The sequence below is a fragment of the Lissotriton helveticus genome, chromosome 9 (assembly GCF_964261635.1).
Source record: "Lissotriton helveticus chromosome 9, aLisHel1.1, whole genome shotgun sequence".
Lineage (NCBI taxonomy): Eukaryota > Metazoa > Chordata > Amphibia > Caudata > Salamandridae > Lissotriton > Lissotriton helveticus.
In genome coordinates, this window is record NC_136070.1 from 158,865,902 (window position 1) to 158,937,990 (window position 72,089).

Consider the following 72,089-nt stretch of genomic DNA (forward strand, 5'->3'; position numbering starts at 1 on the left):
GCGCAATGGTATGTGCGGCTTGTTTGTGTCTAGTGGGGAAGTATCATTCCTAGACATGGCTGTACGTGTGCAGTGAGGGTGCTGGAGTGTGATTGGCTGGAACTGGCTGGCATGCCAGGCTCCAGGAAGTCTGGATGGGTCTGCCCGGTGGTGAGTGTGAGATCAGCATGAGTGATGTGTGGGAGGAGTGCACCTGGGTCCTGGATGGGCTGGGTTTTTCCCCACACAATGCTGGCTCCGGCCCCCTGTGGTGTGTCTAATGACCCTAGCCTCCCCAGTGAATGAAAGGGGTGGTTGGGCCATCAAGGGTACTCCCAAGCCAGCTGCAACTGGTTTCCCTGCACCCTGAAGACAAAGGAATTTACAGTATAAGAAGGGGCTGTGTCCCCTTACAATTTGTTCTCTTCCAGGATCCTGAGGGGGCTGCTGCTGCTGGGCCAGAGGACCGCCACTTGGACTGTCTCCCTGCCTGGAGACCCAGTGAGCTGGCTCTGGGCCCAGCTTTGCCCCTTGCCTGCCTACAAGGACTTGGCTTTTCCCTCTAGCGCTTGAGAGCGCTTTATTTCGTCCTAGCGCTGGGAGCGCTGTGGTTTGTGCCCCCTAGCGCTTGAGAGCGCTTGATTTTGACCAGCAGCGCCTGGGAGCGCTTCTGTAAGGCAGGTGCCCACCCTGCATTTCGCGGCTCGAGCGGCTGCCCACGCCGCATATTTGTTTGATTTATTTACCTCGAGGGAGCCCACTCCTCGGTAAAATTCATCCCCCGCCTACGAGTGCCTGGAACGGGCCGCCGTGCTGCCCGCGGCGACCCGGAAGTGCTTGGCCGGCCGGCCAATTGCAGCGCGTCCCCGAGGTCTGACCCGGAAGTCAGGCAAGCTGCGGCGGGACAACAGGAAGCGGACGGGAGCCCACCCCGCGCTCCTGCAGCAGAAGAAGAAGCCGGCACATCCCGCCCCTCCCCGGGGCTCCAAGGAAGTGAAGAGGTGAGCCCCGGAGGGTGAGAGGGGAGAGTGGAAACAGCGCGTGAGGCCGCTGGGCTCCCGTGCCAGGAGAGAGCCCCACCCGCGATAGAGTCCAGCGAGAGGAGACGCGCTACTCCCCAGACCGAGGGAGCATCTACAGAAGCCGGTGAGTGACTGCTCAGGGAGAGGGGGGCGTCGGGGCACATTAACGGTGCCCGCCCCTCCCCTCCAGTGCGAGGCTCACTGCGCCACATTTGTGTAGAGCCCCGAGAGGCTCTGAGGCCAGTTCTTGTTTCTAGAGCCCAGATAGGCTCGCCAGCCCCTTGAATTTACGAGCCTGCGAGGCTCTGGGGGTGCCATTTCCTTATTCTGCGAGCCCAGAGAGGCTCGAGTGCACAGTCTTGTTTGCAGAGGCCCACGAGGGTCTGGGGGCATTTGTAGTTTAGGAGCCACGAGGCTCCCAGGGCATTTCTTTGTACTTTGAGTCCAGGAGGGACTCCAACACGCCACATTGGTGCTTCCAGCCCAGAGAGGCTCGAGGCACCCCCAGTGTTTCTGGGTCCCCTGTGAGGGACCCCCCCAGCCCAGGGAGGCTGCATAGATTCACTTCAGAGCCCTGAGAGGCTCACTCCTTGCCCACATTTGTTTTAAAGCCCCAGAGAGGCTCTTGGGCGCCATTCCTTGTTCCTGAGTCCACGAAGCTCCAACGTTGCCCAGCATTATTTACAACTGTCCAGCACTTAGTGGACAGTTGCTACGTTTAGGCTTTTGTTCTGTGCTGCCTGCGCAGCCTCCCCTGACATTGAGACTCAGGGCATTCCAGCCCCTTGCGAGGCCAGTTGGCCTGAGGGACAGTTCTAGTGTGGTGCTACGTTCACCCTGCGCATTGTGATTTACTTGTGAATTTGATTCCTGCGCAAATGTTCTACCTGCACCTCTGAATGTGTTTTAATGTTTCATGTGCCATTGTTTATGATTACCTTTGCTAAACGTGACCTGCTTAGAGGAATGTTTGTTTTTACCTTTGCTAAAAGTGACCTGCTTAGGTAATTGTTTATGTTTTTATTCCCCTTCGCTAAAAGTGACCTGCTTAGAGGAATATTGATGGTTTATTGCCTTTGCTAAATGTGACCTGCTTAGGTGATTATTTTAGGTTTCCTTCCCTTTGCTAAATGTGACTTGCTTAGGTGATAGGTTTTCCTTCCATAGGTCCTGATGATAAGGTCCTAGTTCCCTGCGTGATTTCCCTACAGTGTTTAGGGTGGCGTAGGAGGTATTTACCCTTTACCAGTAGTTACTGGTTGTATGCTACATGTAACCATTTTATGTGCTAAGTGTTATACCTACAAGTATTATTTCTAAAAAGTGCATACCCCTGACAGTGGTCCAGGTGGCCCTGTCCTGTACATAATCCCTTGTAAATCTTGCCCGTGCCTGTTGGCACATTGTAAAGTGTGTGTGTTATCTAATGTGTTTTTATTATTATAATACAAAGGCTATTTTTGATATAACCTTGTGTGGAGTTTCCTTTGTGGTGGGCCTAGGGTGTTGTCGCTGGGGTGCGCGCGCAAACGCTTTACACATCGCCTCCGAGATTAGCCTTGCTGCTCGCGTCACGTTACCTAGAGGGTGAGCAGGGGTTATCTTGGTGTGTGACTCCCTTGCCCTGACTTAGAAATGGTGATCCCTGACTGACCTTGGCGTGAGCCTTGGCCGCCCGGGGGTCCCGTTTCTAACACATACATTCTGCTTACCGCTACTTTGCTGTGGATCCCCACTCAGCCAGGCAGACAGGTCAGGATGCGTCACAGCAATGATACGGTGCATAAGAGGGGTCATGGTGCGGCGGGCCAGACGTGTAGATCTTGGAATCATCCCCAGTGTCATCTCCGCCACATTCTTGCTAAGCCTGGATATGTCCTCCCAGCGCTTGTGGCAGTGTGTGTGTCGTCTATTGCACACCCCCACTGCCCGTACATCACGTGCTATGGTCCTCCACACGGCCTTGCGAAGGTGCAGCTTTACCTACCATGATGGGAGACAAGAGGGTAACGTAAGTGGACAGTATGACATGCACAAACATCATAGTAACACGTTTCTACATGCAGCCATGCTCAGCACTACACATGTGAAGGTCCCACAGCACACCACCAGGCTTGCAGAAGACAGGAGCCACTGAACACCTCATGTCCAACAACATATACACCACTGAACTTACCACCTGTCCGGGTGCACCGTAGAGCCGTTGGTAGTGGCTGAGCACACCGTCCACAAGGACATCCAGCTCCGCTGCGGTGAAGGGACGAGACCGGGTCTCTCGCACTCTCTGCATGGCAAGGTCCTGGACTGTGGCACAGCAGCAGCAGGCGTTGGTCGGCTCAGCAGAAGCAGGTCGAGGTGATGGTCACAGGCAGCAGGCGTTGGTCAGCTCAGCAGAAGCAGGTCGAGGTGATGGTCACAGGCAGCAGGCGTTGGTCAGCTCAGCAGAAGCAGGTCGAGGTGATGGTCACAGGCAGCAGGCGTTGGTCAGCTCAGCAGAAGCAGGTCGAGGTGATGGTCACAGGCAGCACTGGATCAAAGCAGTGAATGTGTGCTTGTGAAAGTCACACATATATAGGGCCCTGAGCCCATGTCAGTGGCACACGTCGCCAGCTATTGGTTTACCCTGGATGCCTCATTCGAAAAGGGCCAATGACAGGCCCTGGTGTGGCGGTGCACTGTTTCCGCCATTGTCGATGGCGCATATGCGCCCCGCGGTACCTCTTCCCATTGGCTGCCTGTGCACGTGCCATCACGGACACACATCGGCAACCGCAAGTGCGCACTTCCGCGACGGTTGCATCTTTTGCAACAATGTTCAATCAGTGGCGCCACCATGGCGGTGCACGCCTTCCGCGGGGGAGGTGCAGGGCAACACATACTTGTGATTATGGAAATCAAAATGGCAGTTCATGAACCCCCTTACAGTTACATTGCATCATCCACCGTAGACCGTCCGTCCCAGCCCGGTCACCCACAGCCGTGCCAGCCTGGTCACCCACCGCCGTCCCAGCCCGGTCACCCACCGCTGTGCCAGCCCGGTCACCCACCGTCATGCCAGCCCGGTCACTCACCGCCGCCCCAACCCGGTCACCCACCGCCGGGCCAGGCCAGTCAACACCCGGCGGTGGGTGACCAGGCTGGCACGGCGGTGGGTGACCGGGCTGGGACGGCAGTGGGTGACCAGGCTGGCACGGTAGTGGGTGACCGGGCTGGCATGGCGGTGGGTGACCAGGCTGGCACGGCGGTGGGTGACCGGGCTGGCACAGCGGTGGGTGACCGGGCTGGCACGGGGTGGGTGACCGGGCTGGGACGGACAGTCTACGGTGGATGATGCAATGTGACTGTAAGGGGGTCATGAACTGCCATTTTGATTTCCATAATCACAAGTATGTGTTGCCCTGCACCTCCCCCGCGGAAGGCGTGCACCGCCATGGTGGCGCCACTGATTGAACATTGTTGCAAAAGATGCAACCGTCGCGGAAGTGCGCACTTGCGGATGCCGATGTGTGTCCGTGATGGCACGTGCACAGGCAGCCAATGGGAAGAGGTACCGCGGGGCGCGTATGTGCCATCGACAATGGCGGAAACAGTGCACCGCTATGTCGACGCCACTGATTGTATATTTTCAAATGCAGCACCGGCGTGGTAGGCCGCACATGCGTTATGGGGGTGTGACAGTGATGGCTAAACAGCATATGTCATGCACTATGTCATGTGTGTTCACTCTATGTCCATTGATATGCACCCAATTTTCTGCACATGTGCATGACTACGTGTCGACCTCTTGTTTTTTCGGTAAACACGTTTCAACTCATACACATCTACACACTACATCAAGGCTGCCTGGCCACATTCATGATCTGTTGTGAGTGTGTGGTTTGTGCGTGCAAGTAACAATGGTGGGGGTACACATGGATTCAGTGTATGCGTATGTGTGTTGCCTCTTGTGTGACCATGCATGTAATGTGAGGATGCTCACCATTGTAGGAGTGGTAATTGGTGCATGAAGACATGGAGTGTGTGTAGCATTCGTGTATTGTGTGTGCACGTGCATGTGTGTCTGTGATGACGCTTGTCCACATTAGGGTCATTAGGCATGTCTTGTTGGCAGTTATTTTGACGTGTGAGTACGTTACATTGTACATGTTGGCACACATCATGTTGTTAGTGGCTGCACATTGTTTGCATGCTACTCTGTATTGTAGGTAATTTCAGACATGTCACACATATGATAATTGTCGACGACATTTCTCATTTTGATTGTGTTGGCCTACATGTGATAGAGTTGCACAGCTATGCGTTGTTGGTAAATTGACATCTACTACATCTACTCCCACACAGGAGGGCTCCAAATGTGCATCGCCCATACACTGTGCTGGAGGGCATGGTTGACGAGGAGGTGATCAGGAAATTCCGGCTTGATCGACGTAGATTGCTGGAGCTTGTAGACCAATTGTCTCCTCATCTGCAGCCACGAAGAACATATCCTGGTTCCATTACACCCACAGCAAAGGTGATGGCGGCACTTCACTTCTTTGCAACTGGCACCTTCCAGTACACAGTTGGACATGCCGGGGGGATGTCACAGTCCATGTTCAGCATGGTACTGCAGGATGTTCTCAAAGCCACGATGATGTACAAGGATGATTACATCCATTTTCCACGGGCGGCTGAGTTGGCAGCAGTCAAAGCAGATTTCTATGCACTGGGCCAGATACCACACGTAGTGGGTTCCATTGATGGCACCCATATCGGTCTCATTCCACCCCGGGCACGTGAGCCTGTATATCGCAATCGGAAACACTTTCATTCGCTCAACGTGCAGGTGGTGTGCCTGGCCGACAACATCATATCCCATGTGTGTGCCAGATTTCCAGGGTACGCACATGACTCCCACATCATGCGAAGCAGCATTGTCCCCCAACTGATGGCAAATCTGCATCCAGAACGTGCGTGGCTTGTTGGTGAGTATGCTGTGGGAACAGTTGTGTATTCTGTGTGGCATGGGGTGCCCACCAATCCTGGTAGTGATATCTGTGTCTGTCATCCCCCCACATAGGCGATTGTGCGTACCCAAACCGGCCGTGGCTGCTCAGTCCCATACGTAATCCAACTACAGCTGGTGAAATGCGATACAATGATGCCCATGGAAGGACATGTAGGGTGGTGGAACGTACTTTTGGACTGCTAAAGTCTAGGTTTCGCAGCCTGGATAAAACCGGAGGAGCCCTGCCTTACTCACCAGGCAAAGTATGCAGGATCGTGATTGCCTGCTGCATGCTCCACAACCTGGCCTTGCGCAATGACATTGAACTGATCTTGGACCCTGAAGACCAACAAGTCCCTCGGCCTCCCATCCCACCCATGTCGACTGATGAGGATAGTGGTGAGGAAGAAGGTGTGGACCAGAGGCGTCAGCTCATTGATCGCTATTTTCCTTGAATGTGAGTGACTACCTCTTGTGCAGGTTGACAATGCGTGATGTTTGTTTGCTGGTGGTGTGTGGATGTGGTGTTTGAAAGCTGGCTGTTCTGGTATGTTATGTTTGCATGTGTGTGTTGTATTTCTTGTGGACATGCAAGGCTCCATGATGTGTGTCCTCTCATCCACAGATTTGGTGGTGAGTGTGGTTTGTGGTATGTTGCAGTACAGTGTGTTGTGATGGCTGTGAATCAGTTTCCTGACGTGTGTTTGTTGTCTCTCATTTTCCCTAGGTCACTCCCACTGAGGCATAATTCTCACCGACATAGTTCCCTGTGCCTGGTGACGTCTGATTCTGAGACAATCATGTGATTAAAACATGGAAGCAACACATCATTGAGTGTGTAAGTGAGATTTATTTACAGGTTGTGAATTAATGCTGGTGGATATTTACAAGTAAGTGTTGGGTGGGGGAGTGTGAGTTGAAGGTCATGGTAGATGAAAAGACCGTGGTGACACCATATTGGGTGATGTCCAGCTAGTCCAGCAGACCGGTGCCAATACTTGGCGTTGTGGGACAGGATAGTTGGCGGGTGAATGGCAGGGTCAGGCAAGGTTAATGTCATTGGCGGCCCCTCTTTGAGCGGGTGGATGGTGCATCTCCGCTGCTCTCACCTACTTCCAGCCTCGGACGGCCCCTCCGTCTTGTAGCCGGAGCGGAGACAGCTGGGGGGGCAGGTTGGTCAGGGGCCACATCCGTGTCCATGGGCTCAGGTGGCGGTGGCGGTGGTGTTGGCGACCGTGGCGGCTAGGCACATGGCTGAGGGGGGGGGGTGCGGGATAACCAGTCCCTCCACAGTGCTGTTACCTGGCCCATGATGTCCACTAGTTGCCTTATGCGCCTGTCAATTGACCGCAACTGATTGGTGTTCTCCACTGAGTCCTGGTGGGCATGATCAGCCTGTGCCTGCCCCTGCTCATAGGAGGCTTGGACTCTGGCTAGGGCTTCCAGTGTTTCTGCAGCAGGATGGGGTGGGTGTCCTTCCAGACCTCGCCGGTGAGAAGCACTCCTGTTGGTGAGATGTGCCCTCTGGTCTGTCCTTTCCCGTCCACTCTCCCTGCTTGGCTGGGATGTAGATGGTGAGTAATCAAGAAGGTAGGGAGGAGGAATAAATGTCCATTTACTTCCCCAGGTTAGATATAAAGGTTATCAAGTGTAGAAATGGACACTAGTTACAAATCTAAACCTTTGGGTAAAGATACTATAGCACCCTCAAAAACTCAATGTATTAAAGTATTGCGGTGTATATCTTTTCTCCGCCCCACATTGTAGTTGCGGCAGTTATCATTGGGTGCTATAGTTCGTGATTTGTGCCCGCCTCATCCAGAGGCTCCTCTGGTCTAGTTTGCAGTGTCCAGAGATTATTTGAGGGTACCCCCACCAGGTAAGGGTAAGTGAGAAAATTGGTGAAAAAGTGGGTTTAAAATATAGAACTCCTCCTCAAAAACTTTAATAAATGGTGTGAGTCTATAATGATAAAACATAAATGATACTCGTGAAAAGATCGAGTTACTTGATCTCTAAGTATGTTGAGAGTTTTTTTTAAAGTTTTGTCGACATGTTTCAGCCCCCCTTGGCTCGAGCGAGTCTGTGGGGCTTTCGTCAGGACTTACAAACAAACAAACATTTAATGGTGTCTTTTACTTACACAATTTGTGTAGTGACTTTTTTTGATTGCCTTATTTTAGGCTTTCACTGACCAATCACCCTCTGTTGCGCTGTAAGTAGAGAAAAAGAGGGAAAAATACAGACAAGGAAAACAAACTATACATTTTACGATGTTATTCGCTGTATTCTGTGGGGGGTGAAGAAAGATAGCTTTTGTCTAGACTTTCAGGTATCTATATTAAGATTGTATCTGACAGATGGTTGGAAGGCTTACTGGGGGCAGAGGACTCAGAGCATAGAAAGCGGTATATACATAGGTGAACTGATATTTTATGAAAAATCAGGTTTATAAAACATAGTAGTTTAATCGATTAGTCATCTTTTCACTCTCAAAAGTGAAATAGTGCCTCTCTGGTCTCTTTTCTGTAAATAACACCCTGAGCGAACAAGATAGGCAATCGAGTATCGCTTTTCATACAGTGCTCAAGGATTATACTGTTTTGCCATCTTTGTACTACGCAAAACTGTGCGCATGCTGTGGTGTCTACAAACAGTAATTATCTTACCTTATTGTGATCGTATTTGTGTCTCCACAGGGGGTTCCAGCTTCCTTGAAGCTCAGAGCTAAAGGAAAGCGGAACCGAATTTATTTTGAGCCTAATTCCGTCTTACCGCATTGCCGTGAAGTAAAGTTAGGTAGACGGAGTCTGAAAGACGCCGGGAGGCCATTACCCGCATGGATCTGGATTGCGCCGCTAGTGCTGACTCTGCCCCTGGTTGGGGAGGGGTGTCACTGTTCGTGTATTAAAGGGCTCGCGAAACTTTTTTTTGGACAACTTTATTGTTACGATGTTGAAGCACATTCACAATTTGCGCTGAGTGGAAGGAGTTGGAAGGAGCCCGATTCTTTAAATGTTCGTGCATTTGGGCAAAGCTTAAATGTAGTTCACAAATATTGATTTTACTGTCCCACTTGAATATTTATGTATATATGAAACCTTTCGTCTCTTGAATGGTTTGTTGCATGTTATAACTTCTTTACTATTTAATGGGTCGTTTTGTTCTCCTGAATTGTGGCGAAAGTTTATAGGGATATTGGCTTCATGATTTTTTGGCCAATCACAGGACACACTCTGTTTTTTACGTATGGTTATGTGAGGATGATTTGATTAATGTCGATCATATTCAGGTAAGATCAAGTTAGACATTGAAATCCAAGTTAAAATCAACTTCATTATGGACTTGTTCTCTAAGAGTTAGTAATAGTGTTATATTTGCAAAGATGTTATTTTGCAAATTGGTGCCAAGGTATGGTATCGTTGAGGCCCCAAATATGGGTTTCAAGGCGATTCACCCACCTTTGTTCCTTTTCATATAGCTTTTTTTCCGCATCTTGGGTTTTATCCTCGAGCATTTCTAGAACTGTCCAACGTAGGTCTTCGCTTGAGTGTTTTGTCTCTACAAAGTGGGCACAGAGTTTGGTCGTTGTTTTCTTGAGTCTAATGTTACTTCTGTGTTCTCCTATTCTGGTTTTGACTTTTCTGCAAGTCATCCCTATATATTTCTTTTGGCAGGGACAACTTGCCATGTATATAACATGGGTAGAATTGCAGTTTGTGTGTTGTCTCTGCGCCCATAGGAGTGTGTCTGTAAGTTGTAATTGTTTAGAAGTCGTCGTGAATTTGCAGGCAATACAATTGCCACAAGGGTGGTGACCTGGTATTGGTGTCAGACTCATGTCTCTTGTTGTTACTGTTTGTAATTTTTTCTTCCTGGGACGTGTATGGACCAGAGTGTCCCTCAAATTCCTTGTTCTTTTATTCGCAAATCGTGGTTTAGGCCAAGAAAATGTTCCCGTGTTAAGGATGTTCCAGTTTTTATTCACTAGCTTTTGTACCTCATAGGTAGAGGGGCAAAATGTAGTTACACAGGTTGCTAGATCTTGTACTGGGTCTTTCGGGTAGATCTGTAGAAGGCAGTCTCTAGGTTAATTATTCGCACGTTTTTTACACTTATTGATGGTAGCGGTTGTGTAGTCTCTTGCTTTTAGCTTCTTGCTGAGTTCTTGTGCCTGTTTTTTATAATCAACATCTTTTGTACAGTTTCTTTTAATTCTCAAAAACTGACTGTAAGGAAGATTGTCTCTCAGAGGCTTCGGATGGTAGCTCTTATAAGAAAGGAGACTGTTTTTGGCAGTCGGTTTTGTGTATGTTTTGGTATGTAGAGTGTTATGTTCAACGAAAATGGTAAGGTCCAGGAAGTCAATAGTCGAGTTATCAGCCGTGTACGTAAACTTCAGCCATGGATCACGGCCATTGAGCCAATCGATGAATAGTTTCAAGTCATGTTTTATATCCCATATGACAAGGATATCATCAATGTATCTCTTCCAGTATAAAATACTGGAAGAGTACGGATTGGATTCGTTATGTACATGGGATGTAGATGGCCCTGCGTCGTGCGATGGGTCAGGCAGGGTGGCACAGGCAGGAGTGGTGGTACTGGTGGTGGTGGAGGTGGTGGTGGTGGTGGCTGCACAGGTCACTATGGCAGGTGTTGGTGGGTTGACACAGGCCAAGGTTGTTGAGGCAGGGATGTCCTGTGATCCTGATGGCCCTGGGAGTCGGCTTGGGCCCGCTTCGTCCTCCGCACCGGAGCTGACAGTGGGATCGTCCCCAGAGAGTCCGTGCTGTGAGTGGGGCGACTGTTGCAGGCAGTTGCTGGTTTCGCCAGTCAGGTTGCGATCACCTGAGGGACAAGATTTTAATGATCAATGCAGTGGGCATGACATGTTTTAATCTTTCCAACATTACATATCACTGACCTCCCAACACACACCACCACCCTTCCAACACTCCCCACCCACCTCCCAACACACCCCACCCACCTCCCAACACACACCACCACCCTCCCTGTGGACATGGGGCCTGTTGGGAGTCGTAGTGCTGGTCTCTCACACACCCCACCCACCTCCCAACACACCCCACCACCCTCCCTGTGGACATGGGGGCCTGTTGGGAGTCATAGTGCTGGTCTGCCACACACACCACCCACCTCCCAACACACCCCACCCACCTCCCAACACAGCCCACCCACCTCCCAACACACACCACCACCCTCCCAACACACCCCACCCACCTCCCAACACACCCCACCCACCTCCCAAAACACACCACCACCCTCCCAACACACCCCACCCACCTCCCAAAACACCCCACCCACCGCCCAACACACACCACCCACCTCCCAACACACACCACCCACCTCCCAACACACACCACCACCCTCCCAACACACCCCACCCACCTCCCAACACACACCACCCACCTCCCAACACACCCCACCACCCTCCCTGTGGACATGGGGGCCTGTTGGGAGTGGTAGTGCTGGTCTCTCACACACCCCACCCACCTCCCAATACACCCCACCACCTTCCCTGTGGACATGGGGGCCTGTTGGGAGTCGTTCACATTTTGGTGAGTATGTGGCCCACATGCATGGTTTTGGGCCTGGGGGATGTGTCCTCTCAGTTGTGTGAGGCAGACCATGTCGATGTGATAGTGGTGCTTGGTTTGTACTTACCAGCCTCTTCTCCCTCGTCGATTCCTTCAAGGCTCTCTGGGTGCAGTATGCCCAGCACCTTTTCCTCCCATTCTGCATAGGGTATGGGCTCCGCCGGTGTGCTGCCGCCAGTGTGGTGTGCCCGAAGGTGATTTTTTGCACGGATGCCTTTGACCCTTGTTTTGAGGTCGTGCCACCGCCTCTGGATGTCGTGCTTGGTTCGTGGCACGGTCCCTGATGCATTCACCCGACTGACTATCCTGTCCCACATGTGGTTTTTGGTTGCCACGGTGGTCTGCTCGACTAGTGTGCCGAATAGGTGGGGTTCGACACGGATGATTTCATCCACCAGGACCTTCAACTCTGTGTCAGTGAATGTAGGTTTTTTTTTTGGTGCCATGGTGTGTGATGTGCAAGGTGTGGGTGGAGTGGGTTGGGATGTGCAGGTGTGTGGTGTGTAGGAATGGAGTGGTGGGTGTTTGTGTGGTGACTGTGTTTGTGTGCAGGTTGTATGTGTGGACTTTTGTGTCTGCTGTTCGTCGTATTGAGCCTCTTGCTTGCAGCTATGCTGTGGTGCAAAGGATTGTGGTAGTGGGTGGGAATCTTTTTATACTCGGTGTCGTGGTTGTGTCCCAATGGTTGTTGCCAGTCAGGTGCTAGGTGGGTGTGTTGACCTCAGTGGATTTTTAGGTGCTTGGGGGGGTGTCATTGTGGCTTGTGATTGGTGTGGGTGTTTCAGGTGGGTGGGTGTCCTGTGTAGTGTGTTTTGTATTTACTTCCGTCAGCCATTTGGAAATTGGTTTGACGGTAGAGATGGTGTTAGTGTTGCCCTCCGCTGGGATGCTGGGTTTATCGTTGCATTGTTTCCGCAGCGGTCATGGATGGTGGTGAGTTCCGTGGGACTTGCGGCGTTATCCTAATCGCGGGCACGGAGCCTCCGCAGGTATTGCGGTGGCTGTGCCTGTTCCCGCAGTCATGTTCGACCCCGGCGGACGGTGTTTCTTTGGTTCCGTCCGCTTGCGCCGGTCTTAGGTGTACTCCGTCCGCCGCGGACGGGGTTTGATGTACCCCGTCCGCCGTGGACGGAGTTTCATGACATTATTATCCTAATCGCAACAGCGGTTTATCCGCGGAGCGGTCGGGTGTATCTTGGCCGCGTCCTTGGTGGACGGAACCCGTTTCCGTCCGCCATCATAATCGGCTCCTTAGTACTGTATTTAACTTCTGAATTTCTACTAGTATTGCATGGCTACTATCCTGTGTTTGTATTAAAATAAACAGTTTGCCATACACTGTGGCCTCTATGTTAACATTTTCTCTCTAGAATATCAGGTATATTCATGGTGATATGCAGCGAGAAACGTACTCGCCTAGAATTTATAGTCCAGCGCTGCAGTGGCTTTTGGTAGCTCGTGTATATTGCATCATTCGAGTTAGTCCCTCCTAGTAATTCAAAATCAATGTTAGGGAAGTGCGACTATAAGTCAAATCATGTTACGTCTACTTACCATACCGTTACCCAGCTATGTATTTTGGGTTATTGTCGTTGGTATCAGTACGGGAATTTCAATTGGGTCTGTGCTGGATCAGTGTCTCTCTATGTGTCAAACACCTTTAAATAAAGAGGTGTTAAAATAACAGTGAAAGCCAAGTGTCTCTACCTATCTCCATCATCGACACTGTACGTGCAAATACACCATTGAATTATGTAATTTTGTCCAGTTCTACTGCTTTCATAATTTGTGGTTCGAAGTCACAAACCTAGGAACCAACGGTTCCATCTTACTCTCTTGTGTATAAAATATCATCTACATCTACATTTGTGTCAAAATTATAAAGACTACTTGAAAGTCAAACACTCTCTTATCTTTCAAAGTGCTCTGAAACCACCTCTTCTTGGTGATGAAGAAATGGGTAGGCGACCTCTACAAATCTTTCCAGTGTCAGTAGGCCCCTTCCTTTCCTCCTGTGAAAGTGAAGAAGAGAAAGAGAAGAAAGAAAACATAAAATCAGGGTTAAAATACAGTAACATAGCTTGTTATACATACTCGATGCATATCACATTAGGACTTGTACATTTGTTGAGTATGTTATCTTCTACTTAAATATAGACATCTCTGGATCACGACCTTAGATTTCATTTAGGTGTATATTCAGTTACTCATCTTGGTTGTGGCCCCATAGAGTCTTAGTCTGTAAGTCAATTATGTGCCATGATTCTCTCTGTCTAAGGAGGATTCTGTCCCTGCCCATCTTGTGTTGTTGGACCTGTTCAATATTAAAGTATCTAAGTAAGGAACTATTAGATAGATGCTATTCCTCGAAATGTCGCGCTATTTGATAGTGAGGGTATTTGTTGTTGATTGCCCTGAGATGCTCTAGTATTCTTTTTTTCACTGCAAATGTTGTGCTTCCTACATACCTCATCTTACACGGACATTCTCGTAAATAAACTACATTGGTTGTACTACATGTCAGGAATTGGCAAATATTGTTGCTGGTGTCTTGTGTATTGTTAGCTTTGACCATAAAACTATATCTGCAGGCCTTGCAGTGCCCACAAGGAAAAAAGCCCTGTAGGTTCTGTTGCGGTCCTTTTTGTTTCTTAGTAATGTCTCCTCTGACCAAAACGTCATTTAGACTGCTCCCCTTCCTATATGTAACCATGGGCCAGTGTGGTAATTTGTGTCCAATAATTGGATCACTTTTCAAAATGTTCCAATTGTTCAAGATCTTGACTATTTGGTTGGACACCATGTTATATATCAGGATTACTCTTGTGACATTCTCAGTCTCCTTTCCCTTAGGTTTCTCCTGAAGTGTGTGTTCTCTGGTGACTTGTCTGACTTTCTTAACTGTTCTTTTTATAACCCAATTCAGATATCCTCATTCCTTAAATCTGTTTTTCATAATCCTACACTCAGCCTCGTATGCTGCGTCTGAGCTGCAGTTTCATTTTGCTCTTAGAAGTTCTCCAAATGGGATACTCCATTTCAACACACCTGGATGGCTGCTGAGAGAATGAAGCAAGCTATTTCCTGCTGTGCTTTTCCGGTTCAGTTTGGTGTTAAGTTTATCTCCTTCCACCACCACTACCACGTCTAGGAACTCTATTGATTCTTTGCTCATATTGTGTGTTGGTTTGAGGTTTAGGGTGTTCTTGTTGAGGAGTTTTTAGCAGCTGTCTCACTTCCTTTCCAAATTAAAAACATATCATCTACGTAGCGGAGCCAGGTAATAACTTGGCTCCACATGGGGATCTCCTCTTCCCATGCCCCCAGATAAATATTGGCAATGGTTGGCATGTTCAATTTAAGAACCACGAGCGCGGTCTGCAGATAAATCTGAGACCCCTGAAATTAGTCCCTTTAACCAAACTAATTCTCGATTAGTCAAGTCATGAAATCCATTGAAAACCACAGTGAATTCCAATTCTTAAAGATACGTAAAACATAAACATAGCCTCTAAGCAAATACAATGGTCACCCAACAGTAGAAGTCCCTATACTACCTCCCTTCCTCTGATGCCAACCATTCTAAAGAAATCCACATTTGTAAAGCGCACAATCACCCGCAAGGGTCTCAAGGCGCTGGGGGCAGTCGGGAAGATTAGGCAAGCTTTTGCCCAGAGTCACATGGTGCTGGGCTAATCTGCCGCCGGGGATCGAACCATGATCCCCAGATTCCAGAGTCAGTCACCCTAGCCGCGGCACCACACCTCTGCCAACCGAGGTAAAAACATGAGGAAACCAGAGATTGTATAACCCCCCTAATAACATTACTGATAGACTAACCAAAAGAGATTATTACTAAACATCAGGAAGTAATATAAAGAATTTTTTGGTGATTGAATACAATTGGTTTTCACAAACAGTAAGTCGGTTTTTCCTCGCATTGAACATGCCAACCATTGCCAACCACGATATCCAATGTAGTCCTTCTTCTATTTCCATTTGACGCTGTATGTTAATACTAGCAGTATACGGGCCCGCATCATCCGGGACACCGTTTCCAGAGCTAGTACAAGCAAATGTCCTGAGAAGAACCGGTGAGCAACCGCGAGGCACGCCAAGATCCGCATAATGCATCCCAAGTAAGATGAATCTAACCCCCATTTATCTCCACAGATTGTGGTTCCGACTAGCAGAACGGCATCTCGAAGAAGCTAACAATAACGGTAATCTGAAATTATTCTTGGCCACATAAAACGTATAATACAACTTTGCCCACGCAATGAACCGCCAGCATCTCATGTAAAGCCGCATTGATTACGCTTCTGAGATGCACACAGTAATGATGGGTCATTATTATTTCTGACCACAAAATATGCTGGTGAAAACTTCGACATCTTAAGCATTTCTGAAATGCTCTGTCTCAAATTACATGATGAAACACACAATAATACCGACTCTAAAGAGAGACACGCATTCTTGAACTAAAACCGTGTCTATTTCAGTCACATAGAAACTACATAACTCTAGCCTACAAACCCTTCTTTTCTGATAATTAAAGATCTGATAGGATTAATTTACCATCTAAGACAGCACTTTCTCCCTCTGTTATTCCTTGGCTACCTGGGGCACCCCCCATTTTGACTTTTTATCCAGTATAAGTGTTGTATATTCACTTAACATACGAGCATGAAATCATACATAATTTGGAAATTTGAGTTAATCTTAGATGCAATAGCAGTCTATATACAGAAATGAGTGAATATGGGTCTTTTGTGGGAAATAGTACCAGTATGTGTTTTGCTCCCTATCCACAGATACGATACAATAGATCTGACCTCTCTGCGCACAAGTGGTGATGGCCACTTCAACAGGAGCCACAAGGCGCCTCCTGACACATCTCCTGCTCCTGACGAAAGCCTCTAGAAGTCAACACGAGTCTGACCAACACCAGTGCGGTGGGTTAGTAACTTGATCCACCAACGCACGAGCCTGTTTTTAATTACCCACATCACCGTTTTTTCATGAAAGATTCACTTCCAAGTGATGTATCTATATTTAAAATCACTTCACTTCAGAGCACACAACCACCCTCTTGTTAATGTTTCATTTATGTACGCTACTGGTAAACCAGATGGTCTTCCTCCAGGTGGAGGCACAGCATACTCACAAAGAGAAAGAACCGATGATGATGCTGCTACAGTACACATAGGCGGAGAATCAAGGTATACCTACCACGCCAGTGTAGGTATATGAGGGTTTTTACAAAGTTTCCCAGACAAATTTGATACTAACGATTGGAAGCCGGATGGATTATAGCTTCTCTTTCCCCCTTTGATTAATATATATGTAAAAGGGAGGATATGTACTGGTGTGTTTGACCTGTCTTGATAGTGAAATACTGCCAATTTCGTTTCTCACCATTGACAGGCTATCTGTCCCACCAGAGAAAATGGGAAATACTTAGTAACATCTTACAAGTATAACTTCTCATTGGGAAAAGATAGAGGAATAAAGTTAAGGCTCTCTGAACTCAGAATTTAATAACACATATTTTATTAAAGATGGATTTTAAATTGTGTTTTGGAAAATACCACTTTTGAAAGTGGGCATTTTCTTGTTGAACCATTCTGTGTGCCTCTGCCTGTGTGTGTATTGACTCTCTGGTTTTGGAGTGACAGGGTCAGGGGGTGTACATTTACTTTAGGTAGCCACTGGGGGAGTTGAGGTGTGCCTGGCCCTTTCTGGATGACTCAGAGCTGATCTGAATAGACCTTGTCTGAATTTAGAGTAGTGAGAGGAGTTTTCCTTGAACGTGAATAGGGCCCGTCTTCCTCTCACAATGGGTTGTATGATTAAACAACTACCTCTGTAATAATGAGTGCCTAAACCACGAAGGCTAAACAACGACCAATTCCCAACCACTATGTTTTGAACCACGACTCACTGAACCACAAAATAAATTCTATTTACATTTAAACCGAATCTACTACTGTGTTAAAAACGACGCTTCATTTATACTTGTAAAAACATTAGTTAGCATGCTTTTCAGATATATCTTTCTGTCATTTTTTTAAATATCAAGTTACCAAATAAATCTCAACTCAATACAGTAAATCAAGTATGGGCCTTTTCTCTTCCTTACGCTCTCTGTTCTATCTTGTTTGCGCCTTGTTTATGCTTGTACAAACGGAGCTTATGTGTCCAGAATGCAATTTCTATTGTCCTTAAAAAAAAGAGAACTTGCGGGAAAGCATCCAGCTGTGATGATATTAAGTGGACAGGTCAGTACCAGCAGCATCTGTGGCTGTGCCCAGAGTCTCACATTCTTAGGTGACAGCGGGGTGTGCGGGTGGGGTCTAGGGAAGCCAGACAGTTGCAGCTCTGTGGTTCCTCTGCAGCACCCCACAATATTACGAGGCGCAGACACTGTCCGCCGGGAGAGCCCACACACAGGGCAATTATGTGTCCATGGAATACCTACCTATAGGGCTGAATGAGGCTGTAACTCGGTCGTTTCTGAAGGTGCTAATTGATTTCGTGCCTGGAATGGACAGTTAAATCCCTGCGCCCATTGTCCTTGCTCGTAGTCCTCCCGCCTGAAAACAATCCTACAGTGACATCTACTGGCCACTTAAAACCAGGTAAATTAAAACTGTCTAAATTAGCCGGTATTTAAAAAAAAAATTCAATAGGTGTTTATTAAAAATAGTTTACATTTGAAGTATAATTCAAATAAATGAAAAATTGTTTGTGTTTAAAGTTGGAGTCGAAGTTTAAAGTTGAGTTAAGGCCACTCGTTGTTTAATGAACTAGTTGTTAAGGAGGTCGTGGTTCGGTACCAGGTCTTTGTTTATGAATCGTTGTTAAGGCCACTCGTTGTTTAGAAATCGTTGTTCAGGTTGTTTCCCTCTCACAATGCTGTCTCCACCCCCTGTGGGCATACTGAACCATTGAGGACAGAACTGGTTTGGATTGGGCTCAGAGACCCTTGCACAAAGAGAACAAAGACATTTTGGGGTATATGTCAATCAATCAATCTAACAAGCTTTATTCGACATGCTGTCAAAAAAGCATATAAAAGTTTGTTCAATATTATAAAAGTATCATAATCAAGTTATAAAATAAGCATGTTTGACCCGTGGAAAATTACAAACATCTTAAACAGTGTCTACTTTAGCAGCTAATCAGACACTAACACAATCGTCTCATTTCATGGAACACATTAGGTGGGGAAAAAAACATGGTACTGAAAAACACTGTAGTAAATTAAAATGAATGGAGATGCCTGCAATTCTTGTGCCTTAGAGATATTTTGGTTCAAATGAGCTTACACATTTCGGACAGAACTGGATTTCGACCTAATTATCCACATTCACCCAAGATATTTAGCCACTCCTAGAGAAATGGGGGATGCAGTACTGGTACGGAGGATTCTTTCCGCTATCAAGCATCTTCTTGTCCCCAAAATCTTACATACGGGGCTCAGCCACACCCTTCGTGGCATTTCGTAGGCTGGGCAGGCAAATAGCATGTGTGCAATTGATTCAATGCATGCCAGACAACTAGGACACTTGCTATTGTCTGGCTTTTTCCACCTAGATGTAAAAGACCCTATGGGCAGCGTGCCTGCTCTCAGCTGGAAATACAGCTTCCTATAGAGCAGTTTGGTAACAGAATCCCAGTATGGGTCAAAGAGCAGAGTAAGTCTGAAATCCAAGAATGTTCCTGCTGATGGAGATGATTCGCTAACTCTAGGTAAAGGACCTATTGTGCTCAAGGCATAGGGCCCCCGAGAGTTGCCTGTGTTTCAGCGTAGCCAGATCAATCTGGTTATTCCACTTAAGATCACTCTGTAGGTTCACCACTAGATACGTGAACTCCCTAACTTGCTCCAGAGGCCGGTTGTTCATATTAATTCCACCTTTAAAAACTTTATGTTGGTTAAAAGCTATACATTTAGTTTTCAACACATTGACTTCGAGACCACGAGTGGTGCAAAATTGCTCAAATACTTTCAAAGCTCGCTGTAGCCCACTCGGGGTCTTCAAAATTATCAATGTGTCTTCCGCAAAGATTAAAATTGGAATTTTTGTTCCAGCTAAAATCGGGGCATCAGTGTTCACACATGATATATAGTCAACTATTCCATTAATAAACACTGTGAACAAAGTCGGAGCCATAACGCAACCCTGGCGCACCCCTCGCTCAACAGGGAAAGAACTAGTCACCTGTCCCTGGGAACCCCAGTGTATTTTTTCGTAATTACCCTCATGCAATCTCTTTATAAGTGTCAAGAGTTCAATGGGTAGCCATAGTTCTTGAAGGGTCACCCAGAGACTAGCGCGGGGAACAAGATCAAATGTGGATTTTAGAGCCATAAATGCAGTGTACAGACTGCCTTTGCCCCAAATCACCACTTTCCAGTGTAATAAGACAAAACGGAACCCCTGGTCAATGGTACTTGTAAATGCACGAAAGCCAGCTTGCAGAGGTGACAATATGCTACACTCATCAACCCAATCCTGGATTTTATTCAGAATCATTCTCCCTAGTATTTTTTTCAATGAGTCGATCAGGCTAATAGGTCGACATTTCCCCCACAAGGATTTATCACCTTTTTTATACACAGGGATTATTTCAGCTCCTTTCCACGCGACTGGTACAGGGGCTCCTTGTGCAAATGCATTAGTCAGTATCAATATGTACTTTCCCCATCTAGTTTTAGCATAGACGAACACATCAGTGGGAATGCCATCTTGGCCAGGTGCTATCCCTCCCACAACTTCTCCAAGAGCTATCAGCACATCCCCGCTGCTGAAAGCCTCCTCCTTATAAAACACATGGCTTGGGCCTTCCAGGGTTAACTCTAAGCCTACACGTAACTTCACGTAAATTACTCTAAACTTTGCATAGTACACTTCACGTAAATTACTCTAAACTTTGCATAGTACACTTCACGTAGTATACTCTAAACTTTCCATAGTACACGTAGTGTAGCTGAAAACACTGTGGACTTGTCTGTAACACTGTGGACTTGTCTGTACCGTAGCTGAAAACACTGTGGACTTGTGTGTACCGTGCTAAAATTGCAAACTAATTACAAAAAGCTTCCTGTACATGACCAGATATAATAAAATAAGCTTTTCTATCTTTATATGCTAAAGTGCATATAGCACTTTTACAAAGGTGAAACTGAAAAATTGGCAAGCAGTGGGAGATGTGATGATTTTGAGATCCTACCTAACCTAGAGGGAGTACCAAACAGATGCCTTGAAAACAAAAAAGCAAATCTTATTGAACGATGTAGTTGTGGTCCCATCCTCTTAGGACAAACCCAAACACAGTTATTGGCAAAAAAGAAATCCAACCAAAGACCCTGCAAAGCATTATGGGATGAGATTAGCAGTGAGCAGTGAATATTATATAGTATACAATATCAAAAGAATTCTACAAAGAGCTGCAGTTCCACTGGTCGTCCCTAGATGTCCCTCATGAGTCAAATGCAAATGCTTGATGAAAGGGTTTCAATGGTTTTGCATTTGACTTGTGAGGGACATCTAGGGACGACCAGTGGAACTGCAGCTTGATGTAAGAATAATTGCAATGCTTTGCATTTGACTTGTGAGGGACATCTAGGGACGACCAGTGGAACTGCAGCTCTTTGTAGAATTATTTTGATATTGGATACTATAATATTCACTGCCACTGCTAATCTTGTCCCATAATGCTTTGCAGGGCCTTTGGTTGGGATTGTTTTTTGCCAATAACTGTGCTTGGGGTGGTCCTAAAATGATGGGATCACCACTGAAGTTCAACAAAATGTGCTTTTTGTTTATGCTCTTTGTGTTCAAGGCATCTGCTTGGTGCTCCCCCTAGGTAAGGGGGACCCCAAAATCATCAGCTCTCTCATTACCTAATGTTTTCTTTGTAAAAGTTCATTTTTGTGAATTTGTTATATGCTGTTAAGCATGTAAAATTGCTTTTAGAAAGCATATTAGAATACTGTTCATTTAGATGCTACGTGATTAAGCACAGTTTTGGTACTGTACTACGTGGAATTTGCAAAGTGAGAATTAGTACAAACTTTGCATGTTCCATCAGCATAGCAAAGATTTAAGCCCAGGGTTAGTAAACTCTAGTGGGCTGCATGTATATTGTGGTTCAAAATGTTTAACTCACTCTTTCTGAGATAGATGATTATGTGGTAGATCTGGAATGCCCCCTGTGTCCCATTTTATAATGTTCCAAAATTGTTTACTGTCTTAAAACTAGCCTCTTTGAGATCCTGACATCTTTTGAAGTCCCTAGAATGTTTGGCTATGGCCATGGAGTTTTTGTAAGCCTGCCTGGCTGCACTTACTGCAACTGGTTCGCCATCTCTAATGGCCTTCCCAAGGAGAGCTCTTGTCTGCCGACAATCTATATTAAACCATCTGCAGGATTTCTGGTTTATTGCTTTCCTAGGCTTCTGTCATTTGATATAATAGGTTTTCAAGTGTGAAAAACAAACTATCATTGGACTGGGTAACAATCTCAAGACCTGGGCTGGTGCAACATGCACTTTCCAGTGTCAATATGGCTTGATCAACATCCTTTACCATCTTTTCCAGGGCCCCTGGGTTTTCAACTATGCTCGACCACTTAAGTCGTCTCATGTCGTTAGTAGGTGCAACATCATAAGAGTGTAGGTCTGCCTTTCTGCGGACGGATGTTCGGGCAGCCACCACATAGATGAAACACACAGAGGATTATCGTCACTTTCAAGTTGAACCCTTACTTCCATATCCTCAATGGTGTTCCGGAGTTCCAAACTCACAAGTGTGTAATCGATCCTGCTTGAGATGGATCCATTACTAAATGTATTTGACCCTAACCTATCTAAGGAAGTCCTACCATTCAATATAATAATACCCAGTGCTTGCCGGACCCATATGATCAAACCACGCGAGGGACGGCCCTTAGCCCCTTTAACTGCTGCCACATAAAAATTTAAAAAGTCTACCCGATGTTGTGGAGTTAACAGCCACGTTTCTTGGAAACAACAAATATCAAATGAGTCAATAAAAGTAAGCCAATCTGGAGATAAACATTTGGAGCTAATTCCAGCGATGTTCCACGATATCAGTGTGTCCCTATTAGGGACATAGTAACTAGCTTTCAGGTCTACATGATTCCCTGTGGAAAAACTGCTGAGTCCTGTTGGACTCGTGGGTTCAGGTGGTTGCAAGCTTATATCTTTAGCCAACATATATAACATGACTTGATCTCCACAGGGCAGAATCACTGGATCACTAGATGTTAACAAGTCTTCAACACTACCAGTTCTGGATATGGGCACTCTAGTTAGTCAGTCGTTGCATTCAAGAGTGGAGCTAACTATCTGTCCTGCTGCCAGTTGCTCTCAGTAGTTATGCCTAAACTGGATAGACGAATGGTCAGGTGAGCAAGTTCTGTATTCTAAAGCTAATAGGTTTGCAGCTAGTGCTTCACTCAGAAGGGTTTATTTCTATACAGTCAAACTGGGCAGTCAAACTGTGCTTCTCTACTAGCGACATCAAATTGAACTGTCAAGTTGTGAAGTTCTTTGATCTAATAAGAAAGAGACTTAACCATGCTAGATGAACTTTTTAAATCCCTCGAGGGTAACCATAAAACTGTTAATAACACTGTAATTTTATGCATCCTATTTTTGTTATGTTTAAGTAACAACAAATGGACGTTTTACAATTTTGTAAAGATTTTAATTAATCATATACAAATAAAATATTACTTACTTACTTATACAGTCTTGTGGGAAGTTGGGCATGGTTAACCTGAGCGCTTTAGTGATGTCATCCCTTATTACTGAATGACAGCCTCTTACATGCCGTATCCAGTTGATAGCCTTGTTGGTCAGTGAATCTGCATTTTCATTTTTATTTTGCCCCAACTTTGGCACATTCACCATAAAGATGTGCTTGCTATTATGAGGCTTGCTAATAGCACAAACCCCCCTCCCTTCATGGGTGACATGCTGCGCTGTTAAAGGTATGCCAGTATTTATACTCCTGCCCTGCTGAATCTGTGTCCTAGATGTATCAACCGATGAGGAGCTAGCAGTGGTTCTAGTATTAGACAGTACTTACTTCCAGTGAAGATCACTGTAAGAGTGATGTTCTGCTTGGACACCTCCCTGCACAAGCGGGTCACATGAGTAATCTTATTGTTAAATTCCCCATCATTGCCTTCAGTGACCCTAATTCGGTCCTAAGCGAATGGACAGCAAGGATGGTCTCCTGTGAGTCTAGAGCATATTTTTTGGCCTGTTTTTCAACCTGCTCTGTACTAGTGTGTACTTCCCTCCACCTGAGGATTGGACAGTATAGCATATCTGTTTGTACAGGTAAATATGGGATCAATTATTAGTGATTGACTACCATCGGTTTCACAGGAGTTTGGGACAATGTTGGAGGGAACTACCGCCTTAACAGAATTTATGTCGCCCTCGTCCTTATTCTCTTTTAGACACTTTTTATGCTTGAGGAACATGTTAGGGATAACAGAGCATTTTTCTCCAGTAGGATGCACCATGCTGGTCGGGGACCTATCCGCAGCCACTTGCAGATTTGGCTCACTTACTAACAGATCTTCACATTCCTCTATAAGTGTGTCACTACGATCCAGTACACAATTGTTGGCTGAATGTTTAGTTGCCTTCCTTGCCTTTTTTCCTTTGTGAGTTTTGCTACTCGTACCACCGTCCCCTCTCACTCCTCCCGTTCCATGGTCTTTCTTTCCCCATCTCTATATAGTAGTAGTAGTCAATGTTCCCTCTAATTTTTTTCCTCTGTGTGCAGCAGTGTTGGGTCTCTGTGCGCTGTAGCCAATGCTATGTGCGCCAAGAACCGGACCACACATATGGGTGCAGTGACAAATATCAGTGCAAACATCATTCCAAACTTTGGCTTAAAAATTAAAATACCGTTCATTCCACACATACAGCGCCACATGATGGCTCTTAAGGCAGGTTTGCAATTTACATACACACACCAGGACATGAATTGGTTACACATGCAAGTACACTTTGGCTTTAGAAAAGAACAGGACTCCAACAGTGGTACCAATATCATATTTCACTAAAGATTCTGAACTAGAGCTCTGTTCACAGGGTGTGGAAATGTCGGAAGCCTATACAAGATTGTATAGCTGGGAATACATGCAGAGGGGCACATGTTATGCCCCCCTGTGTGCATGCACCCTACGTTCCTGCAGGGCATAGACTTGGCAGTCCATGCCCTGCAGGAATTTGCTTTGGTGTTCCCATTTCGGTGCCTTTTTTATAGGTACCACCGTGGGACAGCCGGGCACTTTGAGATCTCCATGTTGCACATTCTTTGCAGCAGGCATATTAACCCTCTGCGCTACCTTAGAACTTCCACTAGAGAAAACTCAGACACCTATCTTGACATATGTATTATTGCATGACAATTGCTGGAGTCAAGGAACTTCGCAGCAGGTGCTATTAAAACAGTAATATACCTGCAAACACCGCGTTCCCCACCCACCCCCCTGAAGTCCGCACCCGGTACAGTTGCACCGGTCACACATCCCTAGAGTCGGCCCTAGCCCCGCGGCTGCGCCCTATTAACTAAAGAAATGCAGCAAGTCTACCAGGGACATCTTAAGGATTTTGCGGTCCCTGGGCCAAACCTATTTTGGGGGCCCCTGTTCAGAATAGGTTTGAATTTATGATTTCATTTCAGCTCTTTCTTGCCCTCTTAGGCCAGGTCACTGACAGTATACTGGCGCAATTGTCTGGATTCTAAATGTGTTTACATCTAATGTTCAGGGATAGTGATGTGTGTTATCAATATTGTAACACATCAGCATTTCACTAATATTACTGTAAATAAGATCTGTGACACACTCCCATTTCTCATATGTTTGGTCCTGTTGCGATCAAAAAGAAACCTTTTTATGGATGTTGTATGAAAATAAATATAATATAATAGACTCTCACACATCACCCACCTTAAAAATTGATTAAGCGATAATAGTATTCAAAACAATCAGTTCAGTAAATATTCAAGGTCGTCACGGCAAAACTATCAGGATGTTCCCCTTAAAAGCTAGTGCCAAGGGCCAGAGCCCACTTTGGCCATGCCTTAAATCATCTCTGAAGTCTCAGCCCTGTCAAGTACTACGCATCAGTCATTAGACTAACGCATTTCAGTGTGGCGGTCTGTATCACTGCACTGAAATGCAAAGTCTGGGGTTGTCAATCATTAGAGGCAGAAATGATAGTGGGGTGCTGAGCTTTTGTGGCTGCACCGGCACACCATTAGTAAAAATCTGTGGACTCCTCAGTCAGCCAGAATGTAATACTAAATAGACTGTGTTTCAGTTGGTTAAAAATGTCATTGTTCATTTAGGAGGCCTCGGTGTGTTTGACGTTCCTCTACTTTATAATTTGTAAGCTATAAATCTTTTGTTTAATTAATCAAAGTAGGCTCCTTTTAACTGAAATAAAATAATGGGTGACTATTTAGTCCAAATAAACATTTGGTTCTAATATATATCACTGAAGCATAGCTATAAAGCACAGAAAAATTAAGTAACCCACTTCTAAGTGGTAATGTATTCTCCAGTGGTATCATTGGCAGATAGAGTTTGAATTTCAAGTCACACACCAACAAAACATATAGCTGCATGAGTATACAGTTCACAGAACCAATAAAGCAATATGTGTTTCTTTCTTGCAAATATAGATGGCTGAATGTATCTTGGGTGACTGCAACTGAACAAGGTCGTCATGCCTGGCTCACAGATTAATCTAATAAACCTCAATGTGAACGTTACCGGTGGTGTGGCCAAAATCACAGCCAAGAAAAAGAAGATGCACAGAGCTCTATTGAAGGGCTCACCTTGATGGTCATCAGTCCCTCGTAATGGGGTGTTCTTGGCTGTAGTGAACTACAGAGATCCTTAGATATCCAGAGAGCCAAGACAGGGAGGCACAGACCTGTGAAACGGATATAGAAAATCGGCGGCACGAAGTACTGTACCAATGAATGAGGTGAGCAGGAGCAAAGACACTACTACTCTCTCTTCTTGCAAGAACTAAGATTGTGAGTTATTGTGGAGTAGTAACCAGATAACTGATAGGTGCAGTCTTTGGTGTGGAGTAGGTAATCGGAAAGAAGGACCCATAGGCATAGACACACTATAAGAAGTGCAGAAGAAATCACTGGCCGTCTTGAAAGGGCACCCTGGATGAAAATGTGCAAGAAATCCCACCATGCCTGCCTTCCTTTTGTTGTCGATACAAAAGGGGATGATGGACGGAGCGTTTGAACAAATCAAACACTCACCCCCAGTCAACTGATCTGGGTTTAATCCATCACCATTCTTTAGTTCACTCAGCCACCCCAGTTCAGACATGGCTATATGCAAATCAGTCTGACCCTGTGCCTTATGGGAACAGTCCAGCCCGAACTGCCAAGCCATGTCTTCCCTGGACCGGAAACAAGCATCCTGGGACCGGTTTCGGATTCATAATCCTCATCAGCCAGGCTATCTTGAATCCAGTGGCCAAGTGAACAAGGGACTCTTTTGTATCGCTTTGTTCGCCCTAAGTGTGGCAGGGTATGCTCAGACGTGAGTCCCTTGCTCACTTGGCCACTGGATTCAAGATAGCCTGGCTGATGAGGATTATGAATCCGAAACTGGTCCCAGGATGCTTGTTTCCGGTCCATGGAAGACATGGCTTGGCAGTTCGGGCTGGACTTTTCCCATGAGGCAAAGGGTCAGACTGATTTGCATATAGCCATGTCTGAAATGGGGTGGCTGAGTGGGCTAAAGAATGGTGATGGATTAAACCCAGATCAGTTGACTGGGGGTGAGTGTTTGTTTTGCTCAAATGCTCCGTCCATCATCCCCTTTTGTATTCCTTTTGTTGTCATCTGGCATGCCTAACTCACACAAAAAAAGTTTCCAACGGAACGAAGGACACTACTCATAGGAACCCAACATGTCAGCCTGAAGCTGAGGGTGGGACGCTGGTCTCCGATTGGTATAGCGAGTTAGGATTGTAATGACGTGCAGGAATGTAATGCATGCTTTTATTTTATTTAGGAAACTGTAACGAGGATGATCTCACAGGCGTTATATAGGGGACATGCATAACGTCTTCAGCGTGTCTGATTTGTTATGAAGCTTAGGCATCAAAAATGACCTGGTATGGGAAGACAATCTTTTAATTTAGGGTGTAGGTGTTTTATAAAGAGTTTTATAGTTAAGCTCTAAAGATGCCACGCACTGTCTGGGATCCTGGGGTGTCACAGACTAAATTTGTTTTTATTGCAGAGTTTTATATAGCGCAAACTTGACCCGACCGGGTATCAGAGCGCTTTACATAGCACCAGTTATGTTACACATATTAATTTTTGTTAGGCATGGGGAGATTAAGTGATTCGCACAGGATATTCAGCGTCATTGCCGAGATTCAAACCCTGTTCCTCAGATTCAAGGTCGACCGCCCTAGCCGTTAGGCCAAGTCCTCTCCCAACAAAATTGTGTTTATAGAAGTTTTGGAAATAGTTATTTGGATGCACACCTATGAGTGATAATGTGATACAAAGCTCTGTTTTATAAGCAACATTAATATGTCACAGGGCATGCATCAATAAAGTGCCGAACCACCTCAGCCCAAGTCTGACCTCATAATATTCCCTTTACCCTGCACCACTGTCTCCACGCATCAGCCCCCACCAAATGTCCATTTTTCGCTATAACACCTGCTTGCCCATTATCGTTCTGCCATTCCAAATCTTTATGGAAATCTTACTTGATCAAACCCCTGACCCAACCATCTTGTCACAGACCACCTAATGCATTGTCCTCGTTCTCACAGTAGTTCTCTTCCCAACATACTATAATACAATTCCTTAGTTTTCTTCGGATATTCAATTTTATGACCCCGACCTCTGCCAGTGCCTCTCCCCTCGGGTTCCCGACATCCCAGTCTCAGTCCTGCCAAGTACCACGCATCAGGCGTTAGACTAATGCATTTCTGTGTGGTGCTCCGCATCACCGCACTGAAATGCATTTGTCACGCATATGATGCATTCCGCATTTATGTGTCTCTGCTGAAGCGCTGCCCTCTGAAGTAAGTGGTTAGTGGCAGCTGACAGTGCGTCGCTGTTTCTGCAGGCCTGAGGCCTTGTACCTGAGCTATGGGCTGCTAGCAGGCTCCCTGAGCTGCTACAATGTATCTCGATTCCTGTGGCTCTGCACAGCTCTGAGGCAGAGAGTCTGCTGCCTGACCTTACGAGGTAGTGCCCAATGAAACAACAGGCTGGGCTAGGCAGTCAGTCTGGTGCCTGTGGCACTGTGTGGGGCTCTTCATGTCCTGCTGCCACACCGCAGGGAGGTACTGTTTGCGGGAGGTGCTGGCGCAAACATAGCGCTCAGCTCACGGTAGAGTTGCTGCTCTTAATGGCCGGGCCGCCCATGCTGAGGCGGCTGCCACCCATGGCAAATTCAATTATATTGCCGAGCCAGGGGCCCAAGTCTTGTGCAGTCACGTAGTCAGTGACTGAATTTCACTCGGTTGTGCAGCGGCCCCGGGCCTCCAGGACAGCTGACCAGTCTGGAATAAGGAGCTGGGCACCGGCACACTGAAATGATTGCTGCTCGCTGCAAACAGGTAATAATTGAAATAATTATCTTTCATTACGACAGTGAGCAGCTGTCTGTGTAATTTGATCTAGACTACAGGTCACATTTTTTTTGTTGCTCGGGACGTTTGCCCACAGGGTGTGGATACTTAACGCCACTTTGTTTCACTCCAGCTGCCTTAGTTGCCCCTAACCCAGCGTATATCCATATGCACCTGTCAATCACTTTATAAAGAACCGGCTGCTGGCCCTGTCCAGCTGTACGCAATACAAAAGGGGGGGAGAAAACAGAGTGACTGTCACATACAGGCAGAGTTCTGAAAGCCGTAATTTGCGCCCCCACCCACCCAATAGAAGTCAAATGTCAGAAAGGAATACAGCCCAGACATCTGCTTATGGCGAACACCGTGGCAATGCCAATATAAATCCTCACTGGGCAGCGTGGGAATTTAGGGGCATATTATCAAGGGGGTTTATCTCCGCTTTTTTGGCTTTAAAAGTCAAGAAAGCGGAGATAAAATTATCTCCCTATTACCTAGCTGTGGCTAACACCAGTTAGTGACAGCTAGTAGGAGATAGCGACCACATTGGGCCCCACTTTGCATGTCAGTGATATTTATCACTAATGACATGCAAAGTGGGCGTGCCAAGATGTTAGTGACTGGAAACAGTCGCTAACATCGCTATCTCATATTACCAACTTTTGGAGATATTCGCGCTAAGCGAGAATATCTCCAAAAGCTAACACCTGCCCTTAGCAGTTCTTAGCCATGTTATCCAATGGGAGGTGGATAACATGGCTAAGAGCATTAGCTCGGTAATGCATGAATATCGCGGACTTTTCAGCGATATTCATGCATTGCGGCCGTTTTTTATCGCATTTGCGATAAACCTTGATAATAGCAAGGTTTATCTGCGATAATTTCTGGCGATGCTTAGCGTTAAAAAATTGGTTGCTGAGCATCGTTAGCGATAAATATCGCTTAACGTTGGTAATATGCCCCTTAGTGCTGTCAACCATAACTGGGCTGAAAACAATTCACACGAAGATGACGTATGCTGGGCATACCTCGAAAATTTGAAGTTCACATAAGATGTTATCGCTCGAAAAGGTACACACAGTCAAGTTTTGCAGCTTATTGGTTAAAATGCATCAGGTTCACATCACATTGCTGCAACCATGCTGCTCTCGACAAACCAGGCCCCAAGTAATTGCTGCTGTAGCTCACAGGAAGACCGATGACTGTCTTCAACCTCCTGAACTCGACACACAAGTGCGTGTTCGTGCCTTTCCATTACTGGTGCTTCACAGCAGTTAAAATCTTCTTTGGGTTTATGTATGCAGTCTGGTCATCTCCTCAGGTCTTGTCATTCTACAGGACCCTCTAGCGTCTTCTTAACCCTGCCACTTAAGTCTTTGCAGCTACAAGAACCATCTTTACTGAGGCCATCACCTGCAGACCTCCTATGGGCCCGCAACCACACTTTCACCCTAACAACCCTCTGCTTCGAGACACCCATTCTGGTTCTCTGTTCCCTACTTCCTTGGGCTGCCTTTCACAAATGAAAGGCAGCATATCTACAAGCACGACGCGGTTGTAGACATGCTGCCTTTCATTTTTTAATGGGGCACAACACTGAACAACCAGGCAGACTGTGTGCCTTTGTTAAAGTAATCATGTTAATCGCAGGTGCTTGACAGGCGCCACGATTAACATGATTACTTACAAAAAGGGACACAATCTGACAATTTTCGCACCGCGCTCCAGAAGATAGAGGTGCGCGCCAGCTCTTGCACGCATCTTGGAGGGAACAGTGGTGGTAGTACAAATCAACTCTTGCAAACAGTTTGCAATTGTCCAATGATTCCACAATATGGGTGGGGGAAAGGAAAATATCACCAGAACAGTACCTTGTCTATGTCGCCACTTTCCCGTTGGGCCTGTACTAGGCAGCAAACTAAAGGGGGGGGTGGCCCTGCCCTGCCTCTTCCTGGCAATGACGGGCAAGGATGGTCCCGCCCTTGCCCCGTGCTTTGCCCGGGTTCCGCCCACACGTGTCCGGTGCCGCGGAGGGGGAGGCAACGCTATAAGCGCGATGGCCACTCCTCCCTTTCACTGGCGGCACCTGGTGTGGAGCAGAGAACATTGGGACATGTAGTCCTCTGTGGCTCAGTGCAGCGCTGTGTGTGGCAAGAAGCGCTGTCTCAGCAGCGAGGTCCGTAGATGCTCTTGTCCCCCTGCAAGGCTCGGCAAAAGAATAGATCGGCCCCAAGCCCCTGATGACAAGGGCAGCAACAGCGATACACCAATTGGGGTATAAGTATTACACCTGAAATCCCAGAATTTTAGATTACTCCTGCACGCAAGAGGAAACTCTGCCAAGGAGAAGGACTGAAGAGCTTTGAGGAGGAGTACGGCCCTTTTTGCTATGTGCTGTGTGGGCTTGGCCTCTAGTTGTTGTTTCTACCAAGGGAAGGACAAAGACTGGAACTTTCCTGTGAACCTGCTTGAAAAATATCTCCAAGGGCCTGTGTGTGCTGGCCTCCTGTTCTGAAGTCTCAGGGACATAAAGACTTTACCCCCAGCTTCCTGAAATCTGTTGCTGAGAGTTCTGACCTGCCAGGAGGTGCCTGTTCCAGTTTTGGGCCTCTGAAGGTTGTTCCTGCTGTTTGGATCTGGAAGACGAGAAGAACTGAAGAAATTGACCCATCGCTCTTCTTGCAGCTGTTTTTCCCAATACAGCACCGCCATATGAGAAGAATCTCCACGCATCGCCGCACTGCTGCCAAAACTGACACAGCACCTGTCGCGGCTGCAAGAACTGATGCATCAAGGGATCAAGGATGAAGGAACCAACACAGCTCTGCTCGATGCAGCCGCATTGATTGCCGATGCATCTTAGATTTCCATGCATCATAACTGTGCGACAAGTTTTCCCAATGCATCACCCGCTGACAAGAATCACCTTGGAGTCGATGCATCACTTCTCCCTACAGACTGAATTCGACATATCACTTCTTCTGCATGCAGCGGAACTCTTGCCTCGCCTCCCCAAGGTCTCAGGAACTGACGCATCTCTTTGTTTCCCATGCTTCCCATCTCCACGGCTTTTTGGCCTGTGAATTTTGATGCATCTACTGGTACTTTGTGAGAACTCACACATCCATAGTTTTACATTGACCAAGTTGTTTGAAACCTTTCTAAAGTCATATTCTTAATACATGTATGTGGGATTTTTTTGTTGAGTTTAGATAAAAATACTTTATTTTTCTAAACTGGTGTGGTGTGCATTTGTAGTGTTATCACTGTATTATTGTGTGTTTCGAGAACAAACACATTGCCTTTGTGATAGCTTGTGCCAAGCTACCCGGAGAACAGCCATAACAACGCGGGGATTATCCCGCACTGCCTTTACAACGCAGGGATTACAACGAAAGTCGTTACAATGACTTTCGCTGGAGGGCGCTGTTGGATAGGGAATAGTTTAATTTTCTATCCAACACCTTCCCTACTCTCAACGTGGGCTGGAGTTGGAATAGAAAATTAAACTATTCCACTATCCAGCGCCCTCCAACGAAAGTCGTTGTAACGACTTTTGTTATAATCCCCGCGTTGTAATGGCATGCGGGGTAAAAGCCCGCGTTGTATTGACACACAACCAGCTACACAGGGGGTGATCAGGGGTTATCTAAAGTGTGTACCCCCTTACCCTGTCTAGAAGCAAGGGTCCCTATTTAGACAAAGGACACTACCTCTGCCAACTAGAGACCCCCATTTCTAACATTGGTGGTCAGAGGATAAGATTTGAACTTGTATTTGTACTTGTCCCACAGTGATTGGTGTACATCACTGGAGAAGTGCAGACCATTACACAACCACATACTATTTCTTTTCGCTGTTTCCCTTCGGAAGTTGGTGGTTGGAACTCTGGTTAGTTAATGCATCTGTGGAGCCTTAGTAAAATGAAAATCAACTTTTGGCACCTGTACATCTACACTATGAGGGAACTAATTTATTTTTGCAAGGAGAGAGGCCTACCTGTGAAAAGGAGATCCAAAAGGCAGGATCTTGCGGCAATCCTGTATAGATATCAAGTACCACACTGGGAAGCAATACTGTCTGATGACCGTGAGGAGGAATCTGAGGGGAGGATCCCCAACACGAATATTCAGAGGGCATTAGCCCTGAGAAGGGAACATTGTGGGAAAGATTGGCTCATGAGGAAAGGAATCCGAACAGCACTCGTGACCGGAGACTGAGACAGCTGGACCGGGAGTGCGAGGAGATAGAGTGAGCCTTTGCTGAAAAGAAAATGTGTGCAGCTCATGAAGTGAGCATGGCTGGGTTGGAAGTAGAGTCCAGCTAAGATTGTGGCAGCCAAAATGTAGTGCCTAGTGCTGAGGGAGAAGTACATACACACAGAGATGTGGCACCTGACTTGAAGGAGGGGATTACCATAAACCAGAGAGTTAAGGTTTATGAGGTAGCTCCAGTGGAACGCAGTGTCCCTAAGGTGGATTGGAGAACTGGCACAGGAGTCCATATTCCTAGTGGTGGCAGGGATATGCTACTGACTCTAGATGAGAGATGCAGTGAGAGGGCTTCCCCCATGGTTGAAATCTTGGTTTGTGAGTATGGAGACCACTCATAAGAGTGTGGGTTGAATGACTGAGACAGTCAGACACTGTCTTGCCAGTCGGTGTGATGTGAGGTACTTGTGTGAGGCACTGGATGGTGATCAAAGAGTAGCTTGGTCAATACCTGTGTGGGGCTGTGTGATTCAATTGTTGAAGAGCATATTTTAAGTCCATATTTTCCAGGGCTATGCCAACCGCTGGTGGACTGTAAGTTCTCTGACCCCCAGGGAGCTTGCACTGGAGGCATACCTTTTTGTAGAATCCAGAGGGTCTGAAGAAGCTTTTGGGAGTGATCCTGAAGGAGGTGGTTCAGGTTTTCCCCAACCAAGTGAGGTAGGGGAGGTTTGTGGAAACCCCAATAGACCGTAGTGTAGTGGTAGGGGTGTAGGGTCCCACATCCTGTCTCAAAGGACAAGGAGTGGGAGTGGGCTGTGTCCCAGGGTGTCCGAAACCCAATCCCAGGGCCTGGTTGGTCCCATGAGTGAACACAAAGAGGGGGACTAGTCTGTACCGGGAGGCCATCCCCTGAGGGGACCCCTAGGGGTCAGTTGAACTGGAGGATACTGCTTAAACCAGCATTGTTTCAGCTCTGGTGTCCGGCAGCAGCGCTCCAGTTGGGAGGTTGCATGAGTCCAGGGAAAAGGGTGAGGGACGGTCGCAGTCCCCAGTGGCAGGACCAGTGGATCAGAGGTTGCCAGCTCTAAGGTCAGAGCACCCCAGGACTGACCCTGATGAGGCAACTTCTGGCCTGGGGGGTCTTTCTGCTCTGTAAGGTGGACAGGAGGCTGGAGACCTGCGCCAGTCAGACTCTCATACAACTCATGAGGAGTGTGTTTCCCTTGGGGGGTTGGTGTACTCCCCTGGAAGTCCTGGGTTGTCAGGCACACGTTCAACCTAAGGTCACAGATTCGTGGTTCGAGGACCAGGTTCTGGGTGTCCCCCTGACCTGGAAGAAGGGGCGACTGCTACCAGTGCCCCTATTCGGATGATTTCGGGGGGGTACTACTCCAGGTGGGAGGGTGCAGAGACCCAGGTAAGAGGAGCGGGTGTGGGAGAGCCCACCCTAGTCCCATGGCTAGACTGAAGTACAGACCCTGGGCAGATGTTCCAGTTTCAGGATAGCACCCCAGAAATGGTGGGAGAATTGTGATGGACCCTTGCCACAGGTGCCCTGGTAATTCGGGATTCAGGGGGTACTTCTCCAGGATGGAGGGTCCAGAACCCCAGGGTGGAAGACCGGGTGCGGGAGAGACCACCCCAGTCCTGTGTCCAGCCTCAGGGTACAGACCCTGGGCTGATGTACCAGTTGCAGGATAGCGGAACAGCACCCCTGGATTGGTGAGGGAATTATGCAGAACATCTGCTACAGGTGCCCTTACAATTCTGGAATTGAGGTGTACTGCTCCTGATGGGAGGGTACAGCGCCCTGGGGAGGGGGACACAGTATGGGACACCCCACCCCAGTCTCCTGTCCAGCTGCAGGATACAGACCCTGGGCTGGTGGGCCAGTGTCAGGATGCCAGACCTGCCTTGGCAGGAGGGAGAGTGGGCAAAGGGTGCCAGGCACCTGGGGCTACCACCCCATACTCTCTGATGCCACAGAGGTTAGAGAGCCCTAAAAGGTATGAGACCTTGCTGTCATCACTGACAATTGTCAGTGGCCACTGTAGATTGCTGTTCTGGTAGTCAGAGTTGCCCTGGAAGGGGTACAGGAGTCACACCCCGGTGGTGGACTGGGCCACACCACAGGGTTGGCCATGTGGGTATTGCCTGGCTGTTGGGACACATCTGTGAGCAAAGTAAGTTTAGGCACTGCACAGATGAGATTTACATGTGATTAGAAGGGTTCCCCGTGGGTCAGCTTAGTAGGCCCTGAGAGTATGGATAGAGGTATCCAAATGGGTTGAGGGAGGCATAGAACGGAAATAGATCCATGCTGTTGCTGGTCAGGTTCCATGTTCTATCAACACAAGCAGGAAAGCCCATCGAGGACTGGATTGGTCTACTATGGCCTAAGGCTGGAAGGGGGTTGTGTTGGACTTGGCCCTTTTTTCAGGGTTATGCCAAAACCTTTTGATTCTTCCTCCTATTTTCTCCTGACCCATTGTTGTTGGCTATAGGACTCTGGGCACTTTACCACTGCTGATCAGTGTTAAAGTGCATATGCACTCTGTGAAAAATGTGGACCTAATTGGTTCTTCCTGATTGGCATATTTAATGTACTGGTAAGTCCCTAGCAAAGTGCACTCAATGTTCCAGGGCCTGTAAATCAAATGCTACCAGTGGGCCTGCAGCACTGATTATGCCACCCATATGAGTAGCCCTGTAAGTGTGTCTCAGACCTACCACTGTAGTGTCTGCATGCAGTTGTGAACTTCCATGTCAACCTGGCAAGTGCACCCACTTGCCAGGCCCTAGCCTTCCCTTTCCTTAAACGTAAGGCACCACTATGGTAAGCCCAAGATACCCTCATGTGCAGGGTGCAGTGTATGTAAAAGGCAGGACATGTACTGGTGTGTGTGACCTGTCCTGATAGTGAAATATTGCCAATTTTGTTTTTCACTATTGAAAGGCCTTCCATCCTATATGATGCAATGGGAGATACTTTGTAACATCTTATAGGTATAACTTCCCATTGGCAAGATAGAGAAATAAAGTTTAGGCTCTCTGAACTCAGAACTAAATACCACATCTTTAAGTTGGGTCTGGTGGCTTAGTGGACTAATGCATCCACTACAGGGGCCTGTGTTCTACCTCATGGTTATACTTCACTCAGCCTTTCTGAGGTCGATAAAAGGAGTACCATTGAGTTGGGTAACAATAAACATCTGTTATTCAGCGCCAAGATGAACCTTTGGGGGTGAACATGCGCTTTACAAGTAGATATGTTATGTTTAGTAAAGATGGTTTTTAAATTGTGTGTTGGCAAATGCCACTTTTAGAAAGAGTGAGAAGAAAGGAGGGGTTTGGCCCTGTGGGAAAGAGGGTAGGTAGGGCCTATTGTAATGCCAAGAAAAAGGGGATTTACCTATGCCTCTTGTGAGCACAATTGTGCAAACGTTAATGTACAGCAGCGAGAAAACCACATCAATTAGTTAACTCTGACATTTAATTTATGTCATTTGCTTCTGAACTTTTGTAAATTTTGATTATTTTTTAGAAAACAAGGAAAGATACATAGTCAACTAAACATTGAGCAAACATAAGTTTTGCCAGGGAAAAGCAAGGAAAACAATGTATACAATCAATTAATTGAAACAAGTGAAATAGTGCAAACAAATTATCAGTGATAAGCAGTTATTTACAAAGCAGTGAGGGTAACAGTATCATAAAGTCATATCAAACAATATACGTGAAGAGGTTAAGTCTTATTCATTAACAACCCAGATTCCTGTCGCTATGTGGTCACCAAGAGAACATTTTATGTGAGCGCAGGAGTGGGAGTCCAAAACTCAAATTGGACAAATACAATGACTTGTTGCCAAAAATGACTTTTTGCCCCGACGCGTTTCGAATCCCAATGTATAAATCATCGGATTCTCATCAGGGCGTGGAAATGTATCCGCCGATACTGTTTAGAGAAAAGAAAGGGGGAGCGAGTTTAGGAGGCTGAGCCTTATATAAATAGTGTAAAAAGCTTTATCCCAATGAATGCACCCGAGGGTGCAACATACCTCATGCGACCAGTGGTTTTTGGTCACTCAGTCATTTTATAAAAAATAGTCATCAAGCACCGTGGATGTCAACCTGCAAGGGAGCAACGTAGTTGTAATCAGTAAATGACATGTAGCTGAGGGCTTGCACAACTCCAAGAACATGGATTGTATTTAAACAGTAATTACCTTCGAATCTGATGTTTTCAGGACTCGAGGTGAAAGGGGAATGGTTTCGGTTCCAATATTCTGTCCCTTTACATAATCTACAATCAAAATTAGATATCTGTTCTTAGCCAAAGAATACTTATGTCTCAATATAGGATGCCCAAGGTAAAAAATTGGAATTGCTTACTTTGTGCGCGATTTGGGAAGGGAAAATTTCCGTCAAGAGTCCATTGTTTTGGACCCTCGGTGCGGTGTGTGCAGCGTCAAGATGGAAGGCAAAACTGGTACAGTGTGCCGACTTGATTCCTGAAAAAACAGCGGGTACAGAATTACTACAGAATCCTTCGTGAAGGACAGCGCGTGTGTGTGCGCCAAAAAAAGGGGGAAGCGGGTCTCACCGTTAGTGCTTAATTTGCCGCGTTGCATTCCAGACCAAGGGACAGGAAAGGCGGTACGCTGCCGCGAGTGCAATTCTGAAAAGCCACCCAGTAGTCACGTGAGGCCACCGGCCAATCTGGGTGTGTTAGGGCTATGAATCATATCACTATGAATTGTGGGACTTGTAGTTTTTCTTAAAGGGAAGAATTTTTATTTCAATGATGGAACCAATCATATTCTGTTTACTTCGCTCAATACATTCAACCCATTATTTACGCTGTTAAACTTCATGATAAGATACGCTTCTTTGCGTAAAAGTGCAGCCTCCTTGGTCCTGCAATTTGTAAACATTTCATGCTTCCATCTGACCCCGTCATGGTCAAATGTATTTCCTTCCAAAGTGGTCGAACACGATACACAGTTGCCACACTTGTGGTGCCCGCTTATGGGTTTAAGGTTCCACTGTGATATCAAGTCGCTCTTTTGTTTTGGAATATAGCTGTCTGCTCTGATCAAATGTTGTCCAATGCTCTTATTTTTGCGCATGGCGAAAATGGGTTTTCTCAGGGGATGTTCCAAATCTTCCAACAAATGCCAATTCTTCAGAATAATGCGTTTAAACTGATTTGTGTGTGATCCATAAGTCGTGACACACACCAATTCATTAGATTCATTTTTTTCTTTTTTCTGAAGAAGATTCTCCCTCGGGGTGAATCTGGCGCGTTTTTTTGAATGCTTGAGAAGTTTTTTAGGGTAACCCCTTTTAGCCATCTCTGCGCAAAAATTTGACCGCACAGAGTCCCTACCTCATTCATCTTATCACTAGCTGAGATCACGTTACGCAGCAACTATTTCAAATTTGAAAATGCGTTCTTTGTCCAAATAAAGGGCATCGCTATGGGTTGTCCATACGCACCTGAGATGGCGGTACTTTATATGGCACAATATGAACAGAGGTTCATATATAACAATAATCCATTTGGTGGCCATATAAGTCAATGGCTCAGATATATTGACGACGTTTGGCTCCTGTGGCAGGGGAGCCAGACTGAACTTGACCAGTTCTACAATTGGCTCAATTCCAGGCATAGAGACATCAGTTTCTCTATTGAATCAAGTAAAAGTAAAATGACTTTTTTGGACATCACAGTAGGCGTTCGCTATGAGATCCTAACAACTACCTTACACAAAAAAGCCACGGATAGGAACACCATCCTCCATTTCAAAAGCTCGCATCCACAATTCTTGAAAGAAAACCTCCCTTTTGGGCAAATGTTAAGAATAAGGAGAAATTGCACAGATATGGTAGACTTTGAACAACATGCAACAAATTTTTGCGCAGAGATGGCTAAAAGGGGTTACCCTAAAAAACTTCTCAAGCATTCAAAAAAATGCGCCAGATTCACCCCGAGGGAGAATCTTCTTCAGAAAAAAGAAAAAAATGAATCTAATGAATTGGTGTGTGTCACGACTTATGGATCACACACAAATCAGTTTAAACGCATTATTCTGAAGAATTGGCATTTGTTGGAAGATTTGGAACATCCCCTGAGAAAACCCATTTTCGCCATGCGCAAAAATAAGAGCATTGGACAACATTTGATCAGAGCAGACAGCTATATTCCAAAACAAAAGAGCGACTTGATATCACAGTGGAACCTTAAACCCATAAGCGGGCACCACAAGTGTGGCAACTGTGTATCGTGTTCGACCACTTTGGAAGGAAATACATTTGACCATGACGGGGTCAGATGGAAGCATGAAATGTTTACAAATTGCAGGACCAAGGAGGCTGCACTTTTACGCAAAGAAGCGTATCTTATCATGAAGTTTAACAGCGTAAATAATGGGTTGAATGTATTGAGCGAAGTAAACAGAATATGATTGGTTCCATCATTGAAATAAAAATTCTTCCCTTTAAGAAAAACTACAAGTCCCACAATTCATAGTGATATGACTCATAGCCCTAACACACCCAGATTGGCCGGTGGCCTCACGTGACTACTGGGTGGCTTTTCAGAATTGCACTCGCGGCAGCGTACCGCCTTTCCTGTCCCTTGGTCTGGAATACACCGCGGCAAATTAAGCACTAACGGTGAGACCCGCTTCCCCCTTTTTTTGGCGCACACACACGCGCTGTCCTTCACGAAGGATTCTGTAGTAATTCTGTACCCGCCGTTTTTTCAGGAATCAAGTCGGCACACTGTACCAGTTTTGCCTTCCATCTTGACGCTGCACACACCGCACCGAGGGTCCAAAACAATGGACTCTTGACGGAAATTTTCCCTTCCCAAATCGCACACAAAGTAAGCAATTCCAATTTTTTACCTTGGGCATCCTATATTGAGACATAAGTATTCTTTGGCTAAGAACAGATATCTAATTTTGATTGTAGATTATGTAAAGGGACAGAATATTGGAACCGAAACCATTCCCCTTTCACCTCGAGTCCTGAAAACATCAGATTCGAAGGTAATTACTGTTTAAATACAATCCATGTTCTTGGAGTTGTGCAAGCCCTCAGCTACATGTCATTTACTGATTACAGCTACGTTGCTCCCTTGCAGGTTGACATCCACGGTGCTTGATGACTATTTTTTATAAAATGACTGAGTGACCAAAAACCACTGGTCGCATGAGGTATGTTGCACCCTCGGGTGCATTCATTGGGATAAAGCTTTTTACACTATTTATATAAGGCTCAGCCTCCTAAACTCGCTCCCCCTTTCTTTTCTCTAAACAGTATCGGCGGATACATTTCCACGCCCTGATGAGAATCCGATGATTTATACATTGGGATTCGAAACGCGTCGGGGCAAAAAGTCATTTTTGGCAACAAGTCATTGTATTTGTCCAAATTGAGTTTTGGACTCCCACTCCTGCGCTCACATAAAATGTTCTCTTGGTGACCACATAGCGACAGGAATCTGGGTTGTTAATGAATAAGACTTAACCTCTTCACGTATATTGTTTGATATGACTTTATGATACTGTTACCCTCACTGCTTTGTAAATAACTGCTTATCACTGATAATTTGTTTGCACTATTTCACTTGTTTCAATTCATTGATTGTATACATTGTTTTCCTTGCTTTTCCCTGGCAAAACTTATGTTTGCTCAATGTTTAGTTGACTATGTATCTTTCCTTGTTTTCTAAAAAATAATCAAAATTTACAAAAGTTCAGAAGCAAATGACATAAATTAAATGTCAGAGTTAACTAATTGATGTGGTTTTCTCGCTGCTGTACATTAACGTTTGCACAATTGTACTCACAAGAGGCATAGGTAAATCCCCTTTTTCTTGGCACTTTTAGAAAGAGGGCATTTTCTTGTTTAACCATTCTGAGTTCCTGTGCCTGTTTGTGTATTGACTGCCTGATTTTGGGTGACATATCGGCTGGTGATGTGCATTCACTGTAGACAGCCAGTGCTGGGGGGGGGCAGGTGTGCCTGGCCCTTCGGGGATGACTCAGAGCTAAGATGAATAGACCTTGGCTGAATTTAGAGTCCTTGCACCTGAATAAGGCCTGTCTCTTTTGCTCAATGCTGTCTCCACCTCTTGTGGTCATACTGCACCAGTAAGGACAGAACAGGTTTGGTCTGGGCTCAGAGACCATTGCACAAAGAGAAAAAAGACATTTTGGGATATAAGTATTAAATCTGAAACCCTAGAACTTTAGATTACTTCTAGACTCAAGAGGAACCTTTGCCAACGAGAAGAGCTGAAGAGCTCTGAGGAGTACTGCCCCTTTGATGTGTGCAGTGTGGGGACTTCAAAGCATCCTGCAGGCTTCTGCGGACCGCAGTATCTGCCAACCGTTTCTCTGCAATCGGTTTCCCTGGTTTTTCCGGAGCATTCGATTTAAAGTAGCAGACTGTTTTAATCACTGGGCCTCTGATTTATGGCAGACTCATTAAAGACACAGGAAGACAAGACGTATCATACTACGAGAAGGTCGGACGTTGGTTCCAAATTTCCTGGCATTTGAGCAGCTTTGACAAGTAGATTCTACGCCTGAATGGCTGATATCCATCCACTTTCAGGTGTATGACCCCTACTGACAAGAATTTATTTTTACGCCCTGAAGAAGATGGCACCCCGAGATTGGGGGTGGTAACACCGAAACGTGCGTTGGCGTGTTTGATTGAAAATCTCTATACATGCATATTATTATTTGATTTATGTATAACAAATTTATGCTGATTTGATCAATTCCTTCCATTTACTCATTTAAAGTTACGTTGTGATCTTTGATGCAAATCTTTATTAGTTGTGGATCGCTCACCAGCTATTGTTTTGCCTCATGAAATGGTAAAAAAAGTATTTTTCTATGTTGCACCTGTATAGGGATCTCATATCATACCTAGATATAATGTTTGATGAATGTTTAGTGTGTCTTTACAGTCTGAATGGGTTTATGTGAGTGTGAGAGTGCGCGCCTGCATAGGGATCTCATATCTAGATATAATGTTTGATGAACGTTTAGTGTGTCATCAGAGTCTGATTGGGTTTATGTGAGTGTGAGAGTAAATGAAAGATTTGTATGAAAGGTAGTCCATGGGAATTACACCATTGAGGGCCAGTGTCACTTTTTTATGTATTTTATGATGTAATGACAGGATTTTTTACACCTATGTAAGGTTTGTGAATAATAACAAAACAAAAATAAAATGTTTGTTTAAATAACTGCCTTATATTCCTTTACTTGAGCACATGGTATAGCTGGAGTGGTATATTTAATAACTTAATTGCGTGTTTCTGAAATAGACAGGTAGTGCAGACTGTTTTCTTGATACCTTGATTTTCCCCTATTGCTCTACCTTCATTGGTTCAGGGGTCCCCCTATCATTTAGTGGTTGCAGTGTGGGGTTGGACTGCAGTTGCTGTTTCTGCCAAGGAAAGGACAAAGACTGGAACTTTGCTGTGAAGCTGCTCAAAGAAGATCTCTAAGGGCCTGTGTGTGCTGGCCTCCTGTTCTGAAGTCTCAGGGACACAAAGACTCCCCCCCAGTTCTCCTGAACTCTGTTGCTGAGAGTTGTGATCTGCCGGAGGTGTCTGGTCCAGTTTTGGGCCTCTGGTGGTTGTTCCTGCTGTTTTGAGCTGCAAGATGAGGACTGAAGAAATCGACGCATCACTCTTCTTGCAGTTGTTTTTCCCGACACAGCATCGCTGTGCAAGATGAAGCTCCACGCATTTATTTATTTATGCAATTTTTAAAGCGCACAAATACCCAGATGGGTGTCTCGGCGCTAACGTAACAGAACCCTCACTGTGGCAGAAAAATAATTTATGCTGAGAACAACCATGTTTTAAGTTTTGGCTGCACCGCCGCCAAAACCAATGCATTGAGGGATCGCAGCTGAAGAAAACGACGCAGCGCCGCTCCCGTCACATTGATCGACGACGCTGCCCTGATTTCCACGCATCGTACATGTGCGATAAGTTTTCCTGACACATCACCCACAGACCAGAATCGTCTTAGAGTTGATGCATCACTTCTCCCTACAGACCGGATTCAACGCATCATTTCTCCTTCATGCAGCAGAACTGTTTCATCGCCTTCCCAAGGTCTCAGGAACTGACGATTCTCTTTGTTTCTGACACTTCCCATCTCTGCGGCTGTTTGGCCTTGTGAATTTTGACGCATCTACAGGTACTTTGTGAGAAATCACGCTCCATAGTTTTTTTTGGATCAAGTTGTTTGAAACCTTTCTAAAGTCATTTTCTTATTACATGTATGTTGAATTTGTTTTGTCGTTTTGGTCTTGTTAAGTTTAGATAAAGATACTTTATTTTTCTAAACTGGTGCAGTGTCAATTTGTGATGGTATTACTGTATTATACTTGGCCAAGCTACTCAGGGCGTGAGCAGGGGTTATCTAAAGTGTGTATCTGATACAAGGGTCCCTATTTGGACAAAGGTATCTACCTCTGCCAACTAGAGACCCCAATTTCTAACACCTACTTTCCCAGTGATGCAGGGCAGCACAGCAAGGTGAATTGCTGCTCTGCCTTGTGCCACTATTTTTATAAATATGGCATGTTTTTGAAAATAGTTGTGGAGGGAAGCGCTGCAAGTCCCCTTGCTGTGGTGCCCTGCATCACTGGAAAAGGCCCTTTGCTGTACTGCCCTGTGAAAATATTTTCATAATATAGAATATTTATGATAATAGCGACACAGAGCAGCTCAGCAAGTACTATTGTTGTGCTGCCCTGCGTCACTATGAAAAGGTAGAAATATGTCGTATTTAAGCAATGCTACACATCCATGTCATTGCCACCTATGATGGCACCGTTTCAGCGGCCTAGAGCCCGCGCAGGCACCCTTGAACAATGGTACAAGGGTTCCTGTGTCGTACGCAGAATTGTTATTGTGCAGGAAGGGACACAATCCATAGAGGCAATTCCTCTGTCTTTGTGTGCTGCACAATGCTGAGATACCTTAATGGAGCTACAATGGGCAGGTAGGACATGTTCTGGATCATGTATTGAACCTCACCTAGCCTGGGGCATAGTGCAGTGCCTGAACTGTGGCATAACTATCCACCACATCTACCCAAACCCACATTACTACTAAGGCCTATCCCAGAAGGGTATAATGTGAACACATTAATGTGAGGTTGTTAATTAAGAATGCTATTGCATTTCAAGAGTTTTTAAAATTCAATCAGATAGAGATAGCCTTTATTATTGACACTTGGGCAGATGCCTCCTCGGACCCGAACTTACTTTTGGCCATACCAGCAGGGTTTAAAATTCATGAAGTAGATCAGGTAGGGAAAAAAAGGAGGGGCATTGCGCTTATTCCCAAATCTAGCTTTTTATCTTGTATTAAAGCAAACATGGACAATAAGGACTGCGAAGCATTTGACTTTAAAATTTAACACTCTTTGAAGAGAATTTGACTCTATCATCCTACCAAATCCAAGGTAGCTTTTTCAGATTGCTTAGGCTCCTTTTCAGCTCGCAAAGCTGAATACTCCAATTTCACAGTGCTAGGGGATTTTATTTTCCATCTGGAAAATGTTGCTGATCCTGATACAAAAGCACTTATAGATCAGATGGACAGCAGAGGGATGGATCATCTTGTGAGGGTTCGACTCATAGCGCTGAACAAAGTTTAGATGGAAATTTTTTAAGATAACTTCCATCTAAGTTGGACTGAAGCTTTGCCTTTGATCTCATCGAGTCATAAGGCATGCCTATTTGATATATTATTGCCACAAAAAAATCATCATTAAAGTTCCCAGAGAACCTTATGTTCGTTGCACCTGGAAGAAAGTAGAGGCTAGATCTTTAAATCCTAGCCCCCCCCCCAAACAGTCTCAATGTTCCAGGAGGACACCTTCAGAACCATGGTTTAATGACATGTTGAAAGGTCAGCATCAATCAGGAATTCTGCAACTTGTTAGCAGAATCCTTCCAGCACAAGGTCTGTTTTTGACTCGTTTGCGCTGCAAGATAACCGCTTGGCTCAGACACCGGCCAAACTTAATAAGATTCAACCTATATCTCATGATAAGATACAAGATCCACTTGAATTAGCTACCCTGATTCTCATCTTTTACTGCTATGACAGTTGAACAAACTTCTAAACTCATCGGTGTAATTAAATATGGCTCCCCACCAGATCCATGCCCTCAAAAAATTCTGTATATTTCTCCTGAAATTATAGCTATTCCATTAACGGTGATTTTTAATATAATGTTCACAACAGGGTATTAGCTAATGGAATGGAAGAAAGCCTCCATACTTCGTTGACTAGAGAAACCCAACTTGGACGCTAAGGAGATTCTCAATTATAGAGCAATATCGACACTCCTGTTCCCTGCTAAAGTGATCAAGAAGAAAATAAATATTTAGCTATCCTTATTCATCAATGATAACACTATTCTGGATCCCTCCCAATTTGATTTTGTGCTTACCATAGCACAGAGCTGGCTCTCATCACTGCCATGGAGGAACTTAGGCAGATTTTAGACAGTGGGGGGAGCGCAGCTCTGAACCTCCTGGACCTGTCCGTGGCTTTTGATACTGTCAATCATGGGCTGCTGCAGAACTGGTTAGCCTCCATCAGGATTGGGGATAAGGTGCTGTCCCTACTGGGCTCCTTCCTGTCTGAGCCGTCTCAAGAAGTGGGTTTGGGGAATGTTGTTTCACCCTCCGTCATGCTGCCCTGTGTTGTTCCCCAGGGTTCTTCCCTGAGCCCAACGCTTTTTAACTAACCCTGGGCGGAGCTGGCGAAGTTGTACTCTGTGGAATGTCATGGAGTTACAACAAAACTCCATGAAATTCTGCGGAATACCATGGCTGGCAGAGACACATATTCCTCCCCATACCCCCTGCTAAACCCCTGGCTCGCCCTTACGCTAAAACCCCTGGCCCCCCATTCCCCTCCCGCTAAGCCCCCGCCCCCCCTCCTCCCGTGTAGTGTAACCCCTGCACTGCAGTAGGGTTGGCTAGGAAACCTACCCTGGCTTCTTCTAAGTCCCAAGGTGTACTGCTCCTGCTTGCTCCTGCTGCTCCACTTGTCTTCCGTTGCACTGCTCTGCCGCTCTGCAATTAATTAACAAGAAACCAGGAAGAACTGCTGTGCGCATGGCGCACTGAGTGAAGGCATTTCTGACATCAGGCATGCCTTCACGCAGTACGCCATGCGCACTGCAGTTCTTCCTGGTTTCCTGTTAATTAATTCAACCAAAGTGGCAGAGCGGCCCAGCAGAAGGCAAGTGGAGCCACAAGAGTAGGCAGGAGCAGGCCACCAAACGGAGTGTGGAGTTTTAAAAATCTGCAACTTTCGCTGGCGGAACAAAGTTATCCACCATGGCTTAATTTTAACCTCTACGTCACCCCTCTTGCCAGTCTAGTAAAATGTTATGGATTGGACCTCGTGTCGTATGCGGACACCACTCAGATTGTCGTCTCAGTGGGCAGTCGTTCTAGCCAGAAGGCAATAAATTTTCATGACTGTATGAGCCATATAGCTAATTGGATGACAGATAATTGTCTGAAGCTAAACTCATCGAAGATGGAGGTTTTGGTGCTGGGGAACAATCGATTATTTTGGACAGATAACTGGTGGCCAGTCCAACTTGGTTCCTTACCCTAACCAGTGCTCAAAGCCAACTATTTAGGAGTTATTTTTGACACCAAACTGTCCTTTAAAGCACAAATATACCCGGCTACTTCGGCATGCATTTTTATCTTGAAAATGCTGATGAAAATCCTTCCGACAATACCTCTGAACCTGAGGAAAACGGTGGTATCAGTGCTGATATCCTCAAGACTAAACTATTGTAACACCTTCTTTTCCAGTGCTCCTAAGCGCAGTAATAAAAACTACTGACTGCTCAGAATACAGCAGCAAGAGTACTACTAGGTATTTCTAAATTTGACTCAGTTTCCACAGCCTTAGTCCTTCTTTACTGGCTACAGGTAGCCAAGAGGATCCAATTTAAATCATTATGCATTGCCTTTGAATCTCTTAATAACTTTGGGCTAATGCAGCTGGCAAAATTCTTAAAGCCATATACTCCTGCAAGACTCCTTATATCTGCCAAACATGGAAACTTAATTGTTCCTAGAGTCAGCAGGGTTAGGTGGGGAGGTAGGAGTTTCATGGCTACAACTGCCAGCATATGTAACTCTCTGCCAACCATGCTAAAGAAAGAGTCAAGGCTACCAACATTTAGAAAGGGCCTTAAAACTTGGTTGTTTAAGGCATAATTCAATACCTTAGTTCGTCCTGACCTGTATATATTAAACACAGTGCCTAGACACCCCAGGGTATTTGTCGCGCTTTAATAAACCCTTCTTCATCAGTATCATCATCAATGCAGATACATGAAAAGAGGAAAAAATTAGAAGAAATAAAGATATTTCTCATTGTTACGCCTCACCCAGGGAGACATATCTTTTTGGCACATTCCCAGGTTTTGTAAATCTGGGAATGTGTCAAAAACCATGGCATTTGCCTGGGAATACCCACCGCAACACACATGGAATGCCTCCCTTGTGCAGAGAAAGGCAATACCTCAATTTGTTCTGCGTTACCCTACTCCAGATTAATAAAGCCATTCAAAGCCAGGCAATGTGACATGATTGTCTTCATAAATCTGACTTAGATGCTTGTGTCAGACATGTACCACTTTGCTTGGTGCAAACGTGATGCAAGCTTCTCATAAATATGTCTCTAAGTGCATTAAATTCAGGTCTGTGTGTGCCCTCGGCCTGGTCACCCCCACACCTCCCGCCTGCTCCTCCTTACCTGCCTGAGCCTCGCAACAAGCGACGCCCCAGCCGCCACAGGACCACCCAGCGACGCCCCAGCCGCCACAGGGCCGCCGCCGAGCCCCCAGGCTTCCCGCCGGGTCCCACGAGACCCCACCCCCCCGGCCGCCGATTGGTTCCCGCGCTCCCCGCCTCCCCGCAGACCCTCCCTACCGGATCCCCTCTTATGACGCCCCCAGAGCGACCGCGCAGCGGACGCGCGCAGCGGGAGCACCGATTGAGCGCCGAAGGTGCGCCAAAGGTAAGCCCGTCTACGCCCGTCCGCGCCCGGACCGCGCCCAGCGCCAGGACCCCTGGCCCGCGCAGACCCCAGCCCACCCGCCGGACGTACGACGCCGCCACCCTCAACGCACTCAACGCCGGCCGAACCCCTGGATGCTACCGAGCCACCCCGAGACGCACCCACGGACCCTTCACCTGCCAGTCCTGCAAGTTCTCCTGCATCCGGACCTGCACGGCACCAGCATCCACCAAACCGAACACCAGCAGCAACCACCTGAAGTGCATCCTGCTCAACACCCGCTCCGTCCACAGACACGCCGTCCAACTTTGGAACCTCCTCGACACCACAGCTCCTGACGTTGCCTTCCTCACGGAAACCTGGATGAACGACTCCTCAGCGCCCGACATCGCCATCGCCATCCCAGAGGGCTACAAGATCATCAGGAGAGACCGCGACAAGCAGACTGGAGGAGGCATCGCCATCATCCACAGGAACAGCATCCGCATCTCGACCAACACCGACGACACCCTGACAACCGCCGAACACCTGCACTTCCAGATCCACACCGACCCCAAGACGACCCTCAGGGGCACCCTGATCTACCGACCCCCGGGACCACGCACTCAATTCAGCGAAGACATCGCTGACTTCATCAGCCTGCACGCCCTCCCCTCCGCTGACTACATCCTCCTCTGACATCAACTTCCACCTGGAGAACAACAACGACCGCAACACCACCACCCTGCTTGACAACCTCGCCACTCTCGGACTCAAGCAGCTGGTGACCTCCCCCACCCACCTCGCCGGACACACACTCGACGCCGTCTTCTCGTCCAGCAAAGACATCGCCTTCAGCCATGCCACTGGACTCCACTGGACGGACCACAGCTGCATCCACTTCACCTTCAGAAGGACCACGGTCCACCACCACCAGCAACAGGCTGCACGAAGAAGCTGGAACAAGATCACAGCCGACCAACTCGCCGCATCCCTAAACCAGCACCCTCCCGCCAGCTCAGCGAACCCCAGCCAAGCCGCCGACAACCTCACAAAATGGATCTGCACCTGCGCGGACGAACTCGCCCCTCTGAGGACCCCGCCCAGCAGACCCGGAAGCAAGAAGGCCCCGTGGTTCACCGACGAACTCAAGAGCTCCAAGAAGAACTGCCGTGCCCTCGAGAAAGCCTGGAGAAAAGACCCTACACCGGACAACATGACGACCCTCAAGCTCGCCACCCGAAAGCACCACCAACTGATCCACGCCACCAAGAAAACCGCATTCAAGGACCGGCTGGACAACAACGCACACAACAGCAAGGAACTCTTCAACATCGTGAGAGAGCTCTCCAACCCCAACACCGGAACCAACGACATCACCCCATCGCAAGACCTCTGCAACTCCCTCGCCTCCTACTTCCACAACAAGATCGCTGACATACACAACAGCTTCAACACACAAACAACGCTCCCCACGACCACACCAACGCCCCCACCACCACCCTCAACGCCTGGACACCGATCAACCTCGAAGACACCATCAGCACGATGAACTCCATCCACTCCGGATCTCCAACCGACCCCTGCCCCCACCACGTCTTCAACAAGGCCGACGCTGTCATCGCACCCCACCTGCGGGACATCATCAACACCTCCTTCGACACCACTACCTTCCCTGAGAGCTGGAAGCACGCCGAACTCAGCGCTCTACTAAAGAAACCAACGGCGGACCCCACCGAACTCAAGAACTACCGCCCCATCTCGCTCCTCCCGTTTCCAGCCAAAGTCATCGAGAAGACCGTCAACAAGCAACTGGCAGCCTTCCTCGAGACGACTGGATCCCTCGACCCATCTCAGTCAGGCTTCCGGGCCAACCACAGCACCGAGACCGCCCTCATCGCTGCCACTGACGACATCCGAACCCTGCTGGACAATGGAGAAACAGCGGCCCTCATCCTCCTGGACCTCTCCGCGGCATTCGACACTGTCTGCCACCGCACCCTAGTACAGCGCCTCGGCAACGTCGGAATCGAGGAGAAGGCACTGGAATGGATCATCTCCTTCCTCGCCGGAAGGACACAGAGAGTCCGCCTCCCCCCGTTCAGATCAGAAGCCACGGAAGTCATCTGCGGCGTCCCTCAGGGCTCCTCGCTCAGCCCCACCCTCTTCAATGTCTACATGAGCCCCCTTGCGGCCATCGCACGCCAACACAACCTGAACATCATCTCCTACGCCGATGACACCCAGCTGATCCTCTCCCTGACCAACGACCACGCCGCCGCCAGAGCCAACCTACACGAAGGGATGAAAGACGTGGCCGAGTGGATGACGACCAGCCGCCTGAAACTGAACACAGACAAGACGGAATTCCTCATCCTGGGCTCCTCACCCTCCGCCTGGGACGACTCCTGGTGGCCCCCCGCCCTGGGCAACGCACCCAAACCGACAGACCACGCACGCAACCTGGGCTTCATCCTGGACTCCTCCCTCTCCATGACCAGACAAGTCAACGCCGTCTCCTCGTCCTGTTTCAACATCCTGCGCATGCTACGTAAGATCTTCCGGTGGATCCCCACCGAGACCAGGAAGACGGTCACCCAGGCCCTCGTCACCAGCCGTCTGGACTACGGCAACGCCCTCTACGCCGGAACCACCGCCAAGCTCCAGAAGAGACTCCAGCGTATCCAGAATGCCTCGGCGAGACTCATCCTCGACGTCCCCAGACGAAGCCACATCTCCAGACACCTGAGAGACCTGCACTGGCTCCCGATCAACAAGAGAATCACCTTCCGGCTCCTCACCCACGCACACAAAGCCCTGCACAACCAAGGCCCGACTTACCTCAACAGCCGCCTCAACTTCTACGCTCCCAAACGCCATCTCCGCTTGACCAGTCACGCCCTCGCCGCCGTCCCCCGCATCCGAAGAGCGACAACAGGAGGAAGGTCCTTCTCCCACCTGGCCGCCAAGACCTGGAACTCCCGACCGACCGACCTACGCTTGACCCAAGACCACCTCTCCTTCAGGAAGAAGCTCAAGACCTGGCTGTTCGAGCAGTAGCGGACCCCCCCCCCCCCCTAGCGCCTTGAGACCCTCCGGGTGAGTAGTGCGCGGTATAAATGCCTATGATTGATTGATTGATTATGCATGGGGCTTTTAATGACACCTGCAATATTATCTTCACTATTACATTCAACCTCTCTCAACCATGGTCTGCTCTCCTCTCTGTAGATGCCTCTACACTCAGGTTGCTACCTGACCAATTTTAACTATTTTGGCTTGAATTTTAATTCTAAGCCTGTTAAAATTGAGATTAAATCTGGTATTTCTTTCCCTTCTGCTACATAAACCTAACACAGCTAGCACATCAGTTAAAATGTATTCGGGGAATGTTGAAACCATTGTATAATGGTTATTAAAGCAGAGGGACAATTATGCACAAATTCTTCTCCAGTTTTGGGCTTTTCCAGACTAGCCATTTGTAAACAATTGGCTGGTATGTGCTTTTTCTAGGAAAGTTGTCAAACATACTCTGAACTTGTGATTCCTACTACAAAACCTACCATGGTTGGGGCAGTGTTTTTTCGTGGTCCAAGCATTTCGGACCAGAAATGCACTGGTACATTTTATGTTAGGTGGGAAGAAAAACCCCAAATTCTGCAAGCCTCAAAAACTGCATTCTCATACAGTAACAGCTTTTCTGTCATCATTCTCTTCTTCTTTTGAAATAGCAGCTAAAAACCCAAGAGCTATAACCCATTTGCAAATTCAATGAACATAAAAAGTAGGTCTCACTCCCCACTCTTCAACAGTGCTCAAAAAGGGCATGGAAGGGAAGAATCTGTTTGGTGGCATACACAATAGCTTTAAACTGGCATCTTGTATTCTAAGTGTAATTCAACATCTTAACCCCTTAGCTGTGGGGTGTTTTCCCCCTGTTGTGCAGGGGGGAGGGGGCTGCACGCAGCACTGCTGTGCTGGTAACGAGCTCAGCTCGTCATGAGGCACAGCGGAGCTGCCCTCATGATGAGCTGAGCTCGTCACAGCCACACCCATTTTCGAACGTTCAGCACAGCGGGGAAATTATCCCCGCGTGCGAACGTTCCAACGGCTGTGACGAGCTCAGTTCATCATGAGGGCAGCTCAACCGTCCCTCATGCCGAGCTGAGCTTGTCAATAGCACACAAGGGGTTAATGACCGTCACTGGCTTCCGGTGGCCAGTTGTGTCCAGTTTAAGGCCCTCACTCTCACCCATGGAGCTCTGCATGGAATGGGCCACCTTATCTTAGAAGACGCTCTAGCTTTTATGAACCTAACAGACAACTGCGCTCCGATGCGAAATGTTTAGTTGTGGTTCCCACTTTCGTCTCTAATCATAAGCTAGATACACAATAAAAGGTATTGTGTGCTCACTGGTAGCATGGCACAGATCACTCAGGCTTATTTAAAGAGGCAATGTGTTAAGTATTTGTGCAACACATACACACTAACACAATGAATACACCTCAAAAAGACTCCACTCAGCTTTGGAAAAAATATTCATTTTTTGTCTGAGCAAAATAAGACCACAATGACTAAAATCCGATCTGTAGAAGTTGAGATGTGAATGTTTAAAGAGTAAATGCAAAAATATCGCTTAGAAGTCACTGGCGGTCAATAGTTTACTTAAGGTCTTGAGGGACTGATGCAAATCCAAAGTTTAGGATCACTGCAATCAATGGCAGGCAGGCTACAGGACCCAGACTGGTCCCACTGAAGAAATACCTTGGCTGAAGCTTTTGTAGATGTCAAGAGTCTACTGCATCATTGTTGAGCCACTCAAAGGTGTCCTGTGTCGTCGTCATGCTCCTATGAAGTGAATGCAATGCATCATCATTGTGGAGCCAAGCAGGCCATGGAACCTCTGTGGTCGGGCAGCCTCTTTGTTGACGTTGCAGGGCGATGTGACAGAATTTCTCACACAGTCAATGCAATGCATTGACTTAGATTAAAACAGCTGCAGAACCAATTTCTGAGACCCACAGCTTGGAGAGAGCACCTCAGAAAAGTTTAGGACTCACAGAAGGCTGAGTCCAGCAGCACCAGCAGAATTGTAGCAAGTCTTTTGTGTCCCTGAGACTTCAGAAAACAGGAGGCAAGCCAGCAAGTCCTTCGAGGTCACTGCAGACAGAGTCAGGAAGCAGAAGGCAGCAGGGCAACAAGCACAAAAGTCCAGTTGAGTCCTTTAAGCAGCACCGCCTTCCTTCTTGGAGAGGTATAGTTCAAGATCCAGAAGTGTCTGATTTTAGGTGGTCAGAGACCCAGTACTTATACACAAAAGTGCCTTTGATATAGGGAGTGACTTCAAAGAAACTCTCTGACGTGCACAAGTATCCCTTTCAACCCACTCCTGTGTGGGCCGGGGTATATCAGTGCTTTTTGTGTGTTCAGGACACTACCTATTGAAGTGCATGTATACACTCCCATCTTACTCCTCCCAGTGCAGAAAGACGCATCAGAATGCAGTTGAATGAAGATGGGTGATCAGAATGCAGGTGAGCCTCACCTTCCTGTGTACGTGGCTGTCTAGACCGAAAGCTCAAGGGTAGCTGTCACCCAACCCAGATGTGTATTGAAGACATGCTGTCAGGCACACAGAACAGTGAGTACAGAAAAATGCCCCTTTGGTATCGCTTTGTTGGCCCTAAGTTGGCAGGGTAGGCCCAGACGTGGGTCCCTTGCTCACTTTGCCACTGGATTCATGCTAGCCTGACTGATGGCAATTGATTAGCCAGAAACCTGTTCCAGGATGCTTGTTTCCGGTCCAGGGAAGACATGGCTTGGCAGTTCGGGCTGGACTGTTCCCATGAGGCACAGGGTCAGACTGATTTGAATATGGCCATGTCTGCACTGGGGTGGTGGAGTGAGCTAAAGAATGGTGATGGATTAAACCCAGATCAGCTGACTGGAGGTGAGTGTTTGATTTGCTCAAGCGCTCGCCCATCATCCCCTTTGGTATCGCTTTGTTTGCCCTAAGATAGCAGGGTATGCCCAGACGTGGGTCCCCTGCTCACTCTACCACTGGATTCAAGATAGCCTGGCTGATGAGGATTATGGATCCGAAACCGGTCCATGGATGCTTGTTTCCAGTCCAGGGAAAACATGGCTTGGCAGTTCGGACTGGATTGTTCCCATGAGGCACAGGGTCAGACTAATTTGTATATAGCCAAGTCTGAACTGGGGTGGTGGAGTGAGATAAAGAATGATGATGGGTTAAACCCATATCAGTTGACTGGGGGTGAGTGTTTGATTTGCTCTAGCACTCCATCCATTATCCCCTTTGGTATCGCTTGGTTCGCCCTAAGTTGTCAGGGTATGCCTAGACATGGGTCCCTTGCTCACTTTGCCACTGGATTCAAGATAGCCTGGCTGATGAGGGTTACGAACCCGAAACTGGTCCCAGGATGCTTGTTTCCGGTGTAGGGAAGACATGACTTGGAAGTTTGGGCTGGACTGTTCCCATGAGGCACAGGGTCAGACTGATTTGCATATAGCCATGTCTGAACTGGGGTGGTGGAGAGAGCTAAAGAATGATGATGGATTAAACCCAGATCAGTTGACTGGGGGTGAGTGTTTGATTTGCTCAAGTGCTCCGTCCATCATCCCCTTTGGTATCACTTTTAAAAAATTTGTATTATTAAAGCAGTAAAGTTAAATCCAGCTTCACCAGTAAGGACGATTTATCATTACCCTTCCAAGCATATGAAACATGAAAAAGCTATTCCTCTCTGATCAAGAATTCAAGCTTAAATGTATATTAAGGAATTTCCAATGGTGGCCTAAGAGAGGGATAGGCCTCACAGCAGTGAAACACGAAATAGGGTGTTTGTCATTACCAGGATATGCAAAACATAAAGGTACATGTCTTTCCTTTTATTTGCTCAAGCGCTCCATCCATCATCCCTTTTGGTATCGCTCTGTTCACCGTAAGTTGGCAGGGTATGCCCAGACGTGGGTCCCTTTCTCACTTTGCCACTGGATTCAAGTTAGCCTGGCTGATGATGGCTGATTAGCCAGAAACCGGTCCCAGGATGCTTGATTCCGGTCCAGGGAAGACATGGCTTGGCAGTTCGGGCTGGACTGTTCCCATGAGGCACTGGGTCAGACTGATTTGCATATGGCCATGTCTGAACTGGGGTGGTGGAGTGAGCAAAAGAATGATGATGGATTGATCCCAGATCAGTTGACTGGGGGTGAGTGTTTTATTTGCTCAAGTGCTCCGTCCATCATCCCCTTTGGTATCACTTTTAAAAAATTTGTATTATTAAAGCAGTAAAGTTAAATCCAGCTTCACCAGTAAGGACGATTTATCATTACCCTTCCAAGCATATGAAACATGAAAAAGCTATTCCTCTCTGATCAAGAATTCAAGCTTAAATGTATATTAAGGAATTTCCAATGGTGGCCTAAGAGAGGGATAGGCCTCACAGCAGTGAAACACGAAATAGGGTGTTTGTCATTACCAGGATATGCAAAACATAAAGGTACATGTCTTTCCTTTTACTTGCACAGCACCCTGCCCTTAGGATTTCTTTGGGCTTACCTTAAGGGTGACTTACATGTAATAAAATGAAAGTTTAAGGCTTGGAAAGTAGTTTTAAATGCCAAGTCGTAGTGGCAGTAAACTTACCATACAGGCACTGCAGTGGCAGGCCTTAGACAGGTTTGAAAGGCTACTTCTGTGTGTGGTACAATCAGTGCAGCAGCCCACTAGTAGTGTTTGAAGTACATACCCTGGGTATATGGTATATGATTTTTCAATTCAATAAGCTTTATTTCTATAATTCTTTTCATAAAAGCAGTTAAATAAATATAATATATACACTAAACATTATGCTGATTGTTTTTATATCAATCACATTCTAGTATGAAAGCCGTAGCATTTCAGCATAGATGAGTGAGTGCTTCAAACATCATTAGAGCAAGTACCAGCTACTTTACTCCATCAATTGTTTCCTCATTTACTATTGCATTATGAGAACATGAAACAGTTAGATACAATGGGGTTATGGGACTAAAAGTTAGGAAATGCATAAATCCTAAAGAAGCTTATTATTTTAGGCTGCTAATACATGTGGAAATGTAGTCACAGGTGACTCAACATGCTTATCACTTACTTGCTAACAAGATAAAAAGTTGGAAAATGAGGGAGTATATTATCTCCTCAGCCACATCCAAAGACAAACATGTGAGTTTAAAATAAGAATATAAAATTACAAAATAGCCATCAGGCGAATGATTTCAGATAATAAATACAAGGTAATAATTAATTTAGACAAAAGAGCTGCATTTTATGTCCAACCAATTAATGCTGCCTGCGAGCAAGCACACTTCGATCTATAAATTAAAAGGAAAAGACACATCTATCAGCAATATGGGTTTCACAGTGCAATTCTCAGTTATGCATTATTACCAATCAAAACATTATGTGCAGTAGTAATAAAATCCAAGTGTTACTCTGCTACAGTACGGATCCTAGCTCTAAAGGTCCATGTTCACCGAAAGAATTAGCAGCTGCACATGCATAACGTAACAGCTTTGAGTCCCCAACTGCCTACAAAGTGGTTTGATCCATTTCTGATGGGGGCTAGCATATCCTGGGCATGCAAGCAGGACGTGGCTAATAGATTCTACAGGGCTCTTGCAAGTAGGGCACACAACATCACAATTTTGGGCCCATTTGTTAGAAAATGAGTTCAGGGGCTTCGTAATAACCCTGACCTGGAAATATAATTTCCTGCCCAGAGGGACTGTGATAGCATCACAATAGGCTTTCAAAAAGCTTGAACACTTAAAATTTAAGGATTTCCCCTTCAGGGAGAAACTGACAATTCAGCCTTGCTATGTCTAGCCCACAGCCAGGAATGTTTCTTCAGTGTTGCTGCTGACAGAATCAATTTGGATAATGGATTTTCCCATAAGAGTCTCAGGCCAATGACTGTTAGTAGCTTTTTGATATTTCTAAGCCAATCTATTTTGTTAAATTTGTCAGCCTCTGTCACATCATATAGAGCCATACCATGCTCGACCCATTCCGGTTGAGACCATAACCTTCCCCAAAAAAGCAGAGGGCGGAGCCTATATTTGTTGGATAATGTGTCACTACCCATATCCAACATCAAGGGTTTCAGTGGTGTTCTAACTGGGAGGTGAGCTAAGGTTCTCAGAAACATATTCTCAGATTTTGTCAGAAAAGAGATGTTAGAAAAGCCCAACAGTTTCGAACCATATAGGAATGTTCCCACTGCTTTAGTGTCATAAATGTGTAGCGCTGGGGTGATAGGTTTACTGAAGGAGTAGATTGTTCCATATGGCGCTGGCAATATGTTTTTTGTTTGAGAGTCAAGAGGTAGCATATACTAAGTACCCAGATGAAAGCACTCCAGTTGGGTAGAAACTTTCAGCAAAAATGGGGACTCTTCTGGGAAAAAATGTGGTTCTAGTCTAGCCACAGAAATTAAATCTCAAAGGCAAGAACTTGCAAACATAAAGCTAGCTGGTGCCCCAGTTGAAGCTCCACTTCAGCAAAGCAGAAACATTCATAACTTCTTGGGCTCGATGAAGGCAAATCAAATGTGGTTCCTCTTGTATTCCATGTTGAAAAACAAAGCTGAGATCCTTAATTGACGTGAATGCATCATTGATCTAATGTAGTGCAATCTGATCTGTAATGACTGTGAAGAGTGTTTTTTTCCCTGTCATCTCCTGGTGAGAGTAGAGTTATTGGGTCTTCCTTTTAAGTAAGTATGTGCAAATTTTGCGGATCTGCGGTCCGCGAATTTGTGTGAAATCGCAAAAAAATCTTCGAATTTGTGGATTTTCCTTCGAACTCGTGGATTTTTGGGCGATTTGCACTGGAGTACTTTCTACTGGCTAATCCAGTAAGTGCTACCTCGTTGGGTAAATGTATAGTGCTTTTCCTACACTGCAGCTGCTTAAAGGGGCAGATGATTTGTCTCCACTGACCATGTGTGCCTGTAACTTTGCCACCGCGCCGAAAGGCGCCGAGGTCCCTTGAGTGAGCCGTCCATCATAGTTGGGAAAGGGCAGGAAGACGTTTGATACAGCTAGTGTGTGGTGAGGGGCCAAACGGGCGGGGCTTCTATCCGTGTCAACATGCCTCTTGTGTATAAAAGGGTCACAGAGCGAGCAGGGCAGCAGGTGAGGAGAAAGCAGCCTCCTGGTCACAGGAACTACACGGGGATTGCGCTCGAGAAACTCATGGATTCAAAAACCTCCCTCGAGTATTACCGCTAATTTTCGACGGCAGATATGGGGTTAAAGCACACTTCCCCAGCCTCGACTGTGCTCACTAATGTTTTGGGCTGATTAAAACGTTACTGAATTTGAGCTTCAAGTCGGGCACCTGCTTTATTTATATCTGTAAGTGCTTCCTGTTGAGGTTTAATTTTTGTGACAGGAGCCTCGTGCCAGAATGAATCCTGCCCTGCATAGTTATCCACGAAGATGCCACCGTTTTGTGCAATACCTCTACTCAACTGGAGTACATTCTACTGGCTAATCAGTAAGTGCTACCTTGGGTAAATGTATAGTGCTTTTCCTACACTGCAGCTGCGTAAAGGGCCAGAAGATTTGCCTCTAGTGACCGTGTGTGCCTGTAACTTTGGTCCCCTGAGTGAGCTGGCCATCAAAAAATAATAATAATCCGCCCGCTAGCGAATTTGCGAATTTTGCTGCAATTTCGCAATATCCGCGGATCGTGAAATTGCCGAAAATCCGCAAATTTTGCGAGCGGAACTGATTTTTGGCCCATACTTACTTTTAAATACCCTAAGTATGCAAATGCCCAAAATTCTTAGCACCGCTCACAAATCTACTCACAGATACACACACAGGCACTCAAACATCTACTCACAGACAAACACAGGCACTCACACACCCACTCGCAGTCACATAGCACCACTCACAAACCCAGTCACAGACCCACACAGGCACTCACACACTCACTCACACACCCACACAGCCACTCACACACCTGCGCACAGGCTCAGAGCACCACTTAAAGACCCAGTCACAGACCCACACAGACACTCTTACACTAACTCACAGACCCACACAGGCACTCACACACCCACTCAGAGACCCTTAGAACCACTCACACACATTCACAGACACACACAGGCACTCCCACACCCACTCACAGACCACCACAGCTACTCACACACCCACTCACAGACCCATAATGTCACTCACAGACCCAGTCACAGACCCACAAATGCACTCACACACCCAGGCGCAGGCCCACACAGGCACCCTAAACAGTGAAAACAGATTTAGGCACCAACCTAAATATATATGTATAAATGGTACCTAGAATGTCCAAAATTAGTATTACTCTAAGGTCTGTCCTATGGTAGTTGAAATATTAGTTGGTAATGGAGCAAAAAGAGCATGAACCAGAAAGTAGATTCAACAAAAATTTAACATAGTTGAAACTGCATACCTTCTTTGCGCAGTGACAGTTCAAGCCGGAACGTTTCAATCAATGTGCCTGTAGTTGTCACTGTTGCCAAATGATGATATCTTTCACCATGAACTCTATAGAATTTCAGTGTGTAATCTGTTCTCACTATTTAGGACACATGTCTTGCCACACACAACACTATGATATAAGGAATAGCTGTGCATGTTCTCTAATTGAAGGTGCTTTGATGCCATCTACAAATTTGGTAACTTCTCATGCCGAAATAGACAGATCCTTTCTCACCAACACAGCATATCAAAGGAGATGGCAGGATTTAAGTCTCTCCAGAACTGCTTTTCAACTATTTTTAATTTGGAATGTTTGTTAAAGAGTAAATGAGTAATTTGCATGGGCCTCCATCTCACAAGCTCAAAATGTTAAAACACGCCAGGTCCAATAGTATTGAGATGAATCAATGTATATATTAGGTATTGTGACCTTCTGTATGGAATTTACATATTCAATGAACTGCAACAATGGTTATTTGTATTGTTTTTATCCTTAATGAAGTTATAGGGATACTTTGCTGAGATGACGAAATACGTGTTGGCTAAAGGAGGTCTAAGGGCAAAAAGAAAAAGCCATAATAAACCCAAAGACAAGAGTATTTCTTTATGAATTGTACTGTGTAATCTGAATGAATCTGATGATACAAATTGTGTGTGCCTCATGAGGTTAACCTATAACATACACCCCCACAATATACTGCTTATGACCTCACATATTACATCACTCATGACATGTCAGTGATATCACTGATGACATCTCAAACAACAACACTGATGACATCATCCACGGAACCACTCACACCCCTTAGAAAGTCTCATATACCCCCTACCAATCCCACACAACCACTCACAACCTATGAACAGACATCTACAAGCACTCACACACCCACTCACTGATCTGTAGAGTCACTCACATATCCACTCACCCATACACCCACTCACAACCACTCACTCACCCATGCAGCTACGCATGTGCCATTCACTCACCAATACAGCCACTCACACACTGAGTCAGTGACCCATACATTCACTCACACAGCCACTCACTCACCCATGCAGTTACTCACACACCCACTTACCTAGTCATACATATACTAATACATGTACTCACTCACCTATACAGTCCCTGACACAAGCACACACTCACCCATAGAGCCACCCTCACATTTACTCATTCACCCATACAGTCACTCACATACCCACTTACATACCCAGGTAACACTTATGCACCCACTCACTCACCCATACAGCCACCCACATACCCCATCAATCACCTATACATCCTCTCACATACCTGCTCACTCACCCATATACCACCGACAAACCCACTCACTCACACAGCCACACACAGTCCCTCACTCACCCATCCTCCCATCCACACACCAATACAGCCACTCAGTCAACCATACAGCCACTCACACGCCCATAGAGCCACTCAGACAGCTACTCATACATGTAAAGATACAGTCACACAGTCACTCACATGATATGTGTTACAAATAGTATCACTAGTTAGTTGTATACAAAGTTTAGTAATTTAACATGTGAAGTGTGTTACTGTCTATCTTTAACACTCTTTGGAAAACACTCACAATCAATGGATGAAGTCATTAGTGATGTTATCAGTGATGTCATTTCAGATATCACCAGTGATGTCATCAGTGTTGTCACTGACCATGTCATGAGTGAGGTAATATGTGAGGTCATTAGCATTGCATTATGGGGTCACAAGTTATAGTTAGCTTAACTAACTAAAACTGCAGAATTTCTCTGGTTTTCTATGAGTCAAATTTAAGCCTAAATATAACATCCTTGTAACCTTTGGTTTAAAAAAAAATATATATACACACACACACACACACACACATATATATATATATATATATATATATATATATATATATATATATATATATATATATATATTACCTACTGGCGGTCGCCAGTAGGTATATATAGTTAGGATTTTTTCTCTATGGGATTTTTGAAAATTCTATGTCTAATAACTTTGGCGTTTGTGGACGGAATTGGCTGAAATTTTCAGGAAAATGGCACATTTTGTTTCTGAGCAGCCCTTGAAAATTTGGGGGGGGTTCGTCAAGGGGGGGCCGAGAAAAAAGGGGGGTCCCAAAACGTGTTTTTAACATTGAGTTTTCCATAGGGCGGTTGGCCTCACTTTTAGCCCGAACGGCTGAATGGATTTGCATGAAACTTGGCAAAATTGTAGGGACTGGTAGCCCGATGTGCCTTTTGTAGGTCTCAATATATGTGCTACAGTGGATTTTGAGAAATTAACGTTTAAAAAAAGATATATATCTGTAACAGCGGACCGGGCAGCGCTCCAGGACGCGTACTTTTCGCGCAACAGAGCTTTGTGAAGCGAAGCTGATTGGTTCTTCGGCGTCTGTAAACATTCCAAACAGTCCGTAGCGGCCGCCATCTTGTCTCTCGGTAGGATCGAGAGAGAAGAGGAGGCCAAAGCGAAGGGGCAAATGACCATAAGGGGGCATAGTAGATCCTCGCTGACCCCCTAGGTTTGATGTGGAGGTTTTAAAAGGGCACCGCGGGGCAAAAAAAAAAAATAATAATAATAATCGAACGGCTGAATGGATTTGCACGAAACTTGGTAAAATATTAGGGACTGGTAGCCCGATGTGCCTTTGCTAGGTCTCAATATATGTGCTCCAGTGGATTTTGAGAAAATAACGTTGAAAAAAAGATATATATCTGTAATAGCGCTCCGCTTCGTGTACTTTTCGCGTTACGGAGGTTTGCGAAGCTGATTGGTTCTTCGGCGTCTGTAAACATTCCAAACAGTCCGTAGCGGCCGCCATCTTGTCTCTCGGTAGGATCGAGAGACAAGAGGAGGCCAAAGCGAAGGGGCAAATGACCATAAGGGGGCATAGTAGATCGTCCCTGACCCCCTAGGTTTGATGTGGAGGCTTTGAAAGGGTCTCGCAGGGCAAAAAAAAAATATACTGTTTTTTTAGTTTTTTTGCGTGGAGTGCGCCCGGTTCGCGAACCGGGAAGCGTTCTGGGGAGCGTACTTTCTTGAAAATTAGTGAAAAAAGTTAGAGTAAAATAATAATTGTGAGTGATCAGATGTAGGGTAGCTCTGAGAAGAGCTTTTGGGTTTATGGTACATTTAGGTACTTATAAGTAGGTACCAATGCACAGTCTTAAATTCAGAGTGAAAATTCTGTTGCCCTCATCTGAGAAGTGAACTCCATCTCCTCTGTAGATATCTTGCATGTAGTAACGCAAGTTATTGTTGTACAGGGAGCCCATTCCATGGTCTCTCATGTAAGCTGAAACACATTTGTTTACATGCTTCCTCGATTTCTCAATTTGTGGACAAAATTGGTTCGACCACCTCCATTTTTGTCTTTGGCATATATTTGAATATACCAAGGCAGTCTGAGGAAAAAGTGCCATCAATTGCTCAAAGGTGTCCTTTAAAAGCATTTCCAGACCTACCCCAGTCAAAGTGCCCAAATCATTACCTCCACAGTGCACAATTAACAGGTCAGGTTTTGGCAAATGCATAAAGGTTTTCACCAATGGTATCAATTGGTGACATTTTAATCCTCTGTGGCCAAACCACTTAATTTCCACATCTTGTAAATTGAGGTTAGGTAAATTCCTGTTTTCAGCGTACCTTTGAGCCCAATAGATATAACTATGTCCAACAATCCAGACAGAAAACATGGCGAGAGAAGGTTCTGCTGCAGTCAGATGAAGTGTGGCAATGAAATGGCAGTTGAAGAAATGAGAGTGTAAAATGAAAAAAACTGAGGAGTTTCTGTGTTAATGAAGCAGTAAGAGTGATTGGTGGATTTTGATTGCTGAAAACAGAAAGTTAGTGTGCATGGATGAGTTCGTTGAAAGATGTATTTTGAGTGGCGAAGAAAAAATCATTAAATGAAAGAATGCTCTGGATATGCAGGTGCACTGAGAGTTCAGAGTTCAATTGCAACATTGTTGTGTGAACTTGGAAACACCAGAGGTTTTGCAAGAGGTGGTTGCTATGCAGAAAAAGCAGAGAGGGGGCAGGGTTTTGCTTTGAAAAAAAGTGAGGGAAGAGTTTTGATTGGTGTGACATGAGAGATATGTGTGAGGAATTACAGCATTTCTGTGCTTTTGATAGCTGCAGACTCTGGAGTGCATACCTTTTGCTCTGCTGAAGACAAATTGGTGTGTTTCTGAGACTGTTTTGAAACTCAAAGTATGAATATATAAAAAAAAAGAAAATCGTTTTTGAGGTAAAGGAATGTTTTCAAAATTTATGTGCGCCATATGCCCCCAAATTTCTTTTTCGGGGGTGCAGCAGGGTGTTCTTGAGACACCCCTGCACCCTCGGAAAAATTCGTAATTTGCGATGAGGTAATTGCTAATCGCAAATTGCACCTTCATTCCTATGGGCCTCCTGCTGCATGGAAATGAATGGGTAATTTGTAATTAGCAAATAGGTCATCGCAAGCTAGGAATGGTAAAGAATCGCTATTTATTCCTTAAAGTTCGCTATTTAGGAAATGCAAAAAACTTTGATGATACATATGGCGGTTCATCTCTAACAAGATAAGAAGCATAGGGATAGATTTATGATGACTGGCGCATCACCAGGGATGTGTTAGTCATTCTGTGCCGCTGTTCCGTCACCTATGGTGTGCTGCATTTACAATGCGGCGCATCATGGGGCAAAAACAGCACAGATGCGTGACGTATCTGTGCCGTAAAGGTGGCGCATTGCTGGAGTTGTATCGCAAGTGTGATGAAGCTCCAGCAAGGCTCAGGGGTGCCCCTGTCGCAGGGCTTCTGTTCTCACACAGAACTGTGGACAGAGGATTGGAACCTCGGCGAATTAAAGTGTCCCAGAACTCACCTTAGTAATCAAAACCCCTTAGCAAGCTAGGTACAGTGTCACATTGGATATAACAAACTCTCAATGTTTAGACAATCCAGAATATGAACTTATAGTACCTCAGGATACGTGGAACTCATGAACAGTCGGTCGTTATATATTTCTTAGAAACCAGAACATGGAGTTAAGAAGAACACATGTGTATTTGAAATGTTTATTTACTAATGCCGTCTTCTCAGGCGTAGTATGTTAGATAATACAAGTACACATATTATCAGTAGCAAAATTACCAGCATAGTTACTAGTACATAAAAAGCGAATGGTGACAGTATGTTAACATGCTGTAAATGAATAAGAGTTAGCAACACTTATAAGCAGCCGCGGGCCGTGGAGGGAGTTACGGTGGGGCAGGGAGGCGGGGAGGGGGAGGGGCAGGGTGGAGAGGGCTCCACCCTGCCCCTCCCCCTCCCCGCCTCCCTGCCCCACCGTAACTCCCTCCACGGCCCGCGGCTGCTTATATCTCACCCTCCCTAATACACATATTATATTATTTGCTAAGAAGGTTGTGGTATATAAATAAATAATACCGGATCTAGGTTTGACTGGACATAGCAATAACAGATAGCTCAATAAATAAGAGTCAAGATTCGAGGTAGTAGGAGTTTGCAGGTTTAATACAGCATAAGGACAGGAACAGGACAACCTGCACGGGAACAGGATGGCAGCGCTGCCGGGGGCAGGATCAGAATCGGCGTAACATTTAATAACAGTGCACCAATATATATACTAAAACAGTTACATTATAATGAATTACAGTAGGCGGAGCAGTGGGTGTGGTCAATAGCAGTCGCGAAAGATAAGGGTGAAAATGGGTGTAACAGGGCGTATACATAGACATGTGATGCAAACGTAACAGAATATGTCATAAATGGGGCGGAAACATGGAGGGGGCTACCTAAGGAGCCGGGACCTCTAACCTAATGGTGCGCGCAAACTGACAATGACGTGTTACTAGGAGAAGCTGGGGGCTATGAACTCTGTGCTAGGAGTAGAGACTGAAGTCTGGAGAGTCAGGGCGACATGTGCCTAAACAGTATCTAGTATCTGATGTTTAGAGAACATGTTGATATAAACTAAGAGTCAGGAGGGGAGAGGCTAACGGACTCTAAGACTGGAGCATGCATTATTCTACATGTAGTGCGTGATGAAGAATATTAAATGACCATTAAATACAGTATTTCTCTTACATGGAGACGTAAAGGCTAGACAATGACGGAAACTATTGATGCGATTCAGTAGCTTAGGAATGCAGAGAAGGAGGGCTGGACTGATAACTAGAATCATAACATACTCTTGGCAGACTCGTAGGCAGAGCCAGGCTGAGCCGGGCACTGTGAGGCAGGAAGTAAGTGAAGGGTCGAGGATACAGGTGGGGGCTGTATCGCTCCTCAGCGAGGCTCAGGAGACAGGAGCTGAATCTGGTGTCCGGGCCCTTTTGAGGCCTAGAAACGGGGACTTTACAATGAAATAACGTGCACACTGAGAAACGTGGCAACGTAACTTTACATAGGCCTGATACTCGTAGCTTTCATGAGAACTGGAGACTGGCATACTAGTAATGGACACAACTGTAATTGCGTCTTTAATCAAACATGGGGGATACATATGCATATTTAATCATGCACACATAACATAAGATGGAGGACACGTAGGGACACAGAACATGGCAAAATTTACTTTTCCACATTCCCTCCTTGTCACTACGTTTCCATCAGGAAACATCAATATTCATGATACCATCTATCATTTCATACAGTATCATTTGCTCGTCTCGAATTTTCTTGGAACGGGATTTAGAACGGGACTTGGGACTAGGAATACAAGAGGTAGCACAAATGCCGCAAATCGCAGGGCCACATTGTAAACAGAGGCAGCAACTGAATATGATCGCTACTGCAATACCCAGAAATGACAATACTTTCCATCCCCAGGCGGAAATTATATTCCAGAACCAACCGGACCATGTCCAGGTGCCTGGATCTTGGTGTAACATATGGGCAATTTTATGGAGTCTGGTAATAGCTGAATAAACAGACGGTGCGTTATTAGGAATGAAAATGCAGCAACTAGATCCGATGACTCTACATGCCCCGCCCCTATCGGCCAGTATGACGTCAAGGACGAGACAATTCTGGAGCACGACAATTCTCATAAAGGATTGTTCTTCGGTTAAGTTACCTAGAGCAGAAGTAGTCTCAATCACTACTGCTTCAAGTGTTCTGGTTAATCTACGTATCAGTTTACTATTCACGACAGTACCTAAGTAGGGGAAAACACCTTTATTGATATCTATGTATTGTTCTAGAGCAGTTTCAGTATAATCGACAATCGGGAAATTTCTCTTGTGTCTAGTATGTACTAGGAGGGAATTCCTATGATAGTCAGGTGGGGCTAGGAAAACTGGTGGCAGTAGGAAGGCAATGTAACATGTACCATCCCAATCAAGGGGCAGACGAACATATGCGGTCTGACCACAAACAAAATAAGAATGACGTGAAGCTTTGAAAATAGATTTCCTACTGTCACTATACTTGACAATAGTAGTACAATCACTATGGCCTACATGTATGGAACCATTATTTCGGACACATAATTCACCTTTGACTGGTAGTACTGACATAGCAGGTAAGTCTGGAGTAGAATCAGACTGAACATTCAGGACCATAAAATTCGAAGAATAATTACCCAAATTATAAACTTCATTTTCTAGATCTAACCCTGTTCTGTGGGGAAGACCTTGCTTGTCTGGGAAACATGTACTGTTCAGAAAAGACATATCTGTTGAGGATGACGTTAACGTGGACCATGCTCCACACGAACCATTATGTGAAAATGGATAAGGAAAGAGTGGCAGAACTCCCTTCGTTGTCTGGAAAGGGGGGAGTCGACCACACACCCAACAATTTGTGGCATTGCTGGTCTGGTGTGAATAATGTAACATGCGGATAAAGGAGTTATTACGCATAGCAAGACGATATGAGAGTTCATGAGGAGGCAGATCACTAAACGTGTGCTCTACTGTAACATTAGCAGACTTATTTACATGAGAAACTGAAAAATACAAATAAAATGCGTAACTGGTGCAGGAAATCATAATGCTAAAATATAGCAGAAAACATAAAATAATAGTGCAACTTTTAGAGTTCTCACTAACTCTCTCTCTGTGGGGGTCTATTATATACATGTCAGAAACCGGTCTAACCGTTTCACCTAGGGGAGGACTTAGACAATCAAACTGGCTGACTTATTTTACTAGACCTTAGTTTAAGCTTATACTCCTGTTGCGGAGTTTTCTCTAACAGGGAAGGGTTCGTAGCAATGTCTTTTGCGGGACAGTTCTTAAGAATAGTACTTTGGCAGTCTTTAAGATCCTCGGAAATGTTCTTTGAAACAGGTTTCAATCCAAAAAATCTTTTCACATGAGACAGATGCACCCAGCCCTTCCTGCCTTCCAGCTTGACGGCAGTACGGGTGGCCAGGAGGACCTGTCGGGGATCCTTCCAGCGAGGCTCCAGCGGACTTGAACGATCAAAATTTCGGACAAGAACCATGGATCCGGGAACGATTTCATGCGGTGCCACCTCGGTATTGTCTGGAAATGCGGCAGCAACCTGTGAACGACAAGAGTGTAGGGCAGACATCAAGGAAGCTAGGTAATCTGTCAGCATATTACTTGAAACATCGGTAATACTTCGAGGTCTAGGTGTACCCCACATGTTAGGGGGGCGGCCGAATACGACCTCATAAGGGGACAGACCTGATCTGGAATGTGCGACCATGCGCATATAAAATAAGGCAACTGGCAGAGCTACTAGCCAGTCCACACCTTTCTCTTTACATACTTTTGCAATTCGGATTTTCAGGGTCTGATTATGTCTCTCTACGAGACCGGCTGCTTCTGGATGGCGTACACAATGGAACTTCCACTGGTACCCTAACAAAAGGGAAACATGTTTCATGAGCTCAGACGAGAATGGCTGGCCGTTATCAGAATATACGACTCTAGGGAGTCCATAACGGGGGAAGAATTCACGAACCAACTGCTTGGCAGTGGTCGCGGCTGTGTAATCTGGGACCGGATATGCTTCTGTCCACCTGGACAAAGCGCATACAACTACAAGGACATACTTGAAACCTCGACATCGCTCCATCTGAATATAATCCATCTGGAGGACTTCAAAAGGGTGGTCAGGGGGCTGGAATCCACCTTGTTCCACCGGGACACTTTTACCTGGATTAAACTGGCAACATATCATACAGGTACGGACTTTCTGCTTGGCTGCAGCTCGTAAATGCTTGTTGAACCAAATGTTCTGGATACTATCTAACATAGCTTTTTCTCCTAAATGTGCTGGACTATGTGCGGTATTGATAATGACTTGAACCATAGAATCGGGGAGAAACCATGTGGCTTTACCCTTCGTTACCCATCCCTGATCTGTCTGGACCCCTCCTTGTTCAGACCATTTCTTGATTTCCTCGGGAGTAGCATGTAACTGGATATCCATGACATCTTGAGTGGGGTCCTTAACTGTCATGCATGTAGTCGGATCTGGAGTGTATGTCGGTGTCTTATTTACTGGAACGTCTGGTGTCTGTGCTGTAAGCTTGGCTGTGCGATCTGCTAGATCATTACCTTGAGAAATAGTGTCAGTAACTTTCGTATGTGCTTTGCATTTCATGATAGCAATGGATGTCGGTAAGTGTATGGCATCTAACAGAGCTTGAATAAGGAGACCATGCTGAATCTTGGTTCCATGAGAAGTCATGAAACCTCTCTCCTGCCAGAGCACTCCAAAGTCGTGTACGACTCCAAATGCGTAGCGTGAATCGGTGTAAACATTAACTTTCAGGTTCTTGGCGTGTATGCAGGCTTGAGTCAGAGCAACTAGCTCTGCTGCTTGAGCAGACAGGGTGTCAATACGATGTGTTTCAATAACTTCAGTGTCAGTAGTCACTGCATACGCGGCTACTAGTTCTCCTGTATTTGTTCTCATACATGAACCATCCACATAAAGTGTCAGGTCGGGATCTGGTAATGGAATATCTGTCAGATCTTGTCTTGGCTTAGTCATAATGTTAACTACTTCCACACAGTCGTGTGTGGCAGAATTTGAATTAACTGACGGTAACAGTGTGGCAGGATTTAGAACGTTGCAGCGTCTGATTTCTATGTGTGGCTGGAACAGTGTCAATTCATAACCTGTTAAACGTGCAATTGTCAAGTGCTGAGTCTGTGTTCGGTTTAAAAGAACTTCCACGGAGTGTGGAACTTGTACTGTCAAGGAATGTCCTAATACTATGGAATCACTTTGTCTGATAGCTAGTGCTGTGGCTGCAACTGACTTGAGGCACGCAGGCAGAGCCTGGGCTACAGGATCTAATGTGCTCGAAAAATAAGCACAGGGCTTGTATTGTCCTGCTTGATCTTGTGTGAGAACAGATAATGCTGTACCTTCCCGTTCAGTGACAAAAAGTGTAAAAGGCTTACTGTAGTTCGGTGTTGCTAGAACTGGAGCTTGGCATAGAGCCTTCTTTAACTCATTAAAACTAAATGTATGTTCAGATGTCCAAGGGAGGACAGTCGATACGGCTGCCTCCTGTGTCGTTAACTGTATCAGTGGTTTAGCTAGAAATGCATACTGAGGAATCCATTGTCTGCAGTAAGAAGTAAGGCCGATAAAAGCACGTACCTCCTTCTGTGTCTTGGGCTGAGGAAGACTCGCTATTAACTGGATACGGTCAGGTGTCAACTGCCTACCCCTCTTGGACAGCAAGTGGCCTAAATAGATCACTTGCTGGACACAGAATTGAAGCTTAGAAGGGGATACCTTGTGCCCCATCTCGGCAAGGAAATACAAGACTGTAAGGGATGCTCGCTCGCAAGTACGTTCAGAACGGGCTGTGATCAGTAGATCATCGACATACTGGAGCAGGGCAGTGTCAGTTGGCATGTGAATATTGTCTAGTTGTCTCTTAAGTGCTTGACTGTAAATACTAGGACTTTCTGTGAAACCTTGAGGAGCTCGTGTAAATTGGTAGCTCCTTCCATTTAAACAAAATCCGAAAAGAAACTGGCTGTCTGGATGAATGGGGACACTGAAAAATGCGTTCTTGGGGTCTATGACTGAAAAAAATGAGGCTTCAGAATCAATGGCTGTCAATAGGGAAGAGATATCTGGGACAACTGGGTACTGGGGAATAACACATTTGTTGAGTTCCCGAAGGTCAATCACTAATCGATATACTGGGGGTGCATTTGGATCAGTACGTTTCATGACTGGAATGATCGGAGAATTACATACATTGGAGTCAGTTTCTACAACTACTCCTTGAGCGATGAGTTCGTCAATAATTTTGGATAAGGCTGCTACAGCCTCAGGTGGCAATCTGTACTGTCTGATTCGTGGTAACACTACACCTGGTTTGAGAGTCACACGATGGGGTGTGATTTGCATATAACCAACATCAGTTGGACCTTGTGCCCATAGATGCTGCGGAACATTGGACAATCTCGGATCAAAATCTCGTAATACATAGTGACCCTTGAAGTCACGTAGAAACAGTCGTATTCCCTCTGGGGAACAGCAAATAACTGCACCTAATTCTTTCAGTGTTTTAATGCCTAATAAATTTTCTGGACATGACTTCGTAAGTAACAGATCAGTAGTGCGGGACAATGGACCTACTTCTAGAGTAACTGGCTTAGATATCTCGTTTACAATAGGCTTTCCTGAAAATCCAAGGGAAACATTTCTAGAGCCTGAGAGCGGAGCCCCTGGAACTTCGGCGTGACTGATGGTGGTCCTACTTGCCCCTGTATCAATCAAAAACTTTCTGTCTTTCCCTAATACTTGACTATGAACATAGGGACCCTCTTGATCTACAGGTATCTCGATGAGAGGCAAGCCTACCTCCTCTCTAGGCTGTTTCATGAGTACGGCTGATACTCTGGATACTCGGATTGTGCATACTGGTACATCTGCTGTGTAACATGCTGTGTTGCAGCGATAGGCTGCGGTG